The sequence below is a fragment of the Erythrolamprus reginae genome, chromosome 1, assembly GCF_031021105.1.
Source record: "Erythrolamprus reginae isolate rEryReg1 chromosome 1, rEryReg1.hap1, whole genome shotgun sequence".
In the NCBI taxonomy this organism is placed as follows: domain Eukaryota; kingdom Metazoa; phylum Chordata; class Lepidosauria; order Squamata; family Dipsadidae; genus Erythrolamprus; species Erythrolamprus reginae.
In genome coordinates, this window is record NC_091950.1 from 40,283,233 (window position 1) to 40,355,321 (window position 72,089).

The 72,089-nt window shown below is 41.0% G+C and overlaps 1 protein-coding gene across 3 annotated transcripts; it reads right to left on the minus strand.

The window, feature by feature from the left end:
- Positions 1-22,295: 22,295 nt before the first annotated feature.
- Positions 22,296-44,138, minus strand: LOC139156925 (potassium channel subfamily K member 16-like). Of its 3 annotated transcripts, XM_070733127.1 has the most exons (7): positions 43,946-44,122; positions 43,133-43,213; positions 35,492-35,692; positions 34,474-34,594; positions 29,534-29,700; positions 24,758-24,926; positions 22,296-22,699 (listed from the first exon to the last, which is right to left on the minus strand). In XM_070733127.1, exons 3-7 carry the CDS (start codon positions 35,684-35,686, stop codon positions 22,455-22,457), a joined length of 897 nt encoding a protein of 298 aa, XP_070589228.1. In that variant the 5' UTR covers positions 35,687-35,692; positions 43,133-43,213; positions 43,946-44,122; the 3' UTR covers positions 22,296-22,454. The 3 variants fall into 3 exon arrangements, with proteins under 3 accessions (XP_070589228.1, XP_070589238.1, XP_070589218.1); XM_070733137.1 differs by lacking the exon at positions 43,133-43,213 and having other exon boundaries at positions 44,049-44,138; XM_070733117.1 differs by lacking the exon at positions 43,133-43,213.
- Between the last annotated feature and the right edge of the window lie 27,951 nt (positions 44,139-72,089).

Sequence of the window (72,089 nt, forward strand, 5' to 3'; positions counted from 1 at the left end):
CACATTGCTTTGGGTTCACATTTCCCTGAAAAAACCAAACTCTGAGTCACCACTTCCAATTAGAGCATTAATTTATGCACTAAATCTATCTCAAACTGCTCAGATTTACTGTATTTCAGAATATGTATTTTGGCAGGGTTGCCTTGTTCTGGTCCAGATGTAACTGATGAGCTTGTAGCCAAGGCCTAGGGACATTCATCCCACCCTTTCTAGATATCAAATTGGTTCTTTATTATTTGGGCAATATGCAACCATCATAAATATGGATTTATCCAATTGAAGGTAACATTACAGAAATATTAAACCCATTGTGTAATAAAGTGAGTTACATCCTTTGGGGGGAATGTTTTACTTTTTATTCATTACTTCGCTGTATATCAGAATTTTGTGGTCTTGCTATTGTAGGTCATCTAAGAGTTCCAATATGTAATACGAGTATATGCATTTTCATAATACATAAAAAACTAACATTATACATTAACATTGATTTATGCAGATATGAATTCATGCCAAATTAGCTGCAGTGTCTGAGTTTCTCTAGACCCATCCCTGAATGACACTCTAGAGAATGTCATGGTTGAAGGATGTAAGAAAAGTGGGGAGAAGGGTGAAGGATTGGAGACATGAGAAAAGGGAGAAAGAGACGACAATAAGGTTATTTTGCTATTGTCTTGAGATGAGAAGTGAATTTGCCATGACCCAGGTGGGAGTGGAACTTTGGAGAATGGGCAAGGGTGAAATCTAGCAGGTTCTAACAGGTCCTGGAGACGGGTAGCCGAAATTGTGACTAGTTTGGAGAACTGGCAAATACCACCTCTGGCTGGCCCCACAGTGGGGTGGGAATGGAGATTTTGCAGTATCTTTCCCCTGCCACACCCACTAAGCCATGCCCATCAAGCCAAGGTTCGATTACTGCAACGCTCTCTGCATGGGGCTACATTTGAAAAGTGTTCAGAAACTTCAGATCATGCAGAATGCGGCCGCGAGAGCCATCGTGGGACTTCCAAGATTTGCCCATGTTTCTTCAACACTCCGTGGCCTGCATTGGCTGCCGATCAGTTTCCGGTCACAATTCAAAGTGTTGGTCATGACCTTTAAAACCCTACATGGCATTGGACCAGAGTACCTCCGGAACCAACTGCTACCCCACGAATCCCAGCGACCAATAAGGTCCCACAGAGTTGGCCTTCTCCGGGTCCCGTCTGTCGGGATGGAGTGACCCCCTTACCTTAGACAAGGCGCTCAGCCCGTGAGGAGTGAGCCGGGAGCTTCCGGAGGTGATGGATATTGAAGTACAGACAAATCATGTTCGAATGAACAATTAGTTTTTATTATAAAAGTATAAAAACAATAAAAGTCTGAAGAGACATAAAAAGCACATCCTCTAGCTAAGGATGTATGGAGAAAAAAGATGTCTCCTAACTAAGGACAGCCCTTCTTCTTCAAGAAGAGACAGGATGTGAGCAAACAGGTTACATCACACAGGAGGAGCTATCTTACTAGACAGAATTAACTCTCTAACTACTGGATGTTTCTCAATGTCGTTGGGGGCTGGCAATTTCCAGCGCGACACCGTCGACTAAACAATGTCGTTTGGCAGGCCCCAGGGGAAGAGCCTTCTCTGTGGTGGCCCTGACCCTCTGGAACTAACTCCCCCCAGATATTAGAATTGCCCCCACCCTCCTTGTCTTTCGTAAACTACTCAAGACTCACTTATACCGCCAGGCATGGGGGAGTTGAGACACCTTTCCCCCAGGCTTTTTTATACTTTGTTTTATGTTTGGTATGAATGTGCTGTTTGGGTTTTTTTGTTTTGTTTTGTTTTAAAATAATGATAGGGTTTTATATGTTTTTTAATATTAGATTTGTTCCACTACTATATTGTTTTTATTACTGTTGTGAGCTGCCCCAAGTCTTCGGAGAGGGGCGGCATACAAAGCTAATTAATAATAATACTAATACTAATACTAATACTAATACTAATACTAATACTAATAATAATAATAATAATAATAATAATACCACGCCCATCAAGCCACGCTCACAGAACTGGTAGCAAAAATGTGGATTTCACCACTGGAATGGGGCTATAAAGAGATTTCAGGAGGTGTTTGTGGAAGCACGTAACCAGAGGGGAGTGAGAAGTATTTTGAGAAGTGCAATTCCTCCAAGTGGATAGCGAAGGAGTGTGGCAGTGAAGTAAATTGGTAATCCCATGTGCACTAATTGATGGGGAGACTAGGGCAATGGGGAAGAAAAGTTGAAAAGAGAGAGTTGTGGCAGGCAGAGGATAGCAGAATAGAAAACACATTCATTGGGAAGAGGGACTGGGCATTTGAGATCATGTACTCATCTTGGCAACCTAGATTGCAAGAATCTTGGAGATCTTTCATTCTGATGCTGCTTTTTAATGCCAAGTGTGCCTGTAATAAATTAATACATCTCTCCTCCTAAATAAGTAAGTAATTAAGTAAGTAGGGAGGGAGGGAGGTACTGGTAAGTAAGTAGATAGATAGATAGATAGATAGATAAATAGATAAAAAATAGAAAATAAAACTATTTTCACCTTACAAACCCACCGCCGCCGCTGGGATGCCCCGCCTCCGGACTTCCATTGCCAGCGAAGCACCCGTTTTTGCACTGCTGGGATTCCCCTGAGGCTTCCCTCCATGGGAAGCCCCACCTCCGGACTTCCGTGTTTTTGCGATGTTGCAGGGGAATCCCAGCAGTGCAAAAACGGGTGCTTCGCTGGCAACGGAAGTCCGGAGGTGGGGTTTCCCATGGAGGGAAGCCTCAGTGAAATCGCAGCATTGCAAAAACACAGAGGTCCGGAGGTGGGGTTTCAAGGACTTCGGTGTTTTTGCGATGCTATGATTTCACTGATGCTCCCTTCGCTGGGAAACCCCACCTCCGGACTTCCGTTGCCAGCAAAGTGCCCGTTTTTGCACTGCTGGGATTCCCCTGCAGCATCACAAAAAGACGGAAGTCCGGAGGTGGGGTTTCCCATGGAGGGGAGCTTCAGGGGAATCCCAGTAGCGCAAAAACGGGTGCTTCGGCTGGCAAAAGGGGTGAATTTTGGGCTTGCACGCATTAATCACTTTTCCATTGATTCCTATGGGAAACATTGTTTCGTCTTACAAACTTTTCACCTTAAGAACCTCATCCCGGAACCAATTAAGTTTGTAAGTCAAGGTATCACTGTATGCCTTTCCTGGCAGAGTTCTGAGGCAATTCAAGAGTTTAACACTATTATGACAATAGCTTTTTCAAATCATGATGGCCCCAGTCATAGGTAACTGTGAAGAGAGAGCAAGGGGGGCCAATGCCAAAGCTAGCATTGTTCCATAAGCTCCTCCTCTTTTATGCATAAGTCATAATGCAATATGCATGTATGAAAGGGTTAGATATTACATCATAATGGCAGAACACTGCTTATATCATTCTGGCTAAACTTGCAGTCATGCAGATGCCTCCAACCCCAACTTAAATAAAAGGCCAGATGTTTTAGTCTTACCATAAATATAACATAACCCTAGAAAAGATTAATATCTGCCCTTTGTCCTGTTGAGCTCACCAATGCCACTAAAGTCCTTAAAGTGGATGGTTTCCATTTGGTTTTCAGAGGGCACTTAGAGGGACTCCTGGACAATGGTAACTGGGTCCCTGGACGGAATTGTATCTCCCTCTACCAAGGAATTCAAAGAAATTGGCCTGAGAGATGCCCGGAGTGAGCTTGATAAAAGATGAAGAGTGGATGAAATAGACATCAGTAAGAGTTCAGCTTCAATAATTAGAATGACAAAACATCAACATTCCTCTACTTTTATTGCATCCACAGATTTTATTGAGAATTTGTTTACTTGGATAATTTATTTTATTTTATTTTTAAATAATTTATTTTATTTTATTTTTCATTTATTTTTGTCAAGCATGTGTAAGATAACAGATATAAGTACAAACACATTTATGAATACATGAAATGGATACAAATAAAGGAGGATATTAGGACAGGGACAATAGGCATGATGGTGTACTTATGCACGCCCCTTACAGACCTCCTAGGAATGGGGTGAGGTCAACAGTAGACAGTCTATGGTTGAAGCTGTGGGTCTTTGGGGAAGAAAGCACAGTGTCAGGCAATGAGTTCCAGGCACTGACCACTCTGTTTCTGCAATCGAGTATGGAGTGGTTTACCTTAAGTTTGTATCTATTGGGTGTTCGTGTATTGTTGTGGCTGAAAGTGAAGTCATTGACAGGTAGGACAATTTAGCAGATAGTTTTCTGTACTACGCATAGGTCAGTCCCAAGGTTACATAGTTCTAAGTTGTCTAAGCCCAAAGTTTCAAGCCTGGTGGCATAAGGCATTCTGTTGCAAGTTGAGGATGGAGTACTTTTATTTGTTTGTTTGTTTGTTTGTTGTTTATTTGTTTGTTTAGTCCAAAACACAATAATACACAATGAAGGTTATAGAGGATACACTCGAAGTAAAATATATCAATGAAAGAATAGAAGAGAAAATATAGGAATAAAATATATCAATGAGAGAATAGAATATTCTCAACCTTCTTCTTCTTTGGAAGAACATACTGTAGTACAGCCTAATATCAGCTTGTCTTCCATCTCTCAGCTTTAAGGAAGGCCATTAAAGAGTGTCTTTGTCAAAGAATCTTGAACCCAAGTTATGGACTTTCTCTTGTCTGCTGTTTTGAAAGTACCCTGACCATTGGGCTATTGTAGTTGTATTAGTGTAGTTGTATTATTGTCATGCTATCATAATTTTTAATTTTGTTTCTGTAAGAGGGTTAATAAACCCTTCTGTAAGAGGGTTAATAAAACTCAGAGTCCTTTGGGGATCAAAGTGGAATATAAACAATAAATAAATTAAAACTGCATAAATAGTTGAACATCTCCTACTTTTACAGACAGAGCATACCGCAGGTTAATAATTTTAAACTGCATTTACTCAGTTATTTAAAAACTATCTGGCAAATCTACTGAACTTTATTATTGTAAGCTATATACCCCCTTCTCCCATTTAACTATCTGATGAGGCAGGTTCTTAGAAATGAAAGCTCCTACAATAAATGTGTAAGTCAGTGTTTTTCAACCAGTGTGCCGTGGCACACTAGTGTGCCATGAGACATGGTCAGGTGTGCCGTGAAGCTCAGAAAGAGAGAGAAAGAAAGAAAGCGAGAGAGAGAAAGAAAGATGGAAAGAGACAGAAAGAGAAAGAGAGAGAAAGAGAGAGAAAGAAAGCAAGAGAGAGAGAGAGAGAAAGAAAGGCAGGGAAGGAGGGAGAGATAGAAAGAGAGCAAAAAAGAGAGGAAGGAAGAGAGAAAGAAACAGGGATGGAGAGAGAGAGGAAGGAAGGGAGAGAGAGAAAGAGGGAGAGAAATAGAGCGAAAGGGAGGAAGAGAGAGAGAGAGAGAATTTTTTTGTCTAAACTTTTTAGCCCCCCCCCCACTCCCCCCTACTCAATGTGCCCCATGATTTTGTATATGTAAAAAATGTGCCGCAGCTCAAAAAAGGTTGAAAATCACTGGTGTAAGTCATCCAGGTGTCAGATATACAGTATATATATTTATTTGAAAGCTGAACAATCACCTGGCAAGCACCCTTTTGTATATGTAATAGCTTACCTTTGTGCCAAGTGGGTAATTGTTCTAAAAACTATTAGCATAAGCAGAATAGATTTTATTTGAATCCTGTCTCCAAGATCCCCTGGAAGCAGATGCTAATGAAAAAAGAGAAGGCAATCAGGAGGGGGAGACCTGAGACCTGAAATGGAAACAAAGAAAAAGGAAATCCCTTATTTCATAATGGTGCAAACAGAAGCGTTGGGAGAAATACATCATGTGAAACCTAACCCTGTTCCTAATGCATTTAAGAGAAGGCAAAATGTAGAGTATATCCTGCCTCTGGGAATAATATGGGTAGGGGGTTTTCACCAACTAGGCTGGAAGTGTTTCTACTTGCCCTGGAATTTGAGCTTTTGTTTTCAAAGAATTCCCAAGAGGGCTAAGAGTTTTTTGGGTTTTTTAAATGTCTGATCCTTTTTGCCAATCTGTTTTCCAGAATGACCAATTCCCCAACGTTGGTTTTTTCTCCATTACTTAATGGAAGTCAAGAGCGGTTGAAATCCACTGAGGAAAGAAGCCCTCCTGTCAGAGTTTCCTGAAAAAAGACGGTGATTTTGAAAATGTATCTAATCCATCTAGTTTCAAAATGAGCAAATTCTATCCCATAGCCCAGTGTTTCCCAAACTTTTGAATAATAATAATAATAATAATAATAATAATAATAATAATAATAAGAAGAAGAAGAAGAAGAAGAAGAAGAAGAAGAAGAAGAAGAAGAAGAAGACATGATGCTGTGGCACAGATGATCCACTGGAACTTGTGCCGGAACTACCATTTACCAGTGGCAAAGAACTGGTGGGATCATAAGCCCAAAAAAGTGGTCGAAAATGAGCAAGCAAAACTACTGGGGGACTTCCGACTTCAGACTGACCGAATTCTGAAGCATAACACACCAGACATTGTGATCGTGGAGAAAAAGAAAGCATGGATCATTGACATTGCAATCCCAGGAGACAGCAGAATTGAGGAGAAGCAGCTAGAGAAATTAGTGAAATACGAAAATCTAAAAATCGAGCTGTAACGACTCTGGCATAAGCCAGTAAAAGTGATCCCAATGGAACTTGGCACGCTGGGCGCAGTGCCAAAGGATCTCAGCGGACATTTGAAAACCATTGGAATTGACAAAACATCTGTCAATTGCAAAAGGCCGCTTTACTGGGATCAGCAAATATAATTCGCTGCTACATCACGCAGTCCTAGGTGCTTGGGAAGCACCCGACTGGTGATGGAATGCGAAATCCAGCATAGTGATCTCGTTTGCTGTGTTGTATTGACATAATAGTAATAATAATAATTTATTAGATTTGTATGCCACCCCTCTCCGAAGACTCGGGGCGGCTCACAACAATCGCAACAATATATGTACCCCTCCTATAATTTTCGTAACGCTTAATACCCCTCGTCAAAAAAATGGATGTATTTTAATAACAATCAAAATATATTAATTTTTTTTGGATACATACACAAAATAATAATAAATGAAAAATAAAATTATTCATAATAAAATATAAATAAAAGTTATATTATAAATAACATTTATTTGGATCAATGAGAAGGATGAAATTGTTTGCGCTGAGATGACCGATCATCATAATTTGGTTCCCTGGTTGTTAATTTTAATCTGAGATGCAGTTCCACATCCAAAAGTCTGTTCCTTTTTTTCGACTTAATGTCTACAAGTGCTGAAAAAGCAACTTCACATAAATATGAAGTTGGAAAAGGCAAGATGTATTTCAGATCTTTTTCTGAACGCGTACCCCCACCAAACTCTTCCCGTATCTCTGGGGATACGTGTGCCATACTTTGGGAAACACTGCCATAGTCTATCAAGCAATAGCAGCCACTTACTTCCTTGGCAGAGGATTACTATCTGTACTATTTGACCTAGTCTTTTGTTGCAAAGTCAAGCCATCACTAAATGTTGGCAGTGGTCCAGAGAAGAATTTGCATGTGCAAATAATCTCAATTATCCTGTTATGCAGAAAGGAATTAAGAGTATGTGTAGCAGAGAAAATAAGGATCACAAACAAGTGGGAGGCTGCACCTTTTCCTGCCTGTCTTTCAGATATGATCGGGATCGAAATTCAGTTCATCTCTGCCTAATCCCATCATACCCAAAGTGAACCTCCATTGGTTGATTGTTCTCACTGTCAGAAAATTCCTCCCTGTTTCTAGGTTGAATCTCTCCTTGATCAATTTCGATCCATTATTGAGTAATTATTATTTCCTTTCTTTTTGCATGAGATATCAATTTGAAATAATATACAGTATAAGGAATTTAATATGAATTAATAGTTTAACTTATATAAGTGAATGTTGAATTTCCATGGGGCATTTAGTTATGAGAAAAATAGGGATTAAGAAAAACAAATGATGAGTAAAAAAATAAGGAAGAGGAGGAAGCATTACGGCTTGTATTTAAGAAGCAAGAGAAATAACATCAAATAACCATAATGATTGTGTCAGGAGTTGTTCCGGATTCTGGTTGGAACTTTGGTTAATTGGAAATAATGCTTACTGAATGCAGAGATTTATAAGTAAAAACTCCATCTTTATTTCTCCTCTCCTCCGTATTCAAAATGCATTACAAGCAGTCAAATTCTTTCATCTCATTTCTTCACGATAAGAGCACCCAAGCATTTCTCCAGCACTGCTCCCTTATCTTAAGATTTATGGCTAGGCAGCGTTAATCTAAAGCAATAAAAACAGCTGTTAATTAACAGAAAAAATACTTAGCTTACTTTGTAGCAGCATCAGCACACGTCCATAATTGATTTACAACATTGAAAACTCTGCCCTTCTTCTCTGCTGGCATCCGAACATGACGAATAAATCACTTAAGTAATTAACCTGTTCCTCCCCTTAATATTTCTTCCCTGACACTTGTTCTCTGCATCTCTGCACCCGCCTAAAATGCGGATTTAACCATCTATTATTTGTCTCTTCTTCATTGGAGTCTGGGCTCATAGCAAAGTCCTGTGGCTGGCCTCCCACCTGTTCTGACACCTGTAACCCAGGACCTGCCACTAATTCATAAACACTATCTGAATCAGAATCTGCAAAATCTTCAACATATTCCAACTGACCAGGAGTATATACAACAGGAGTGGCATTTTTAGTCTAATTTTGTCAGTCTGAGAGGAGAGAGGATGAGAAGGACTGAGGGATAAGTGAAAGAGGGAGGAAGAGGAAGCAGAAAGTGTAGGGAGTGGAGAAGAAATGGAGGGGAGTAAAAGGCGGAGAGAAGAGGAGAGAATGATGGAAATAGAGGGTGAGGAGGAGAGAAGGAGTAAGAAAGTAGGAAGAGGAGATGGAAGTAGAGAGAGGGGAGTGTGAGAGATAGACTGATGAATAGAAGTTGAAAATTGGTGCAAAATAAGATACTGATTTATGATTGATTGGCTCCTCCTCTTCCTTGGTGCCTTGGTCACTCCTTGTCCTTTATATCATGTTGTCCAGCTCTCCATCTATGCTCTGCATTTTATTCATAATCTTTTTGTATCTTCTTGTCAAAGTATCTTGAATTTCTTCTCAAATTCCATTCATTTCTTCCTGGTGGACATCTCATTTATTTTTATTTTGTCCTTCTTTTGTCCAATAATCCAAAAACCATATATTGATACCTAAAGTCACTTCTCAAAAAAATTAATATTAAATAATCATTATATCCCAAAGCTGATTAACCTGTTCCTCTGGATAGTCCCACATTTCTTTCCAGAACCTTCAGAAGTCCCTCTATAAATTCAGTCTTGTGTTGTAGCCTTCAGTGGTCACTTTAATAACAATGTCTTTCTTCTCCTCACATTTAAATCTCTAATAGTCAAGTATTTCCAGAATTTTGGGAATATATTATGCCTTTCTTTTGTCAGCAGCTGGCACTCTTAAGTCAAATTTCAATATTCATCATTTTTAAGGTTTTTGCCTTTTTGCTTTGATTCTTTTTCCTTCAATTTTGAAATTCTTCTCAAAATGTTAAATTGCTGCCTTTAAAAATAGCAGTGAGCCTTTCTTTTCCTGGATATTCTCTTGGGGTTGAGTTTTAAATAAAAAGAATCCTTCTCACTCAATTAGAGACACTGTTCATCGTTTCCACTCCAGTACAGTGCTTAGATGTTTCTCAGCTGTCCTAGCTTCATGGCAGCCACCTTTAGGCTGCTTCTTCTCACTATGGCATTGAGGGGGGGAAAGCCCATAATTCTGCAGGAGATTTGCGATTTCTCCCATGACCTCTCAGGGCGACCCTCCTTAGGCTTTGCTACCCCTACAAAGCAGCTTTGGCTCCTCTCGGAGCCCACAAACAGGAAGAACTCAGCACAGGGAATGAGGAAGCCTGTACCCTGCAACTGATACTACCGTGACCTCAGCCAGAAGACCTTGTCTTCAGTTTTGTGCTCCTTCCTTAGACTAAATCTTTGATAGCAACCCATTCTGATAGGCCATCAGTAACTCTCCTGCGTAACTTCTTTCCTTTACCCCAATGACATATAAGGAAGGAATTCCTTTCTAACAGCAATGAGACTTTACTCCTATGTGCTTTGAACAACATCCTAATGTTACTTCCATGTAATGTGGATAAAGGAGCTATAATGACTGAATCAAGCATAGATCATTCTGATGCTATTTGTGTTGTGCCTTCTGTGTTTTATCTTCTGTGAGATTTCTCTCAATTAAATATGACCTGAAATGGTTTGCTTAAACTATCTTTTGTAGAGCCTGGTCAAGTGTGGAAAAGGAGAGGGGAAAGTATACCTTAATAGTACTCTAAAATAGCGATTGTAAGCAAGTAACAGACCTGGGTAGTAGAGCTTTAGACATGGATCTAAAATTATGCCCTATCCAGTGATAAAAACAGGAGACACTGTCTTCTTCCTATATTACAGTCTAGCTACTCATCTATGATTATATTTTGGAATACTCAGAGAGTATTGTTATAGTATATTATTGTTATAGTATATTATCGTTATAGTTTATTATCGTTATAGTTTTGTTATAGTATTATAAATATTGTTATATCTTTGGATACCACCAATACGTACTTGACAAAACAAATAAATAAAATAAAATAAAATAAATAAGTATTGCAAGCAGACATCTTGTAGGAAATTTTGTGAAAATGAAAATATACAAAATGCTCCATAATCCTGAAGTATCAACAAGAAACACTGGGAAGTTGTCTAAAATATATTTTTGTGTAGTCTAAACAGGAGAAGAAGATGGGGGGTAGGAACAGTAGTAGATTCTAAAAACTGTAAAGTGCGCGTGCTTGCATGCACTACACTTCTGCGCATCCACAAAAATATCCCAGGTGGGTGGGCAGAGCATCTCACCATTGGTGCTACTGGTTCTAAGAACTGGTCTGAACCAGGAGCAGCCCACTGCTGGGTAGGAGATGAAGTTCCTGTATGAAGTTCCATGTAAAATAATATGTTTCTGGTTTCTTTGTATCTGCCTACTCCTGATTACCTTTCCTTTATACCTTATGTAACCTGTAATAATTCCTGTTCAGTAAGCAGAGATACTGCAATAAAGCAGTCTAAGAATAAAAGATGGTGAAGTATCAGATATCTGTATACAGTGGTGGGCTACGAGCAGGAACACTAAATTGTGATAGCCGCCGAGGCTTGTAAGTTCTTGCGGGACCAGCGCGATTTTGCTGTTGCACCTGTGGTGTTCCCATGTTTCGGCGAGGTTTTACCTGAGGCTCCATGCATGATTTTGCTACTTCTACAGGTGCAGCAGTCCTGCAAGAACTTATGAGCCATGGCGGCGAGCACAATTTAGCGTTCTGGCTCATAGCCCGCTGCTGTCTGTATGTTTTGGTTCACCATCGTCTGCAAAAAGGACACAGTTGCTTGTGATGAGATCGCAAAGGTCGTTGATGTAGAGAATGAAGAGTGTAGGTCCCAGTACACTACCTTGGGGGACACCACTTTTAACAGGGATGGGTGTGGATATGGAGCTTCCTATTTTGACCACTTGTTGCCTGTTAGATAGAAATGCAGTAATCCAGCTGTGGAGGGATCCTGACATGCCATAGGATTTGAGTTTTTGAAGTAGTTTGTCATGGACCACTGAATCAAAGGCTTTGGAGAAGTCAATATAAATTGCATCTATAGATTTTCCTTGATCAAGATGAGTTGTCCATATGTTTTTGCAGTGAAGGAGCTGTAGATTGCAGGATAGTTTTTTTTCTGAATCCAAATTGTTTGTTAGAGAGCAGATTATTAGTTTCTAGGGTTATTGTGTATTGGACAAAATAAATAAATAATAACATTTCTAGAAGTACTCGTCTGGGCATATTAACAGATAACAGATTCACAGAGTTGGAAGGGAACTTGCAGGTCATCTAGTCCAGGGGTCTCCAAACTTGGCAAATTTATGACTTGTGGACTTCAACTCCCAATCCACAAGTCTTAAAGTTGCCAAGTTTGAAGACCTCTGATCTAATCCAACGGCCTGCCCAAGCAGGAGACCCTACATCTGCCTCTACCTAAGATCAAATAGACAACCTCCTAATTGTGAGCCAAGAGCTCCACCTCTAGGCCACAGCAGGTGGGCATTATTTACCTTTTCTGCAATAAAAAAAAGATACTTATTTATTTTATTTATTTATTCATTCATTTATTTATACTGTGCCAAAGCTGTGGCCCACAGGCTGCTAATAACATGTCCCCATAATGTAATTTAATTATAATTTTTTTAAAAATAAGTTAATACAATAATAGCATATTTACTTGGAACAGCTTACATACTGCAATGATATCTTTAATACTATTAAACATCTACATCTGCCTGTCCCAGATTCTTCGGAAGGAATTGCTAGGTGGATAAAAATGCTAAATCCATTGTTATATACTGCTCAAAAAAAATAAAGGGAACACTCAAATAACACAGCCTAGATCTGAATGAATGAAATATTCTCATTGAATACTTTGCTCTGTACAAAGTTGAATGCGCACAACAGCATGAGAAATTGATTGGCAATCAGTGTTGCTTCCTAAGTGGACAGTTTGATTTCATAGAAGTTTGATTTACTTGAAGTTATATTGCGTTCCCTTTAATTTTTTGAGCAGTGTATATTTTATATGCAGTCCAAGACAATTCTTCTTCACTCAGTGCGGCCCAGGCAAACCAAAAGGTTGGACACACCTTGCCTACAGCCTATCTTTTCCAATAGAACATGAAATTTGGGGTATAAATTACCTAGCTGTACTACTGATTCTACTTCTACATGATACCAAGTAAATAATAAGAAAATATATATCTTATCTTTTTCCATCTAATGGGTTGGCAGGAAGGAATCATAGAATTTCGGGCTGTAATTAAAATAGGTTTTTTTCCTTCCTAGTGTTTTTTATATTTTGAATTTGACAGAATTCGCATATGGCATTAATATGCTGATTCCCCTATAAAGTACACATCCTGCCACACTAGCAATAATATATTGCATTAAAGATGAAAGCATGGTGCGGGTGGCACAGATGGGATGGCAGGACATGTAGCTTGGCGATGCCATCAGTCAAGTTTAAAGATAAAGGATTCAGCAATTTACTGCCTTCTATATTTATTCCAAAAACATTTAAAATAGAAAACAGACAATTCTAGGACTTACGTATTTTTATCTCAGTGTAATATAATAAAGGGAGGGAGGGAGGGAGGGAGGCAGGAAGGAAGGGAGGAAGGAAGGAAGGAAGGAAGGAAGGAAGGAAGGAAGGAAGGAAGGAAGGAAGGAAATTGATATATTGGCATTTAAGATCACACAGCTGCAGTGCGGAATTTGCTATATGGAAAGGAATGCAGTACTTGGAAGATATTAGATCAGATGATAATGAAGAGATTTCTAATAGTTGCATTCGTCAATAAAGTCTTCTTCCAACTCAATTAAAACCAGCTGCCATTTCATTCCTTGCAGTAGTAATTCCAAATGGTCATGTTTGCTTTATTACATAGTAGCACAGGAGAAAATTGACTTTGATACTTGAATCTGTTTGGGTTTTTTGTATCCTTTCTGATTCTTTCTCTTTTTGCAGCATGTCTCATGGATATAATTTCAGTAAAATACAAACCATCTTGAATTCTCTGCACATATTTATTAAATACACATTGGTGAATCAGTATCTGAAATCAGGCCAAAATAACTGAATGCAAAATCTTTGGAACCCTCCTCCTTTTTCACAAATTTAAGGTAGACATGGCAAGAATGGACTGAGCCTCTTCCTTTTCCTGCAGGGAAATCTTGACCACAATTCTTGTCTCAAAGCAGACCAAAATATTTGAAAGGGAATCTCTTTGTTTTTGGTTTTTAAATTGCCATCCTCTCCCTCTCATTATTCTGCAGTCTTCCTAACTACTTTCTACTGTATAAACAGAGATTGCTAATAAGCTCTGTGGGGCAAGAAGCTTTTTTGTTTATGCTGTTCAGTAAAGCATTATGCAGAAAGGAATTAGTCAAATAAATAGGTTGGTTGTTTTTTTTTACTATTTCTACATTTCTGAATACACAGTGCCCCCTATATTTCAAAATTGTACACTTCCAGTTAGCAATAATATTAAAGTTAAGAGGATCAAACTGTGATGATCATGTATGTCTCTTTTAGTTGTAATTTTTAAAAGTTTGCACTCAGGAAAAGAAATGTGGATTGTGAATGGGTTTGGAAGTTCGTGTTTGATTCCAATAATTTGCCCAAGTTTTTTCTCTTATGTATGCCAGCATAAATTAGACTATATAAAGGGAATACTGTATTCAAATAACACATCCTAGTTCTGAATGAATGAAATACTGTATTTTCACTTACTTTGTTCTGTACAAAGTTGAATGTGCACAATAGCATATGAAATTGATTGTCAATCAGTGTTGCTTCCTAAGTGGACAGTTTGATTTCACAGAAGTTTGATTTACTTGGAGTTATATTGTGTTATTTAGGTGTTCCCTTTAATTTTTTGAGCAGTATAGTATGTCTCATATGCTTTGAGAAAGAGAGGGGGGAGGGAGGGAAGAAGGGAGGGAGGGAGAGGGAGGGAGGGAGAATGGGTAGTTTAGCTATTTCCTAGTTTGGATGTAATTGCAAATAATAATTTGGTGTATAATTGCATCAATGAGTGTTTTCAGAAGTGAAGGTTTTGCATGGCACATACAGTACGTACATTTATACATTTGACAACTAAGTTAATCAACCATTGACCAAAAATACAGGCTCTCCAGCACTGGCTCTGATAGGATATCAGTGTATTGACTTAGCTTAGACTGTCACCTAGAGGTAAAAATATGAAATAATCAGATTTGATTTTTTCCCCTATGACAAGAGTATAAAGAAAGATGTTCATCAGCAAAATATGACTCTTATTCCAGGGTGGATTCTGATTTCCCTGCTCTTCTCAAGTAGTCCATCTATTTATTTCAATGTATGATCCCTATATACAGTATTTCCTTCTAGAGGATTCCTGTCTCATATATTATTCTTAATTTTGTGTATGAAAAGCTTATCAGTAACAATTGGCCTTTTTTCTAATGCTCCATCACACTTCTCTCTCCCCCCCCCTCCCTCCCTCCCTCTCTCTCTCTCTCTCCCTCTCTCTCTCTCTCCCTCTCTCTCTCTCTCCCTCTCTCTCTCTCTCCCTCTCTCTCTCTCTCTCTCTTCCCCCTCTCCCCCCCTCTCATGATCCATCACTGGAAAAGTGTGGACAGTTACATACTTGTCTGAAATGGTCTCTTGCTTGAGCAGGGGGTTAGACTAGAAGACCTCTAAGGTCCCTTCAGACTGTTATTCTGTTTTCTGCTGAATTTTGGCACTATGATTTCAGGGGATTTCAAATGGATGCTGGAAGAACTATTACATGTGTGTCCTTACCTGGCAGAAACATGCAAACAGAATATTTGGGTAACCTACACAAGGCAATAATGGAACCCTACAAAAGAAAGCATATTTAATCTAAAAACATAAATATATTATTCTTGAGCAAACGTTATTATGGAATAGTGTCTTATGAACTCCAGACAATCTTTTCAGCTAAAAGCCAGAAAGCTAGTTCGATATTATGGTGGATAAAAATACAGTATTGCAGATTATTATTATTATTATTATTATTATTATTATTATTATTATTATTAATGTTTCTTTGATTGATGTTTTTAGCTGTTCAGGATTGTTTTGAGAGGTAGCCACATATGTTGAATAAGATAAATGCAAAAATCAATATTACATATCATTGTTTAAAAAATCCATCTCTGAGCATCTGGCAACAGCAAGGATTTGCATCTGCACAGACAGTCCAATATGAATAACTGTAGTTCTTTTTTGTATGTTACTTTTGTTGGGATTTATTGTAACATATGAAAATAAAGTTTTTTTTAAAAAAAATTAATAGGAAAGTGAACACAAGAACAAGGGAGCACAATCTGAGGTTAGTTGGGGGAAAGATTGAAGTAACGTGAGAAAATATTATTTTACTGAAAGAGTAGTAGATGCTTGGAACAAACTTCCAGCAGACGTGGTTGGTAAATCCACAGTAACTGAATTTAAACATGCCTGGGATAAACATATATCCATCCTAAGATAAAATACAAGAAATAGTATAAGGACAGATTAGATGGACCATGAGGTCTTTTTCTGCTTTCAATCTTCTATGTTTCTAAAAAATAGGGGGAAGAGAAGGATTTAAAAAGAGAAATTTTTTAAAAAGCATTGACTTCTGAGTCTTGCCAGCAAAGTGAATTACTAACTACAATTACAACCTCAATTTTTGCATTGCATTCAGTTATTACAAGACTGCAGCCTTATTTGCATGCCCTTTGAGAGAGACACCTTCTCAAGCATACCCTTGTAGTAGAATTGTTCATAATGTTCTCCACCTGCTTTTATTCAGATAGTGCTGAGTTCTTAGAAAGTATTTTTATTATTTCCCCTTTCTTCCTCAGATTATGGTGTTCTTCTGTTGGCTTATTGCCCCCAGGCTTTGTTTTGTAAATGTGTGAATTGCTGGAGCAAGATTCCCATTCATTCACTCCTTTGCCTGAAGGCAGACATTGTATTGATTTATTACTTGTGAAACATATTTATGTTTCATCTCATCTGCCACCTGTATTATTTAATGACTTTATGTGGTTTGCACAAGGGATTTAAACTCTTAAGTAAATAAGAACTGAAACCAAACGAAACAAAAACATCCTAAAAGTATAAGGAAAAATAGGAATACAGCGTATTTCCCATGAAAGTGTATTTATTTATTTTATTTTATTTATTTTGTCCAATACACAATAATACACAATGAAGGTTATAGAGGATATAGTAGAGAAGAAATACGAGATATAGGAGAGATTATAGGACAGGGGATGGAAGGCACTCTAGTGCGCTTATGTACGCCCCTTACTGACCTCTTAGGAATCTGGAGAGGTCAACAGTGGATAGTCTAAGGGTAAAATGTTGGGAGTTAGGGGATGATACTATGGAGTCTGGTAATCGACAACCCGATTACTAAAGTCTTATTTTTTACAGTCAAGCTTTAATCTGTTGTGTGCTCTTGTGTTGTTGTGGTTGAAGCTGAAGTAGTCTTTGACAGGCAGGACATTGCAGCATATGATCTTGTGGACAATACTTAGATCGTGTTTAAGGCGTCGTAGTTCTAACCTTTCAAGACCCAGGATTGTAAATCTAGTTTCATAATCAGTGTAATCAGGGAGCAAAGTATTACATTCTATTCAATGGCCTAACAAAGCCACCAGGGTTTTTTTAATGGTTTGATGGAAGCGCATAAAGGTTGGATTGAGCCATGCCAAAAATCATGAAAAATTATTTTTTAAAAGATGGCGGTGCGCGCGGACCAACAAAGACAGACCGGAGCTGTCATGCCAGAATTGTGCAATCAGTGCACCGGTAGGATCCCTCTACAGATATAAGATCTATGATAGGTTTCTTTAGGCACTTCCTTCCGGGGCACTGATTGCACAATTCTGGCATGACGGCTCCAGTCTGTCTTTGTTGGCCCGCGCGCGCCGCCATCTTTTAAAAAATAATTTTCCATGATTTTTGGCTCTCTGAGAATGCTCAGAAGGAAAAATGTCCCTCTGCACATGCACAGAAGCAAAGTCATGCAGGGAATGCATGTGTGAGCTATGTTCATGCGCATACATGCAAAATTTTGCAATGCACATGGAGCGCGCCAGTAGGAAAAGGTAAGCAACTCATCCCCGTCTTATATGGCTTTATAATTGGAACTTGTCCAGAACTTAATGATCAGGAAAAAGGAATCAGAAAAACGGTCCCGTTGTAATGACCTGCAAATTAGGGCATATAAAACCTTTGCCGGATATAGTTCTCAAATACAGCTCGCTTGCCTCGAATCCACACTGTATATCAGACATTAGTACAATCAAGCTAGTCCAGATTTCACGGGAAGAGTACTCCATTCCTCAGCTCACAACAGAATATCTTATGCCACCAGGTTTGAAATTTTGGACAACCTAGAACAATGCTGCCTACAGTCTGACCCAAGTGTAGTACACAAAATTGTCTACTACAACATCCTACCTGTCAATAACTTTTTCAACTTCAACCTCAATGATACACAGGTAAATTATAGATACAAACTCAAGGTAAACCGCTCCAAACTTGATTGTAGAAAATACAACTTCGGCAACAGAGTGGTCAACGCCTGGAATGCTCTATCTGACCCAGTTACTACATCCTCTAACCCCCACAGTTTTAATCTTAAACTCTCTATGTGGACCTCGCACCATTCCTAAGAGGTCAGTAAAAGGGGTTGTGCATAAACGCACCATCATGCCTACCATCCTTGTCCTACTGTCCCCATTTACTTGTATTCATTTCTTGTTCATGTCCATGTTTACACTTATATCTGTTATCTAGTACATGCACAACAAATTAATTAAATAAATAAATATAAATAAATAAAATGAAGTAATCAACCCTACTTCAGCTCCTAAGGAATCTAAATTGGCAGTGGAACTTATAGATTAGGGAAGATTATCACACTAAGAACGGCAGTGGAAAATATCTAGATTAGGGAAGAATACTAATACATTGGTCTTTTTTTAAATGGAAGATACTTTTTTGCGCAAAATAATGGAATAATAATGATTTATATTTATTTTGATCTGTTAAAATAGAAACAATATACTGATATGAAAGAAGTGAAAGAAATGAATTGAGTAGGAAATATACGGTATTTTAAAATCTCTAACAGCAACCCTTCCTCCTACGTATAGAATAGAATAGAATTTTTATTGGCCAAGTGTGATTGGACACACAAGGAATTTGTCTTGGTACATATTCTCTCAGCGTACATAAAATAAAATATACATTTGTCAAGAATCATATGGTACAACACTTAATGATTGTCATAGGGGTCAAATAAGCAATGAAGAAGCAATATTAACAACAATCTTTGGATATAAGCAACAAGTTACAGTCACACAGTCAACATGGGAGGAAATGGGTGATAGGAATGATGAGAAAAACTAGTAGAATAGAAGTGCAGATTTAGTAAAAAGTCTGACAGTGTTGAGGGAATTATTTGTTTAGTAGAGTGATGGCGTTCGGGGAAAAACTGTTCTTGTGTCTAGTTGTCTTGGTGTGCAGTGCTCTGTAGCGACGTTTTGAGGGTAGGAGTTGAAACAATTTGTGTCCAGGATGTGAGGGGTCAGTAAATATTTTCCCCGCCCTCTTTTTGACTCGTGCAGTATACAGGTCCTCAATGGAAGGCAGGTTGGCAACAATTGTTTTTTCTGCATTTCTGTATAGATTAAGATACGATATGCATAGGGTTTTTTTTTTATTTTTTAAAAAACTTTTTTCTTTTTCTTTCCTTCTTGGGTTCTTAAAGAGAAGTAAATTCCGATATTTCTATTGTTAAGGGCAGCTACGATAAAACGAGGGTTTTCAAATGAAAGTAGTGTTTACTAAGAACGCTAGAAAGGGACTGAAACACGATGGCAGTTATGAAAAATAGCAAATAGCCAAGATAAATTTAGATAGCTTTAAATATAAATGAAAGCAAAGAACATCATCTAAAATCCGGGTGATAGCATTTGGAAAGGAGGTAGCACAGGATGAATGATATATATTTATTTTATTTATTTATTTATTATTTAGATTTGTATGCCGCCCCTCTCCGCGAACTCGGGGCGGCTCACAACAAAAATATAAACAATCATACAAATCCAAATAGATTCAATAAATTTAAGTATTTAAAATAGTTTTAAAAAGAACCCCACTATATTAACAAGCACACACACAAACATACCATACATAAATTGTACGTGGCCGGGGGAGGTGTTTCAGTTCCCCCATGCCTGACGACAAAGGTGGGTTTTAAGAACTTTACGGAAGGCAGGGAGAGTAGGGGCCGTTCTAATCTCCGGGGGGAGTTGGTTCCAGAGAGCCGGGGCCGCCACAGAGAAGGCTCTTCCCCTGGGGCCTGCCAACCGACATTGTTTAGTTGACGGGACCCGGAGAAGGCCCACTCTGTGGGACCTAATCGGTCGCTGGGATTCGTGCGGCAGAAGGCGGTCTTGGAGGTATTCTGGTCCGATGCCATGAAGGGCTTTAAAGGTCATAACCAACACTTTGAATTGTGACCAGAAATTGATCGGCAGCCAATGCAGACTGCGGAGTGATGGTGAAACATGGGCATACCTAGGTAAGCCCATTACTGCTCTCGCAGCTGCATTCTGCACGATCTGAAGTTTCCGAACACTTTTCAGAGGTAGCCCCATGTAGAGAGCGTTACAGTAGTCGAATCTCGAGGTGATGAGGGCATGAGTGACTGTGAGCAATGAATCCTGGTCCAGATAGGGCCGCAACTGGTGCACCAGGCGAACCTGGGCAAACGCCCCCCTCGCCACAGCTGAGAGATGGTTTTCTAATATACCAGAATAAATTGGATAAATAATTAGAAAAATTTGATTAATTTGACTAAGAATTTGGCATTTGATATTGTATTGTATTATATTTTAATCTGAGGTATGTAAATTGGAATCTCTAAGATGTGAAAAATAATAATAAAAATTATATCCCCCCCCCCAAAAAAGGAATCTAAATTTGCTGTGTTGGGATTTTTTTTTTCAAAGGACAGCCGTAATGTTTTGGCATTAGCATTACACATAAAGAATTTGTTTGCTTGTTTATTATTAGAGTTGAAAGGGACCTTGCAGGTCATCTAGTCCAACCCCGTGCTCAAGCAGGAATGTTACACCCACCCCAGTCAGATTTTTTTTTCCAGTCTTATTATTTTCACTGCAAAAAAAAGGAAACACATTTCTCCAACACTCCGGGGTCTGCATTGGTTGCCAATTGGTTTCCGGACCCAATTCAAAGTGTTGGTTATGACCTATAAAGCCCTACATGGCATGCTGCCAGAATACCTCCGAGACCACCTTCTGCCGCATGAATCCCAGCAACCAGTCAGATCCCACAGAGTTGGCCTCCTCCAGGTTCCGTCAACCAGACAATGTCGTTTGGCGGGATGTAGAGGGAGAGCCTTCTCTGTGGGGGGCCCGGCCCTCTGGAATCAGCTCCCCCCAGAGATTCATACTGCCTCTACCCTCCTTGCCTTCCATAAGAGTCTGAAGACTTACTTATGCCGCCAGGCCTAGGGCCATTAGATCTTTGCCCCCTGCCCAATGAATGTGTTGAGAGAATGTGGAGTGAATGAAATGACTGGGTTTTTTATTGTTTTTTTGGGGGGGGGGTCTTTTTAGATTTTTAATTAGTTAATTGGATTACATTATTATTGTATATTTTATATATACCCTCCTTGTCTTTCTAAATTACTCAAGACCCACCTGTATCGCCAGGCATGGGGGAACTGAGACACCTCCCCCAGGCTTTTATATTTTATGTTTGGTATGTATGTGTTGTTTGGTTTTAAATGATGGAGTTTTATATTTTTTCCCTTTTAATATTAGATTTGTTCCACTGTAACATTGTTTTTATTATTGTTATGAGCCGCCCCGAGTCTTCAGAGAGGGGCAGCATACAAATCTAATAAATTATTATTATTATTTTTATTATTATTATTATTATTATTATTAATATGTTGTGAGCCACCACGAGTCCTTGAAGAGGGCGACATAGAAATCAAATCAAATCAAATCAATAAACAAACAAACCTGAACCATAACTCTTTTAACAAGTTAAATGAACATTCTTAATAAAACATTTAATATCCACACTAGGCAACAAATATAGCACTGTCACTGATTTATCGAGAAGTACTGTAGGTGGCAGCGTCTGGCCAGCTTTGGCTGATCTCGTAAAAGCTAAACAGAGTCTGATTTAGAAACTACATGAAATCTCAGGGATGTAGGCTAGACTGCAAAATTGCCACTGCTTTATTTTATGATAGTTTTCCAGTTTATTTCCATAACATTGCAAGGATTTGGAGACAAAATATGATAGTTCAGCTATTAACCTGCAGTTCTGAAAATTGAAGTTGCAGAAATTTGAGAAAATATATTGTGAAGAATATATAATAATAATAATAATAATAATAATAATAATAATAATAATAATAATTTATTAGATTTGTATGTCGCCTCTCTCCGAAGACTCTGGGCTTTATGAAGGCTAAATATGTAAAGACAAATTCCTTGTGTGTCCAATCACACTTGGCCAATAAAATTCTATTCTATTCTAATTTGGAAAGCAGAATCGTTTTTTGCAGGCTTGCTGTTTATTTTGCATTTTCAATATAATTTAAAATCAGCGAGTTACTTTTCAAAGCAACCAGCAAAATACTGCAATGATATCAAATATCAGTGAAAAGTCCAACTGCGATCTACAATTATAACAGATTGTTTTATCCATCTCTACTGGAATATAATGCTGAGCCATCTTCCAGTGACGAAGATGGATCCTTTTCTGAGTTCTTTTTCTTTCTGACAGTCTTGACCTGAAGATAATCCTCAATGGGTTTCTCATTTGGGTCTTCCAATAATGTTGTCAGTAAATTAAACAGTAGTGCTATCCAAGCAAGTCCAAAGATTATCCAAATTGCAACCACAATCCGATAGCCAGGGAAGTAGAATTTGTCATGTTGCCTCCCTGGAAACACAGAAGGAGGAAAAGCTGAATAAGACAAAATAATTTAAAAAGCAAAAGCGTATTATCTGAATTTCTCCACTTCAGGGAAGAAAACTGCATCCCAGGCAGACTAAATTGTTGATGATGTGCTGTAGTTAAAGGCAGGGGTAACATTCACTTACCTTCCCTCCCCATTCGCAAATCTGTGCACGCGCTTTACTTGCTCGTGCGCCTTCCAGACATGTGCCCATCCTTGAAAATGTGGCTAAACAGGACAGCATTATGTCCAGGCAGGTGGGCTGGCCCACCCAAAGTCACTACTACAGGTTCGCCCAAGCCGGTCTGAAATGGCATAATATCACGACTGGTTAAAGGGCCGCTTTAGACATAATGCTAAATTATTTTATTCATGGCATATTGTCAGAGGTGGGTTTCAGCAGGTTCTGACCAGTTCTGATGAACCTGTATTGGACATTTTGAGTAATTTGGAGAACCAGTATTGGAAATTTTGAGTAATTCAGAGAACCGGTATAGGAAATTTTGAGTAATTCGGAGAACCGGTATAGGAAATTTTGAGTAATTCGGAGAACCGGTATTGGAAATTTTGAGTAATTCGGAGAACCGGTATTGGAAATTTTGAGTAATTCGGAGAATCGGTATAGGAAATTTTAAGTAATTCGGAGAACCGGTATTGGAAATTTTGAGTAATTCGGAGAACCGGTATTGGAAATTTTGAGTAATTCGGAGAACCAGTATTGCATATTTTGACTAGTTGGGAGAACCGGTAAATACCACTTCTGGTTGGTCCTGTCCCCATCTATTTTCTGCCTCCTGAATCCCAGCTGATTGGGAGGAAATGGAGATCTTACAGTATCCTTCTCTTGCCCTATCCACCAAGCTATGTCCACCAAGCCACACGACACCCACCAGCTGGGCTGGCTGGAAATTTTATTTATTTTATTTTATTTATTTATTTTGTCAAGTACATATTTGTAATACACATAGATATAAAATTGTTTATATACACAAAATGGGTACTGATAAGAGGGAACAATTAGACAGAGACAGTAGCCACGCTGGTGTGCTTATGCACACCCCCTACTGACTTCTTAGGATTTGGGTGAGGTCAACAGTGGACAGTCTAAGGGTAAAGTTTTGGGGGTTTGGTGACCACAGAGTCAGGTAGTGAGTTCCAGGCATTAATCTGTTGCTAAAGTTTGGGTGGTTCACTTTGTGTGTTCACTTTCTGTTATGTGCTTGTGTATTAATAATATAATAATAATGCAAGCAATACACATACAAATCCAGTATTAAAAACAATTTTTAAAAACCCTTATAAAAAACAATCATACAGTCCAGACAAACCGTACATAAATCAGAACAGCTAGGAGTATGTCAATTTCCCCAAGCCTGGCAACGTAGATGGGTTTTCAGGAGTTTGCAAAAGGAAAGGAGGGTGGGGGCAGTCCTAATCTCTGGGGAGGGGGAGAGAGTTGATTCCAGAAGTTGTGGTTGAAGCTGAAGTAGTCATTGATAAGATGTTGAGGCAGATAATTTTATGAGCTACGCTTAGGTTGTGCCGGAGGCGACATAGTTCTAAGTTTTCTAAGTCCAGGATTTCAAGTCTGGTTGTGTAAGATATTATGTTGCGAGTAGAGGAGTGGAGGGCTCTTCCAGTAAAGTATCTCTGGACACCTTTGAATGGATTTATGGGAATTGAAGTCCAAAGTCTTAAAGTTGCCAAGTTTGAAGACCTCTGCTGCATACCACTGAACTTAGGACTGCGCACAGTGCACCCAGGGATGTTCAGGTATACAGCAACACTCCTTTGAATGTTATTCAGCAACCCATGTCACCCACAAGCTAAAAAAACCTTCCCAGCTCAGCCATGTAGTATCTGGTGTGCACAGTGGTTGCAACCACACACCTTGAATGTACAAAATAGGTTCTCTTCCACAACCATTCTAAAAGTCAAGTTTCCATTTAGTATCTTAACTGCATCAGAACCTACTGTAGTGTAGGAGCAAATCCTGATCCAAACAGGAAGAAATGTTTTGAAAATGTTACAGGAAAACTTACCTATCATATAATCTCCAAATCCGATGGTGCTAAGGGTAATAAATGTAAAATAAATTGCTTCACTATAGGACCAGCCCTCTATTTTTCGAATGATGAACGATGGCACACAAAGAAACACTAATATCCCCATAACCAGGAAGAACAGAAGCGTCAAGCTCCTTGCTGTTTTCTGAAAAACAAAGGGGGAAAAACTGATTGGATACAAGAAAATTGTTCCTGGTACAGACAGCTGCCTCTGCCTGCCTGCCTGCCAATTTCCAGGACTTCTACCGTCTTATATTTATTTTTATTTTTATTTATTTATTTATTTTGTCCAATGCACAATACATATTGAAGAGGATAGACATGAGTTATTATATATAAAGAAAGGATATAAAAGTCCAATACACAATGAGGGTTTTAGTGGGTATATATCAATATACACATAGTAAAATACATGATGAAGGTTATAGAGGAGATACTCATAGTAAAATATATCTAAGAAATAATAGAAAAGAAGATATAGGAATAGAATATATCAATGAAAGAATAGAAGAAGAGATATAGGAATAGAGGAAAGGTATATAGGAGATATAGGAGAGCAATAGGACAGGGGACGGAAGGCACTCTAGTGCACTTGTACTCGCCCCTTACTGACCTCTTAGGAATCTGGATAGGTCAACCGTAGATAATCTAAGGGTAAAGTGTTGGGGGTTTGGGGATGACACTATGGAGTCCGGTAATGAGTTCCACGCTTCGACAACTCGGTTACTGAAGTCATATTTTTTACTGTCAAGTTTGGAGCGGTTAATATTAAGTTTAAATCTGTTGTGTGCTCTTGTGTTGTTGTGGTTGAAGCTGAAGTAGTCGCCGACAGGCAGGACGTTGCAGCATATGATCTTGTGGGCAATACTTAGATCTTGTTTAAGGCGTCTTAGTTCTAAACTTTCTAGGCCCAGGATCTAAAATCTAGTCTCGTAGGGTATTCTATTTCGACTGGAGGAGTGAAGGGCTCTTCTGGTGAAGTATCTTTGGACATTTTCAAGGGTGTTAATGTCTGAGATGTGATATGGGTTCCAAACAGATGAGCTGTATTCGAGGATGGGTCTGGCAAAAGTTTTGTAAGCTCTGGTAAGTAGTGTGAGATTGCCTCCTATTGCATACAGATAGTCTTCAAATTACCACAATCAGGGCAAGGCAACTGTTAAGCATTCCTGATTTTATGACTCTTTTGCCATAGTTGTTAAATGAATCAAGCAATTGTTAAGTGAATTCAGCTTCCTCTTATTTTCATTGCTTGTCGGAAGCTGACGGGGAAGGTTTCAAATGGAGATCACATGTTTCTGGAATGCCGCAACTGTCGTAAATATGTCAATTGCCATGCACTCAAATTCTGATCCTGTTTATTTATTTATTTATTTATTTATTTATTTAGATTTGTATGCCGCCCCTCTCCGCAGACTCGGGGCGGCTGTTACCATGACAGCGTTGCAACTGTAGTAAGTGCAGTTTTTTCGGTACCAATGTAACTTTGAATGGCCACTAAATGAATGATTGTAAGTAGTGATGGGCGAACTGAACCCGCACAATTCGGGTCCGTACCGAATTTTACAGTGTTCGGTATGCCGAACACAAACCCGAAATTTTTCCAAACTTCGGGCAAAGTTCGGGGTCGTGTTCGGCGTTCGGAGCTTTGACGTCACTGGCAGGTTGCTAAAGACGCCAAGGTGATCACTTCCTGGATTCCATGGAATTGGGTGGGCAGAGCATTCACACACCAACAGCAATATAGAAAGCCTGACAATGACAAAGGCATCATTTCAAACTGTGTCGGTGATAAACCACTCCTGAATTTCACCCAAAAACCTATGTGGATAGATAATATAAACTGTTTGGTCATTATATCTATTGAACTGCCACGAATTAACATTGCCTTGATAACACATACCAAATGAGAAAAATTGGGAAAGCTTTAGAGAGGACAACAAAAGATAATCCTAAAAGAAAAGAGTAAGATATTGTTAAGAAATTGTTAAGTTATAAGAATAGCGCCGGCGGACTTACCCGCTGGTGGCATTTGCCGACAGGCAATGGGGCGACCGGGCACTCGGCGGAGCCGCCATCTTGTTTCTCGGCTGAAGTCTCGCGAGAGCGAGACTTCGGCCGAGGATCAGGCCACAGATGGCCTGATCGGTGATGCGTCCGGGCGGGGCCTGCCAGTCCTATATAAGGGAGTGCAGGCCCGGGCTCAGCCTTTTCGCCCAGACAGATCACCAGAGCAGACACTCGGCTGGGTGTCTGCTCCTCATCGGCCATTTTGTCGGCCTCGTGTTGCCCGGTCTCCCGGGCCTGCCTTCGATGTCTTCCCCCTCCTATGGGACAGGTGAGGTTGCACCACACACCACATCTCCCTCACTTCCCCTGCTGCCCGGCCAGGCCTTTGCCACGCCCGGCTTTACAAGTGGGGTCCCTCAGTTTGGGTCCCCGGCGGGCACTTGTACTCAAGTGTGGTCCCCGCCGGTCTCTGCCCCGGGGGTGCCTCCCCCTGGGGTGGCTTTTCCGCTAGGGCCTGGGGCGCCAGGAGCGGGGGCCTGGGTGCCGCCTGCACCGGCGGTCATGCCTCCTCCTCCCTTGTTACCTTACCCAGTGGGTTTCCCGGGGATGGGGACTTCCACTGTGTGGGACCCTTTTGCCAGCCTCAAGGCCGGGGCAATCCCGACGGGATTGCCGGCCACTCCTCTGGGGTTTCACTTGCACCCTGCTGTTAAGGAGGCAATTTGGAGGGGGGAGTACGTTGATTTGTTTTCCCTCTTAAACCGGGAGGTTCCCAAGCAAGAAAAGGACTTAGTGCCAGGGGAAAAGCCAAAAAAGACGAAGGTAAGTAAGTGTTTCAGCTCCTGGCTGTACGCTTACTTGACCTATGCCTCAGTGGTGATTCAAAGGCAGCCGGCTAGGGCCGCTGCCATGCTCAAATATATTGACCTCATAGCGAGGGTACATTTTGAGTATAAGGGGACCATATGGCGGCACTATGATAAGGGGTTTAGGATGCGAGTGGCCTTTGACCCCACGCTGCCTTGGGACATGGTGGTGCCTGACCTCTGGTTTCAGGCGACCTACATGTCCGGTAAAGAAGGTTGTGATAGGACGGATAGTGGGCACTACATGGAGGAGGAGCCCATGGCTTCTGCCCCGGCCAACGCGGCCGGGGGGGGCGGGGAAGGGAGCCTCCCCTGCATGTCATGAGTTTGCTGCGAAGGGGGCGTCTTTTCGCCCCTTTTGCAAGTATAAACATGCCTGTGGGAATTGTGGAGGCCCCCATGCCACGTCAGTGTGCCCTCGCCCGAAAAAAGGGAGGGACAAAAAGGGGGGGGTCCACCTAAGCCGCCCCCACCAGCTGGGGGTAAAGGGGCCCAGCCCAATTAATCTGCAGGCTTTAGAGGGTTGGTTGGAGGACTACCACCCTCGCTCGAGAGCGGATGCTCTCTTGCTAGGTTTTTCTCAGGTATTCAGGATCCCTTACGTGGGGGTTAGGAAAGCCTTCATGTCCGACAACCTTAGGTCGGTTGTGGGGCATGAAGACATTGTTAGGGAAAAGATCCGGAAGGAGGTGGCCGAGGGCAGGATCCTCGGGCCCTTCCCAGAGCCGCCCTTCCCGAATCTTAGGGTGTCCCCATTGGGGGTGGTCCCCAAAAAGGCGAGTGGTGAATTTAGGTTGATTCACCATTTGTCTTTTCCAAAAGGGGAGTCAGTGAATGACTTCATTCCTGACGAACTTTGTTCAGTCCGGTACGCATCCTTTGATGCGGCCGTGGCCATGGTTAGGAAGTGTGGGGTTGGAGCCCTTATGGGTAAATGCGACATTAAGTCAGCATTCCGGCTCCTCCCCATACACCCAGACGACTTCGAGCTCTTGGGCTTCCACTTTGAAGGTGGTTATAAGAATTGAATTGTGTTCTTCAACTATGTATGTGTTAGGCTTAAATGTCAAAGTTTAAGCGAAATGTTTTAAGATTCAGGTGTTGAACAGAGATGGGTTCCTCTCGGTTCAAACCAGGTCACTCAAACTGTTAGCGACCCACTGGTGATGTAAGATTGGCGTCACGGATCTGGTTCTGTTGGTGCCGGTCTGTGCGCGCCGCCATCTTTTTTTCTGAATTTTTAGCAAATTTCCCTGTGTTTGGATGGCTTCTATGCTTGGAAAAAAGCCCTTCTGCCTGCTAATAATGGCATGGAATGGAATAATAATGGAATGGAATGGAATAGAATTCTTTATTGGCCAAGTGTAATTGGACACACAAGGAATTTGTCCTTTGTGCCTATGTTTGGTGCATATGATCAGCTTTTCAGCTGTGTTTCGGACTGAATCCATCTTCTGAGCATGCACAGAAGTGAAATTGCATGAGAGCAGCGAGCACACGAATGCGAAATCTGAGATATTGTGCCCTGGTTTGGCCTGGATTAAATGAACCATTTGCAGCTTTCGGGCCTCTGGTGGTGCACATTAACTGGCCCATAAATCAGATTAATGGACCAGAAATATTTTGTTTCCAGAAATGGATTTAATGAAATTACACAGTTATTCAATATATCTTGATAGCTACATTGCTGTAACTTTAGTACGGATGTGTTTTGCTGATAATGTGCAGCTGCAAAACAGCTTTAAATAATGGTAATTTCTGTTTGACTGATGCATGAATCAGACTGTTCTTCAATTAAATTATCACCTTAAACTTCTTGGCTTATTTGTCATAAATAATCATGGAATAAAGTTGTGGGTTTTAAAATTTATTTTACCTTCTTTATACCTTTCCCATACAGCCATTTAGCTAGCTGTTCGCAGACCGTGGAGAGCATCTTGCCTATATGCTGCAAAAAGACAATATTCAGAGGGATTCCAAAGAGAGCAAAAAAGACACAGAAAAGCTGACCACCAGCTGTTTTGGGAGAGAGGTTTCCGTAGCCTGTGAAAACATGAAATTTACAGAGAATATACTGGTGAGCATTATGTTATGTTGCAACAAAATGTTGCCCTTTATCCGGAGCAAAGGACAGAATAGAACCCCAATTAAAGATGTATATTATTTATTACTATTGGTACTTCCTTCCTGCATTTACAAGCAAGATACAGTTTGAAAAATAACTCTTTTTCCTTCAGGATGTCATTAGTTTGGAGTTTCCAAATGCCACCTTCCTTGAGTTCTCTAAGGCAGTGTTTCCCAACCTTGGCAACTTACATAGAAACATAGAAGTCTGACAGCAGAAAAAGACCTCATGGTCCATCTAGTCTGCCCTTATACTATTTTCTGTATTTTATCTTAGGATGGATATATGTTTATCCCAGGCATGTTTAAATTCAGTTACTGTGGATTTACCAACCACGTCTGCTGGAAGTTTGTTCCAAGGATCTACTACTCTTTCAGTAAAATAATATTTTCTCATGTTGCTTTTGATCTTTCCCCCAACTAATTTCAGATTGTGTCCCCTTGTTCTTGTGTTCACTTTCCTATTAAAAACATTTCCCTCCTGGACCTTATTTAACCCTTTAACATATTTCAATGTTTCGATCATGTCCCCCCTTTTCCTTCTGTCCTCCAGACTATACAGATTGAGTTCATGAAGTCTTTCCTGATACGTTTTATGCTTAAGACCTTCCACCATTCTTGTAGCCCGTCTTTGGACCCGTTCAATTTTTTCAATATCTTTTTGTAGGTGAGGTCTCCAGAACTGAACACAGTATTCCAAATGTGGTCTCACCAGCACTCTATATAGCGGGATCATAATCTCCCTCTTCCTGCTTGTTATACCTCTAGCTATGCAGCCAAGCATCCTACTTGCTTTCCCTACCGCCTGATTGCATTGTTCACCCATTTTGAGACTGTCAGAAATCACTACCCCTAAAGCTACCCCGAATGCTGGCTGGGGAATTCTGGGAGTTGAAGTCCAAATATCTTCAAGTTGCCAAGGTTGGGAAACACTGCTCTAAGGCTTTCATTTTCTTGAATCATCTATGATTATCAGCACAACTGGATTTCTTCCCTAGACATATGTAACTTTTTCTAGGACCAAGATGAAGTGGCTGAGGCAAGGACGAAACCTAGATATTAAATGTAATTCTGCAGTTTTCTCTGCACATCTTTTATCATTTTCTTGTCGTTGGTATATTAAAAAAAAGACCATTCCATGGCAACTGTAGGGGTAGGATTCAGTTGAGGAATTCAGTTGACCAATGCCAAAGGAGTTTGGGGTCTTAAATAATTCACACACATTTGGATAAGAATATTATCACAATATTCTCGTATTACAATACTCCTTGCGTTGCATTGACTCACGTTTATTTCCACTCTAAGCATGCAGATGAAATAAGCAACATGTTCTACATGGTTTAAAGAACAGACAATGTTGTTTTAGGCTGAAATCCCAAGAAGATTTAGCCAAGCAACCCAAAATAATCAGAAAAACTATTTATCTGTTCTTCTAAATGAGTTAGCCAAAGTTAAAGTAGCCTGGGATACATCAAGTCCGAAGCCTGAACCTTCCCAGGAGATCCAGACAAGCCCTATTTCTTGTTCACCACAGTTTTGAACAAATACTAATGATATTCTTTCTTCCCTATCAGCCGCCCTTGCATTTGTCATGCATTTAGAAAGTCGGAGAAGATTGTTATTAAGTCTTCCATATGGAAAATACAAAAAAATGATATTCTCTCGTATACTACAGACATGATAATGCGTAAAGGGGTTCCCAACCCTACAGAAATGCATCTACAGAAGAGTGTTTGTGGTTTTAATATAGTCCATTTATAACAGTGCCCCCCAACAAGTGAAGGGCCACCAAAGTTTTTACTTTCTTTCAACAAGCTCAAACTCAACCCAGACAAGACGGAGTGGCTGTGGGTTTTGCCTCCCAAGGACAATTCCATCTGTCCGTCCATTACCCTGGGTGGGGGAATTATTGACCCCCCTCAGAGAGGGTTCGCAACTTGGGCGTCCTCCTCGATCCACAGCTAACATTGGAACACCATCTTTCGGCTGTGGCGAGGGGGGCATTTGCCCAGGTTCGCCTGGTGCACCAGTTGCGACCCTACTTGGACAGGGAGTCATTGCTCACAGTCGCTCATGCCCTCATCACCTCGAGGTTCGATTACTGCAACACTCTCTACATGGGGCTACCTTTGAAAAGTGTTCAGAAACTTCAGATCGTGCAGAATGCAGCTGCGAGAGCTATCGTGGGGCTTCCCAGATTCGCCAACATTTCTCCAACACTCTGTGGTCTGCACTGGCTGCCGATCAGTTTCCGGTCACAATTCAAAGTGTTGGTAATGACCTTTAAAGCCCTACACGGCATTGGACCAGAATACCTCCGGAACCGCCTTCTACCGCACGAATCCCAGCGGCCGATAAGGTCCCACAGAGTTGGCCTTCTCCGGGTCCCGTCGACCAAACAATGTTGTTTGGTGGGCCCCAGGGGAAGAGCCTTCTCTGTGGCGGCCCCGGCCCTCTGAAACCAACTCCCCCCAGAGATTAGAATGGCCCCCACCCTCCTTGTCTTTCGCAAATTACTCAAGACCCACCTATATCGCCAGGCATGGGGGAATTAAAAAAATTTAAAGTAGCCTGGCTTTTATATTTTATGTTTGGTATGTATGTGCTGTATGGTTTTTAATTGTTGGGGTTTTATATATCTTTTTATTATTAGATTTGTTCTATTGCTATACTGCTTTTTATTACTGTTGTGAGCTGCCCCAAGTCTTCAGAGAGGGACGGCATACAAATCTAATAAATTATTTATTATTATTATTATTATTATTATTATTATTATTATTATTTCAGTGAAAATTGGGTGCTCTGGGGTAGAGCTCCATTTTCGCTATTTTGCTGCGTTCCCCCCCCCATCCGGGCAGCCCACCCCTGCCCCCAAACCTTTGGGGCACCAGGGACGGGTTCCGTGGAGAGAGGTTTTCCCGTGGGCTGGAGGGGGCTTGGTTTCACATGCTGCCTGAATCTCATGAAAGGAGCTTCACTTGTTTCTCCAGCTTGGTTTCTGGCATGCCGCAGACCAGTACCAGTCCATGGAGGAATCGGTATAACATGCTGAATAAAAGCTGTGATTCTGCACATATTTTCTTGAATTGCAGAAAAGGTGTTTATTTCTTATTTATTTATTTATTCTATTTTTATGCTGCCCTCCTCCTTAGACTCAGGGCGGCTTACAACATGTTAGCAATAGCACTTTTTAACAGAGCCAGCATGTTGCCCCCAACAATCCAGCTCCTCATTTTACCCACCTCGGAAGGATGGAAGGCTGAGTCAACCTTGAGCCGGTGATGAGATTTGAACCGCTGAACTGCAGATCTACAGTCAGCTTCAGTGGCCTGCAGTACAGCACTCTACCTGCTGCGCCACCCCGGCTCTCAGATTTTTATTCTGCTTTTATTACAAGTAATTCAAGGTAGAAAAAGGCCTAATTCTTTTCCTCTTCCTATTTTTCTCCACAACAACAACACTGTGAGGTCACTTGGGCTGAAAGAGAATGACTGGCTCAAAGTCATCCAACCAGCTTTGAGGTCTAAAGCAGGATTAGAACTCAGAGTCTCCTGGTTTCTAGGCCAGCATCTTAACACTGCACCAAAATGGCTCTATAGAAAGTTTAAAAGTGTAAAAAGATATTTTTTAAAAAGCTAAATGTCTCTAAACAATTTAAATGTTGGATTGTCTTTGGGGCTGGGCTAATACTTTATTACAGGCGTTTGGAGTGACCTTTCGCATTGGACAGATTTTCCCACAGCAATCTGTTTCACAACATTGCTGCATCATAACATGAGAAAACTTCATATATGGGCCTCTGAACTTTTTGGTGAAGGGAATGGGACTAAATGCATTTTTAAAAAGTTATTTCCATTTATCAGCAGAGACTTTCCACAGTTTTGTATTTTATCTTCTTAACTGTTTCCCTCTTGATAAGATCACAGCCTCGTTCTAGATATAAATTAAAACAAGTGTACAGTATTTGGAATTTCAAGCTCAGGATTTTGTTGCTTATACATATATATGCTGCCCTATTTCATATTAACAATTGTCACAAAAATGAATTATAGTTTGTTTGATTTTATAAGAAATAGGAAGATAAAATCTAGGAGTCTGATGCATAAAAATGACTCTTGAAGCAAACTGCAATAAATGTTTCTGACTTCAATATTATTATTATTATTATTATTATTATTATTATTATTATTATTATTATTATTATTAATTAGATTTGTATGCCGCCCCTCTCCAGAGACTCAGGGCGGCTCACAACAATAGTAAAAAACAATATTATGGCGGAACAAATCTAATATTAAAAAGAAGCATATAAAAACCCTATTATATTTAAAAAACCAAACAACACATACATACCAAACATAAATATAAAAAGCCTGGGGGAAGGTGTCTCAACTCCCCCATGCCTGGCGGTAAAGGTGGGTCTTGAGTAATTTACAAAAGACAAGGAGGGTGGGGGCAATTCTAATCTCAGGGGGGAGTTGATTCCAAAGGGCCGGGGCCACCACAGAGAAGGTTCTTTTCTTGGGGCCCGCCAAACAACATTGTTTAGTCGATGGGACCCAGAGAAGGCCAACTCTGTGGGACCTTATTGGTTGCTGGGATTCGTGCGGTAGCTTTAGGTGAGATGCTCGGCTATACAGATGTGATTTTAAAAACTAACAAACATTTAAGCGAGAAGCATAAGTAGTTTACCTATTGTAGATAACATAGAACCCACAAAGAAGAAAGAATTACTGAAATCCCAATTGTTGTGTTCATCAGAGAATTTATTTTCAGCTGGATACATGCCCCTCCTCACGGCTTCCATCAGATTCTGTAATTAAGGTGACATTTGACATTTCAATAACCATAACTGATTATCAAATAACATTTATTTATTTATATGTTTTTGCTACGAAGCTGCATCTTCTGACTCTAGGAACTCAAACCTGTTCGCTTGAACTGGTAGCAACTTGCTGGTGACATCATAATGATGTCACCAATGATGTCACAGAACTGGTTCTGTTGGTGCCGATTCATGGACATCACCATCTTTTTGGGGGAATTTCTTTTTGAGGGGGGAAATTGGGAGGGTTTCCCTGTTTTGTTTTGTTTTTCTTCTGCGCAGAAGCAGAGTTTCTAGCACTGTGCATCTGGTGCCACCTTTTTGGGGTAGGGGAATTTTTTTTATTTTTTTGGTACTGCGCCTGCATGCATACGAAAAACACATATGCACCCACACAGAAGGGGAGGAAGCAAACTGGCAGGTAAGTTAGAACGCACCCCTGAATTTTACCAAATAAAATTGAAATGAAAGGGTAATTTTTTTTCAAAAATACCATAGCCTTTTCTTTAAAATTCTTTGAATTAATACATTCAGATTAATACATCAATTTCATAATTAAAAGGGGTGGTGGAATGGGATGGGATGGGAAGGGAAATGGAAAGGAAATGGAAAGGAAAGGGAAGGAAAGGGAAGGAGAAGGCAGGGGAGGGGAGGGGAGGGGAGGGGAGGGGAGGGGAGGGGAGGGGAGGGGAGGGGAGGGGAGGGGAGGGGAGGGGAGGGGAGGGGAGGGGAGGGGAGGGGAGGGGAGGGGAGGGGAGGGGAGGGGAGGGGAGGGGAGGGGAGGGGAGGGGAGGAACTTTCATTTTCCACTAATGATACTCAAAGCACCACAGTTTTTGGATTCATTATTTTTGGGATTCAGTTCAGAAAGAATGACCTACCTACCTCAACAAAGACGTTCACCTCCGCAGCACTGAGGGAAGTGAAGTTCTTCAGAAAGTCCTCCTTCATTCTGAAGGTGTTCCCTTGATGTAGTTTCTCAACATCTTTTTCCAGAACCTGGAAGACGAGAGCGCCCATCAGGAGATAAGCAAGATAGGCAGCTGCTAACATACAGCTCTGTACTCTGCTGTAGAACATGATGGCCTGTGGGAGAAAGCAAGCAAAAAAACAGAGAGAGGTTGGTAAACACGGCCTTATTTGTAATTTTTCCAACCGTGATTGAATGAAATCCCAGCTGGGCAGTTCTCATTTCTGCTTGGAATTTGAACTGATATTGTCAATCATCTCCCCCCCCCACCCCCAATAGTTTCAGGGTTGAGAGTAGTTTAGGGACTTCCTAAGTAAAGCAAAATATTGTTTCAAAAACTTCCCAGGAGAATTTGGTTATTACTCTGGCCTCAGTCCCATAATATTTTTCAGTTGTTTTTTCTTCCCATGATAAACCCATTAAGTGGAACTGGCTTCACAATATTTTTTGATAACATTAACAACTGCTGGAAGCATCCTCAGTAACAAATGCTCCAGGCAACTAGTCATTCTGTCTCCTCACTTTTAAAAACATAGAAACATAGAAGATTGACGGCAGAAAAAGACCTGATGGTCCATCTAGTCTGCCCTTATACCATTTCCTGTATTTTATCTTAGGATGGATATATGTTTATCCCAGGCACGTTTAAATTCAGTTACTGTGGATTTACCAACCACGTCTGCTGGATGTTTCTTCCAAGGATCTACTACACTTTCAGTAAAATAATATTTTCTCACGCTACTTCTAATCTTTCCCCCAACTAACCTCAGCTTGTGCTCCCTTGTTCTTGTGTTCACTTTCCTATTAAAAACACTTCCCTCCTGAACCTTATTTAACCCTTTAACATATTTCAATGTTTCCATCATGTCCCCACTTTCGCTTCTGTCCTCCAGACTATACAGATTGAGTTCATTAAGTCTTTCCTGATACGTTTTATGCTTAAGACCTTCCATCATTTTTGTAGCCTGTCTTTGGACCCATTCAATTTTGTCAATATCTTTTTGTAGGTGAGGTCTCCAGAATTGAACACAGTATTCCAAATGTGGTCTCACCAGCACTCTATACAGCGGGATCACAATCTCCCTCTTCCGGCTTGTTATATCTCTAGCTATGCAGCCAGGCATTCTACTTGATTTCCCTACCGCCTGGCTGCACTGTTCATCCATTTTGAGAAATCACTACCCCTAAATCCTTCTCTTCTGAATTTTTTGTTAGCACAGAACTGCCAATACAATACTCAGATTGAGGATTCCTTTTGCCCAAGTGCATTATTTTACATTTGGAAACATTAAACTCTAGTTTCTATTGCTTTGACCACTTATCTAGTAAAGCTAAATAATTTGCCATATTACGGACATCTCCAGGAATATCAAACCTATTGCACACTTTAGAGTCATCGGCAAATAGGCAAACCTTCCCCTATGTCACTCACAAAGATATTAAAAAGAATAGGACCCAGAACAGACCTTGTGGCACACCGCTTGTAACCTGTCTCTGCTCAGAATACTCACCATTAACAACAACCCTCTGATATCTACGCTTCAGCCAGCTGCAAATCCACTGAACTATTTAGGGATTAAGTCCAATCATCACTTACATATCTATCAGCTCTTTATGTGGAACTGTATCAAAGGCTTTGCTGAAGTCCAGATAGGCAATATCCACAGCACCACCTTCATCCAACACCTTTGTGACATAGTCAAAGAAATCAATGAGATTAGTCTGACATGATTTGCCCTCAGTAAAGCCATGCTGGTTTGGGTCCAATAGGTTATTGGTTTTTAGGTGCTGGTTTATCCTCTTTTTTGAGTAGAGACCCCATCATTTTAACTATAACTGATGTCAAGCTAACTGCCCTGTAGTTACCAGCTTCTTCTCTACTGCCCTTCTTGTGGATAGGCACAACACTGGCCATTCTCCAATCCTCGGGAACATCTGTTAACAGGGATTGGTTAAACAAATCAGTCAGGGGGGTAGCAATGACAGATCCGAGTTATTTAAGAACTCTGGGGTGGATGCCATCTGGACCCATTGCCTTATTTATCTTTAATCGTTCAAGTTCTTCTAAGACATCAGCCTCCAAGATCACCGGAGCTGAATCTCCACAGAGTTAATCAGTGGAACAGCTTGCCTCCAGAAGTTGTGAATGCTCCAAAACTGGAAGTTTTTAAGAAGACGTTGGATAACCATTTGTCTGAAGTAGTATAGGGTTTCTTGCATAAGCAGTGGATTGGACTAGAACAGGGGTCCCCAACCACCGGGCCGCGGACCAGTACCGGGCCGCGGGGCATGTTGCACCGGTCCGTGGAGTCAGCAGCTGCCGGCCCTCATGCTGCCACCCCCTCCCTCCAGCGCTTCGCCTCCCGCCGGGCAAGAGGCCTCGGGAGGCAGGTTCTGCCGGCCACAGGACGATGGATGGGACAGAGGGGCGGGAAGGACCGAGAGGCTCAAACCTCTTTTGGCTTCTGCCGCGGGGCGCTTTTGCGTTTTTGGCTGGGGGGAGGCAGGAGGGCCAGCCTGACCCCCTCTCTCCAGCGCTTAGCTCTCGCTGGGCAAGAGGGCTTGGGAGGCAGGTTCTGCCGGCCACAGTACGATGGCGGGAAAGAGGGGCGGGGAGGACCAGCACGCCCATGCTTAATCCCGCCCCCAACCACACCCCTTTCCGCCCCCACTGGGCCATAGAAAAATTGTCTTGCTGAAACTGGTCCCTGGTGGAAAAAACGTTGGGGACCACTGGACTAGAAGACCTCCAAAGTCCCTTCCAATTCTGTTGTTGTTATTATTTGGCAAATAAATTCAGAAGGCCATTTGACTCCATAATTAAAACATCTCAATATTCTAAAAATAATCTTACAAGTAAAGGTGGAATTCTTTGAAAACCAAAGTCACTATTCAAATATGTGCTTCTGGAAAAGGTCCCAAAACAGGAAAAAGAGAGGTGCATATTATTTCCTCTAACAACCTAAGAACATACTGCCTCTCTCTCTACATTTCACAACAATCCCACACAAAATGTACAAGCTTGGCACTAAGACAATATTTCTTCGCTACCCAACCCTCCAAGGACATTATAGTTACAGCAAATGAGCATCGTATTCACACATCCACACACCAAATGACGAGAGTCAAACTGTTCTCCAGCTGTAGAATATGAAGTATCTAAGATACAAATCTTTGGGGATTTATGAGCTGAAATTCTGAGAAAATATAAAGAAGCTAATTACATTTAGGGAGAGAAGCTATCACTGGGGTCTCCCTGCAAACTCATGAAAAACAAATTGTGTCAGTTTTCAATATCTACAGTAGTAAGCAATTGAAATTTGTGCTGCGTACTTCATATCAGAAAGTTCAGATCCTAATAGCTTGAAAAGCAAAAGAAATGAATTCTAATTTAATTTCACCTGAATTTTACTCTATCTCAAATCAGAAATGGGTCGCAGGACGTGTGCCCTCTTCATTTCTTGCTCTATCTTTGTAAGATGCTTTATGATTATGATTATGATTATGATTATGATTACGATTACGATTACGATTACGATTATTATTATTATTATTATTATTATTATTATTATTATTATTATTTATTAGATTTGTATGCCGCCTCTCTCTGCAGACTAGGGGCGGCTCACAGCAACAATAGAAACAATATATTATAAATCCAATAATTAAAAAATCATTAAAAAAAACCTTATTAAAAAACAAAACATACACACAAACATACCATGCATAACTTGTTTAGGCCTGGGGGGAAAGGAGTATCTCAATTCCCCCATGCCTGACGACAGAGGTGGGTTTTAAGGAGCTTGCAAAAGGCAAGGAGGGTGGGGGCAATTCTAATCTCTGGGGGGAGCTGGTTCCAGAGGGTTGGGGCCGCCACAGAGAAGGCTCTTCCCCTGGGTCCTGCCAGACGACATTGTTTAGTCGACGGGACCCAGAGAAGGCTGACTCTATGGGACCTAACCGGTAGCGGATTCGTGCTGCAGAAGACGGTCCCGGAGGTATTCTGGCCCGATGCCAATAAAATTGCTAATCTGAAGATGCCTCCTTTTTGTCTTTCCTCCCAGACACAAATGCACAGGCTCTTTGATTCTCTTACACCTCTAAAATTTGCTTCATTCATGCTCAGATCTAATTCCTTTTCTCAAGGTCATTCTCAATTTACAGTTAACTTAGTGACCGTTTGAAGTTACAACAGCATTGGATCTGATTCATCTTAGTCATTAATTCTACACCTAAGGCTTCAACTTTTTCATCTTAGAGTCACTCAAGGTGTTTGAATAACCTGGCTTCAGAATTGGAACTCAGGAACAGTTTTGATTTTCTTCCTGATAGGATATTTTCTAGTTTTTGCTTATCTTTATGTACTATGTATTGCTTATCAATACATCTCCTTTCTCTTACACCTCTAAAATTTGCTTCATTCATGCTCAGATCTAATTCCTTTTCTCAAGGTCATTCTCGATTTACAGTTAATTTAGAGATCGTTTGAAGTTACAACAGCATTGGAATGTGACTTCACATTCACAACTATTGCAGCATTCCTAGGGTCACATGATCAAAATTCAGACACTGGGCAATTGACTCATATTTATGATGGTTGCAATGTCCTGGAGTCATGAAATTGCCTTTTGCAACTTTCTTACAAGTGAAGTCAACAGGAAAGCCAAACATACTTAACAACTGTGTTACTAACTTAACAACTGCAATGATTCACTTAATGTGACAAAAAAAGTCTTAAAATGGGGCAAAGTTCACAACTGTGTCATTTAGCAACATAAATTTTGGATTCATTTGTCATGTTGACAATATCCGGAACATTTCAACTTTAATAATAATAATTTCTATATTGTTTTGCATACAAAAGTAGGTGTTAGGTCTAATATTACAATATAAAACTTTAGTCCCAACAAGTGCATGAAACATAACTCATGGCAAATTGGGCATGATTAAATACTGTTACTTTATTTCTCTGATATGAACAATCTTTCTCAGGACAATCTCTGTTTTATTAAATGAATTGGATTGTTGATTTTTAGATTCATAATCTAAAAGTTTTGTTACAAGTGGGGTTTTTTTTAAAAAAAAAACTTCCATTATCTGAAATTCTTAGCTGATATCAGATACTAAATAAATCTATTTTTATGTATTTGTTTATTAAATTTAGAAACTTTTCAAACAGATATTCTTGCTTGAACTTCAGAGTTAGGCATGTTTTAAATTTAATTTCTATAAAATGTTAACAATGTGCTTGTTTGTCATTTAAAGACTGTTAATTTATATTGACAAATACTATATACCGGTAACTTTATTTTATATATTATATTATTACATTCTAAAAGTAAACATCAAACTGGAAAGCTGGAAAAATGACAGTACTGATCTGCTACCTCAACAGTAGAAGAAAAAGCTGCAGGTTGGCTCATATTAGTTTACACTTTAAAATTAAGATGGGGGGAAAAACAGCTGCAATTTTAACCAAAAGGATCAACAACATGATTACCTCATTTGTGCTTGTAAACAACCTGACTGTTTCTATTCACAGGATATGGAATCTGATTCATCTTAGTCATTAATTCTACACCTAAGGCTTCAACTTTTTCATCGTAGAATCACTCAAGGTGTTTGAATAACCCGGCTTCAGAATTGGAACTCAGGAACAGTTTTGTAAATTAGAAAGATATACTGTATGCCAGTTCAAGAGCCATTCTTAGCTCTAAGGGGCATTATTTTACACCAATTAAATTAAGCAGAGAAATGAGGAGGATCCTGTCCTATTATTTGCATTTGAAATAAAGCTATAGTCTACATTTTACAACTTAGGAATCCATTGGCAGCAATGATAGTATAACATGTATCATAACTTCATCGTGGATGCAATAAGTAAACCAGATAGGAAACCCAAGATTAACTAATTATATTTTTTTTTCATAGTCTACATTAACAGAATCTTGAAAGTCTGAATGCACAAACTTCATAACACCATTGTCAATTGCTTGATCCATTAGGGAAGATCCTTCCTAGGTTTCTTTCCCTGATTATTAAGACACTGGGGCTCCCGCCTCACTTATCTGAATCCTAGGCAGCAACTCCTCTCTTTCCCCAAGGTCTTTTATACAAGTCATCCATTACACCAGTGCATTCATTCATTCATTCATTCATTCATTTACAGTGATCCCCCGAGTTTCGCGATCTCGATCTTTGCGAAACACTATATCGCGATTTTTTCACCCGATGACGTCACTCCCTTTCTCATCTTTCTTTCTCTCTCTCTTTCTCTATCTTGCTTCTTCCTCTCTCACACTCTCTTCCTCCCTCTCTCATCTCTTTCTTTCCTTCTCTCTCTTTCTCTATCTCTCCCCCTCTTGCTCTCGAGTGGCGGGCGGCACCCAGGGAAGGTTCCTTCGGCCGCCCACCAGCTGATCTGCTCGGCAGCGCAGTAGCAGCGAGGAGCCGAAGATGGGGTTTCCCCTTTGCGTGGGCAACGGGGAAACCCCATCTTCGGCTCCTCGCTGCTACTGCGCTGCCGAGCAGATCAGCTGCTGGGCGGCCGAAGGAACCGTCTTCAACTCCCAGAGCAGCGGACAAGCGGCGGGCGGACAAGAAAAGCGGCGGCCGGACAAGCGGAAAAGTGGCGGACAAGCGGCGGCTGGAAAAGCGGCGGAAAAGTGGCGGCCGGACAAGCGGACAAGCGGCGGACAAGCGGAAAAGCGGCGGACAAGCGGCGGGTGGAAAAGTGGCGGCCGGACAAGCGGACAAGCAGCGGACAAGCTGAAAAGCGGCGGACAAGCGGGCAGGCAGGCGGCTCCTCAGCTGCTGGGTCTTCCCAGGTGCGGAAGTAAAAACACCATCTGCGCATGCGCGGCCATGGAAAAAGGGGCGCGCATGCGCAGATGGTGTTTTTACTTCCGCACCACTACATCCCGAAAAATCGATTATCGCGAGGGGTCTTGGAACGGAACCCTCGCGATAATCGGGGGATCACTGTAGTCCAATGCACAATAATATACAATGTAGCTTATAGAGATACTGTATAGTAGAGAAGATATATGAGATATAGGAAAGACTATAGGACAGGGGATGGAAGTTACTCTAGTGCGATTATATACGTCTCTTACTGACCTCTTAGGAATCTGGAGAGGTCAACCGTGGATAGTCTAAGGGTAAAGGTTTGGGGGTTAGGGGATGATACTACGGAGTCTGGTAATGAGTTCCACGCTTCAACAACTCGATTACTAAAGTTGTATTTTTTACAGTCAAGTAAAACCTGCATAAATATATTTTCCCTGCCTCTACACTTGCCTCCATATATTTTCCTCTCCTTGTTAGACACCCAATCTGTTATGATTTTTTTCACAAGTTACAATAATACTAAAAATAAATCCCATCAACTTAACATTTGTGGTATCGGCACACTGTATATACTGTATTTTCACTTCCAATCCACAATCAGTAGTACTCTGTATACATTCCGTACAATCTTGGCTTTCAAAATCAATATAGAAAAAGAAATGAAACAGAAACATTTGCACAGAATACATAGCTCATTTAAAACTCACCTATTGCTGAATCAAATCTCTAAGAATTATTGTCCTTTAAAAATACAGAACAACTTTAAATTGAAATTTTATCTTCTCATGCTGGTTAAAGGGGAAAATGATAAAAATGAAGGTTTTTAGGAAGATCTGTGATAATTAAAATGACAATACTTCCCAAATTATTATTTTTCAATACCCAAATTATTACTTCTATCTCAGAACAAGCTTTCTGAATGGAAAGTTGTGAGAAATGGTATTATATTTGTCAGTTCCGTTTTAAACTGATTGAAGTGTCAAGGGAACTTCGCTATACCTAATCTGAAGCTTTATTTTGATGCATTTCAACTAAATCAATTAATGCATCTGAATCACCATTATCTGCATGATAATGGAACTATCTCCTGGGACATAACTGAGACAGTAAATGGAAATATTTTCTCTTCCCTTTTACAGTGGTAAATTGCTTTTCAATAAAACGCATTACTAAGTGGTTTAATGGCCAAGCAACTGCAGATAAAATATTTACTCCTTTTTTCTCTCCTTTGATTTTTTTTAAATCATCCCAGCTACCTATATAAAGATAACTATTTACTACATATAGATTGGGTGCCAAACAAAAGCTTTTAGGTTAAAAGATAGTTATCACAGTGAAAATGCTTTTACCGAGATAAGCAAGAGGGGCGGCATACAAATCTAATAAAATAAATAAATAAATAAATAAATAAAATACTGAATGCAATATGGATACAATAATATCAAATTACAGCCATTGCTTCTATTTTAATTAAAGAGGGAATTCCAAATAAGTCCACATTTTTTAGAAGTTATGCCTACCTGCAATTAATCAATTTAGCAGAATGGGTTCATCCCTTTATAGTAGTTTAATTGATATTATAACCACATCTCTTTCAAAGATAAAACTGACTTGGAAATATACCTCAACAGATCAATCACCTATGAGCAATGGCCATAGAGTATCTTTGTAAAACCACATCTGCTCAAATTATAGAAGCAACTATAAAATGACATCACCAGCAGCACTGTAAATGACATTTATTAGTGTCAGTGACCAGTATGTAGGCCAGGGAATTCTGGGAGTTGAAGTCCACACAGCTTAAAGCTGCTGAGCTTGAGAAACCCTGGTTTAGAGAAATATGGGGGAAATATGAGTCTGTGGCTTGAAATGTAATTTTTGCAAGTACATGGGTCACAAGATATCCAATGTTTTTATGCTCTTTAAAGATATCTTTAGGTACTTGGGGCACAAAATTATTTTCTATTTCTTGGTTGGATTGCTTAGCTATTATTATACTACTTCATCATCAACATTGCCTGGACTATACATAAAAATTTGAAAACTACAATAATGTAGCAAGATAAAAACAACAGAGCTAAATCAATAAGATGAAAAGCTATTCAGATAGGTCAATGGAGGGAAACTAACCATAGCTACTGAATATGGCAATATTGTGTGGATCAGGAATATCTTCTTGATACCTGAGGTGTCTATTAGAAGTATGAAAAAGACAATGGAGGAATTATTGGCAAGGTCTAGGAGCTCTGCCAGTTGGCTTGGGGCTCAAAAGGGTTTCATGTTGGAAGTGTTTGATAGATTAATATCAGATCTCACCTGTCCCCATCTACTCAACCTTCTCCTGCCCTCCCCATCTTTTATTTATTTCTTTATTTCTTTATTGGCTTTATATGCTGCCCCACTCTGAGGACTCGGGGCAGCTTACAACATATACAAAATATTAACAATATCCTAAATTCAATATTAATATAATTAATCTAAAACTCAAATTCATTAAAATCACTCCCATTCATGCATTCCATTCATAGGTCAGGGGCTAATTATCTAGTGGCCTCAAGCCTGTCAACACATTTTAATTTTAGCTATTATGTTTTGTATTTTTATATTTTTGTAGTACAGTTGTACCTCTACTTAAGAACGCCTCTACTTAAGAACTTTTCTAGATACGAACCGGGTGTTCAAGATTTTTTTTGCCTCTTCTTAAGAACCATTTTCTACTTAAGAACCTGAGCTGGGAAAAATTTCCCAGGAAATTTGAGAGCGGCACGAAGGCCTGGCCGGTTTCTTGCCATTCCCCTCCCGGCCATCTTGGGCTTTTCTGGGCTGCCAGAAGAGCCTTTCGGTGGCGCTTAAGGAGGCTTTGGCAATCCAGAGCAAACAAAGCATTTTCCTTTCTCTGGGCTCTTGGAGAGGGAACAAACCTCTGCCAGCACCCAGGGGGAAAAAATGCTCCCTTTGCTCTAAGCAGCCCAGAGCAAACAGAGCGTTTTCCTTTCTCTGGGCACTCTTCTTCCTCCTCCTCCTCCTCCCACCCAAATTCCGAGCTTTTATTTCTTTCTTAATGGGTTTGCACACATTATTTGCTTTTACATTGATTCCTATGGGAAAAATTGCTTCTACTTACAAACTTTTCTAGTTAAGAACCTGGTCACGGAATGAATTAAGTTCTTAAGTAGAGGCACCACTGTATTTTATTTAGATAGTTTTATCTTTTAATATTGTAAGCTGCACAGTGTTACCCTGGGGTAAGATGGGTGGTTGATAAATTTAATAAATAAATAAAATATGTATCTGCTGATTTGGCCTACTGTTTAAGTAATTTCCTTTATTCCTGTTATTGCCAGGACAGGGTTTTTTTCCTCTGTAAATTTATTTTTATTTTTTATTTATTTGTTTTGTCAAGTATGTATTGGTGGTATACAAAGATATAATAATATTTATATACATGATAATAGTAAAAGAGAAGCATTAGGACAGGGGACGGAGGGCACTCTGGTGCACTTATGCATGCCAATGGAAGCACTTCTAAACCAACCACTAGCACCACACTCACTTTCATAGATCCATTGCTACTTGAGTCCTCTTGCTCCCAACTTCAGCTTTCAGTGTCTGCTGAGAAACTTGGCATCACCCTTTAACTGTGTAACTATTTGGTAGGGGAAGTATATCTGTGAGGTCATGGGCCTATTGCCCTTTTTTCTGGACATGCTTACCTGTACCCCCAGGTGTCTGTGAGGTCATCTTTGTACATCAGCTGGGCAGCATATTATCTCTATATCAGGGAAACTAATACACATTTAATGGAGATTATTTTATACAGGAAAAAGTTGGGAATGTTTTAGCACGGATGAACCTTTTTAGAGTAACTAATTAGTTAAAAATAACTAAAATCAACACAAGTCTTCCTTCCTTGAGTTTAGTTACACAACTGAATTTATAATACCTGAATATATTATTATTATTTCCATAGCATTAGCCCCTGCATTTTGTAGGCCATTATATGCTTTGCTTGGTTTTGATTTAGATGAAATCCCCAAGCAACATATGTCTGGTGTATTCCAGAAATTGTGGTATACTGTTAAACCCCAAATTTGGGCCAGCAGCTTAAGCAAGAACCATTTTGCATCAAGGGGGACAACCTAACTTCAGAAAGAAGGAAGGAAGGAAGAAGGAAAGAAAGAAAGAAAGAAGGAAAGAAAGAAAGAAAGAAAGAAAGAAGGAGAGGGGGAGGGAGGGAAGGAAGGAAGGAGGAAAGAAAGAAGGAAAGAAGGAAGGAAATAAGAGGGAGGGAGGGAGGGAAGGAAGGAAGGAGGAAAGAAAGAAGGAAAGAGGGAGGGAAGGAAGGAAGGAGGAAAGAAAGAAAGAAAGAAGGAAAGAAGGAAAGTGGGAGGGAGGGAAGGATGGAAGGAAGGAGGAAAGAAAGAAGGAAAGAAAGAAAGAAAAAAGGAAAGAAAGAAGGAAAGAAAGAAAGAAAGGAGGAGGGAGGGAAGAAAGGAAGGAAGGAAGGAAGAAGGAAAGAAAGAAAGAAAGAAAGAAAGAAAGAAGGAAGGAAGGAAGGAAAGAAAGAAAGAAAGAAGGAGGGAGGGAGGGAAGGAAGAAGGAAAGAAAGAAAGAAGGAAAGAAAGAAAGAAGGAGAGGGGGAGGGAGGGAAGGAAGGAAGGAGGAAAGAAAGAAGGAAGGAAGGAAAGAAGGAAAGAGGGAGGGAGGGAAGGAAGGAGGAAAGAAAGAAAGAAGGAAAGAGGGAGGGAGGGAAGGAAGGAAAGAAGGAAGGAGGAAAGAAAGAAGGAAAGAAGGAAAGTGGGAGGGAGGGAAGGAAGGAAGGAGGAAAGAAAGAAGGAAAGAAAGAAAGAAGGAAAGAAAGAAGGAAAGAAAGAAAGAAAGAAAGAAGGAGGGAGGGAGGGAAGGAAGGAAGGAAGACGGAAAGAAGGAAAGAAAGAAAGAAAGAAGGAGGGAGGGAAGGAAGGAAGAAGGAAAGAAAGAAAGAAAGAAAGAAAGAAAAAGCCTCACATGCAGTTAACAATACCCAAAACTCTCAGCTGATGCCATCTCTGAAAAATAGATAGGCACTTCTCAAACCTTACTCCACAAGAACCCATGATCATTCAATCAAGGTCTGTTTTCTCTTTCACAATAAGCTTGTAAATGAAGTGGAAGGGTGGAAGATGTTTCCTCAACAATTAATCTCAACATTAAATTAAATTTTTAAAAGCGGTTTGTTTTTTCAATGTGCAAAATCTCACGGAATTGCCAAATCTTGCATAATTTCAACTTTGTGTTTGACCTTCTGAAATTTCAGCAAGTTTACGTCAGATCATGCGAGACTTTTAATGAACATGACGAAGCCTTGGTAATGAAAAAGTGATAATTTTATGTTGAACACTGATAATGTTACCTAATCAGTTAATGAAATGCCTGCAAGCAAACAATCAAACTCAGAGATCACCAACCGCTCTACATGTTAACACACATACAATTCTGGATGTGTTTATCATACAACTCCAGTCATTTCCATTTTTAAATTAGTTTTTGCACATCAAATTACTCAGTCGGAGGATGTTGCTGTCCTTTCTGGACCCATATCTTCATTGCCCATCATATCTAGATGACTCCATTGTACTGGATGTTGGGAATTGGAGAAAAGCTTCCTCCATAAATGCATTTAGAATCACAGCCCCAATAAAGGAAAAACAGGTTAGAGAATATTAGCTAAACTTTTCACACTACCCAGTTACCTTGTGAACAAAAGCTCACTTCAACAAATGACTTTCTTTTGTGACCTGCTGCGCATGAAAGCTGAATTACACAGTTGGAAGGGGCTTTGGAGGTCTTCTAATCCAATCCCTTACTCAAGCAGGAGACCCTACACTCCAACACTCCACAGTCTGCATTGGTTGCCGATCAGTTTCTGGTCACAATTCAAAGTGTTGGTTATGACCTATAAAGCCCTACATGGCATCGGACCAGGGCATCAGCGAGACCGCCTTCTGCCGCACGAATCCCAGCGACCATTTAGGTCCCACAGAGTTGGCTTTCTCCAGGTCCCATCGACTAAACAATGTCGTCTAGCGGGACCCAGGGGAAGAGCCTTCTCTGTGGTGGCTCCGACCCTCTGGAACCAGCTCCCCCCAGAGATTAGGATTGCCCCCACCCTCCTTGCCTTTTGTAAACTCCTTAAAACCCACCTCTGCCGTCAGGCATGGGGGAATTGAAACATCTCCCCCTTGCCCATGTAGTTTTGGTGTATGATTGATTGTGTGCTTGTTTTTTATATATTGGGGTTTCTTTTTTGGACTTTTTAACCTAAAACTGTAATTTAGATTGCTAAATATTAGATTCGTTACTATGTACTGTTTTTACCATTGTTGTGAGCCGCCCCGAGTCTGCGCAGAGGGGCAGCATATAAATCCAATAAATCTAATCTAAATCTAATCTAATCTATACCCATGATGGGTATGCAATTATGCAAGACTTCACACATGCCACAGGTGGGACATGAAGCCATATCTACTGGCATGCAAGCTGTTGCCCTAGTTTAGCTCCAGCGCACCTGTATCTGCCAGCCAGCTGGTTTGCGGCTTGCACAGAGGCTCCGGGAAGGCCTTTTCAGCCTCCAGGGGGCGGGGGAGGCCATTTCCACCCTCCCCATGCTCCAAGAAAGCCAAGGGTGAAAATGGGCCTACCAGGCCCAGTGGAAGTCAGGAAATGAGTGCCCTCATGCAGGGGCAGAGCAGTGCGGGGGGTGTCTCACACACATGCGCGGGAAGGCGGGGCACATGGGCATTAAATTATGGGTGGGCACACATGCACGGGTGATAGCTTGCACACACATGGTTTTGGCACCCAAGGAAAAAAAGGTTCGCCATCACTGCCTTATGTCATTTCAGACAAGTGGATGTACAGTCTCTTCTTGGAGTACTGTGTACAGTTCTGGACACTGCACCTCAAGAAGGATATAATGGAACTGGAAAAGGTGCAAAAAAGGGCAACAAGAATGATCAAGGAAATGGAGCACCTCCCTTATGATACCAGGTTGCAACGCCTTGGTCTCTTCAGCCTTGAAAGACGGCGTTTAAGGGATGACTTGATTAAAGTGTATAAAATCATGCATGGGATAGAAAAGGTGGATAGAGAAAAATTATTTTCTCTATCACACAATACTAAGATGAGGGGCCACTCCCTAAAGCTCATAGTTAAGAAAGTGAGGACAAATCAAGGGAAATATTTCTTCACCCAGAGGGTCATTTGTTTATGGAATTTACTTCCAGAAGAGGTCGTGACTGCTGTCAGCCTTGATAGCTTCAAGGCAGGATTAGACAGATTCATGGATGCCAAGTGTATTGGTGGTTACTGAAATGGATGTCCATGTGCCGCCTCTATGTTGGTTGAGGCAGGTAGGATTCCCTTGAGTACCATTTGTTGGGGATCAGGGGAAAGGGAGGGTCTTGCCTTCTCTTTCTGCTCAAGATCCCCAAGGACAATTGGTGCGCCACTGTGTGACTCAGAATGCTGGACTTGATGGGCTTTGGCCTGATTCAGCATGGCTCTTCTTATTTATTATTATTAATTAATTAATTAGATATGTATGCTGCCCTCTCCATAGACTTATGTTCTTATGTTCTTAAAAGCCTCCAGGGATGGAGCACCCACAAATTCTGAAAGCAAGCCGTTCCACTGATTAATCGTTTTCGATGCAAAGCTGTCACCTTTTAATTTTATTTAGTAATCTCAAAAGGGCGCTACTGGATTTCTTCTAATTCCAGGCTACCTCAGATGGAACATGGCTCTCTTCTTACAATAAATAGCTATGCTTTGAAAATTATATGAACTTAAAACTTTCTTTTAATGTATAAATAACTATGACAATACCTGGATTTAACAGCAGGCTGCAGTATTTAACTTTCAGGAATGCCAGTCTAAGAAAGGGAGTAGATGTGATATTGGATTCGATAGACTAGTTTGTTTGCTCTTTCATTACTCTTGATTAGGGTAATTTCCTCGTGGGCGAAGATTCCTTCGTTGTCATACATATTTAGCAGAGCTGCAATATTAATCAGCTAATCTGGAGCAGTTGAAATCTTGGGAGTTGATTATTTAGATCAGCAGTGGATTCTAAAACCTTTTACTATCAGTTTACATACGTACTTGTGTGCAACACTTCTGCGCATGCGCTGAAGTGTTCTGGGAAGGTGGGTGGAGCCTTCCACCACTGGTCTTACCGGTTCTTAGAATCGGGCTGAACCGGGAGCAACCCACTGCTGATTTAGATGTTCCGTAATTCCAGCTCACAATCCAGCTGTTTGTACATTATTGTATAAAGTTAGGAGGTGGAATAAACCACTATAGCTTATCCAATTCACCTTGATTAAAACCAGGATTTGCTTTATGCCAAATCATAATTCAAATTATAAAACCTTAGCTGGATTTATAAATGGTATTTAGCAAAAAACCAAACAAATAAATTGCTATGAAGTTTGTATTGCCCCGGAAGCGGAGTAAAGACGCTGAGACATTGTATGGATTAAATAAAGGGTCACTTTATTAAATTAACATAAATTTAAATAACGTAACTTTAAATACGTAAATTTAAATATTTAAATTCAGCTATAACTAAGGACCTGCAGAGGCCAAAATGGGGAAGAAATTCCTGCCAGAACCTTCCTTGGCAACATTGGGCATAATTCTTTGCTGAACCAGGTGAAGGTAGCCACCTTCACCTGGATCTGAGCCACGCCCCTTTGGCGTGTGGGAGGAGCTCACCCTCCAATCCCCCAAGGGAAATTGGATCCGGTGAGTCCCATGGGCATCTTCTCTCCAATCCTCGACGTTGTTCTAACCTCTAGTTCCTGGAGAGAGGCGGTCCATCATCCTTTTAAAAGATGCCCAAAGGAGCATGCGCGGTCACTTCTACTGCCCATTTCCGCCCCTAACCTGCCAAACCCCAGTGACCAAAGGGAGGCCTAGTCTAAAATCTATGTGTGCCGCACCCCCTAACCATTCCATCCGTACCGTCAGTGTGGAATAGGCAAAAAACTGGCCGCCTCTAAAGGGGAGGCCACAAAAATTCCTATTCGGCCCCGAAGCAAACTCCTAGAGACACACTGTTGATAGTGGAGGGCGGGTGGGTGTTCGCTTCAGAGGTATTCCCAGCAAGGGGGAGGTCCTGTTCAGATCTCCCTTAAATAGGGCAATCTAGGACCTCCCCTTGCATCCAGAAAGCCATTCGCCTCTTTGGCGTGCTGCCAAAAGCCGAACTTCCGGTTTCACTGGAAACCGGAAGTTCGGGGCTCCGTGGAGCCGCACGCAGCGTCCCCCTGCTCCGGGGGCAATTTTGGCCGGCGGTTTAAGCCGCTGGTCGTGCACTAATGGATAAGTCCTATCTGTCTCTTAGGTGGTAGAAAAATGTTCTTCTTTACAAATAGCTTTGATTATTGCAGAGTGCAGGTAAAAAGGAGGCAGTGGGGCTACTTTCCTAAATGCTAATTTTATAAAGTCAGAAAGAGTAAGGTGAGTAAGAAGATGGACTCAGTATATAGATTATTTCTTATTAGGGGAAGAGAAACGAGGCATACCTTGTATTCAAGTATTAGCAAAGAACTCAAAAGAGCAAATACTACCCACAGTCCATAGTCACACTACTGCATTCACACATGCAGGATGTTTTAGCTATGGTTTATTAAACAAACCATAACAACTTTCTGAAGGTCATGCATAGTAGAAGCAGATAGTTCGTGAAATGGTCCGTTGAAACCTTCAAGATCTCATTACCAAAATTTGACAGGAAAATGGCTCTATTAGACACTTTAATTTTGGTTGGTTTAATTTTTTAAGGTTCAGAATGGAAGTGGTTTCAATCTAGAAAGCCTCTTAATGTAATTCCTATCTTTAAAATAATTTTTAAAAAGCCAAAACCTCCCACCAGGTGCTTTAGGTGAAGATACTTTCAGTGATGGTCTCCTTCAAGATCCAGAAGTCTGAGATGTAGCTGGGTTGCCTCAGATATTGTCCACTTTTGCAATAATAGACCCATCATACTAATATCATTTGCTGTTCTAATATATAAATCTGCCTTTTCTTACACAGATAATTACTAATGATGATAGTACTTTGGTGACAGTTTGCCCTTTTATATGTGTGGGTAATTGGATGATCCTAGATGCAGGATAGTTGTTTCAAATTATTAAATCAGGGATAATCCAATACAGTCTTCATAATCTGCTACACTTTTGAAATAAAAACAGATCTCTGTGGAATTAAAATTTCGGAGAAAGAAAGTAAAAAATGTCCTCTGCTTTTGCTACTAAACATAGGTGAATAGGAACCATTGAAAGCTATAAGTTGTCGGAGATGGGCGGCATACAGATCTAACAAATTGAAATGAATTGAATAGAATAACTTTTGTTTACTATGTGTGCTGTGTCTGCATAGCAATAAGCCGGCTGTCAGATTCGAGCTCGCGTATCCCTCTCCAGGGTCCTGATTGGCCGCATAGGCATAGTTACTGTTAAAGCGGGAACCCTCCTTTGTATGTGATTGGTAGTTGCCTCAGAAGGCGTCCTGTATATAAGTCTGTGTTCTCTTGTGTAACTTCTTAAGCCTGTACCTGCCCTGTTGGCATGTTCTGATTAAACTCACATGTTCTGGTAAAAGGCCTCAGTTATTATACTGGCGACGAGATTTCAGCCCTGCAATTCCATCCAGCATCTGTATCTGCAGTAAGTGACAATGTCTGTACAGCTTACTTTTCCCCCTTTCAACCCACAAGGGGAGACCTGGGATTCCTACGTTGCCCGCTTCGACTGCTTTCTAATTTCAAATGGGTATACCGAGATTTCTGGGGACCGCAAGAGATCTTATTTTCTCGGTTTCTGCGGCCCCGAGATGTTCGAGACTGCCAGAGCTTTATTCGCTCCCGTCTCTATCCATGATGTGCCTTGGGAGACTTTCCTATCAACTCTCCAAGACCACTATGCCCCTGCCCCGTCACGGTGTGCCCGGCGCTACGTTTTTTATCAGAGAAACCAGGCAGAGGGTGAATCCATTAATGAGTTTGTGGCCGCTCTCCGCCGGGCTGCATTATATTGCGAGTTTACAGACTTAAATGATTACTTGCTGGACAGGCTAGTGTTCGGAGTCCGGGATGGCCGCCTTAAACGCCGTTTGCTGGCCACCCGTGATTTGACCTTTCAGACAGCTTTAGCTGAAGCTCGTGCTTTTGAGCTTTCCACCCTATCCCTGGCAGCCATGGACAGCTCGGTGAATGCCACAGCTAAAGTGCCAGCGGTGCCAGAGAACCCGAAAGCCGCTACAGAAAAGGAGGGCGGCAGCGAAGTTGAGGAGGAGGAGGTATGCCGGCTGGGTGCTTCCAGAGGTCGTGAGCCTCCTGCCAGCTGCCCCCGGGCCCCTCTGTCCCCTTGCAGGGGTTGCGGGGGTAACCACTATAGGTCAAACTGCTCGTTTAGAGAAGCGGCTTGCCGGCGTTGCGGGGCCAGGGGCCACATTGCAAGAGTCTGCCGTTCCCGGAGGTCCCCTCCAGCCGCCCCTAGAGAGCAGAGGGAGTTCCAAGGTTCCAATCCCCGTTGGCAGAGGAGATTTTCTTCCACTAAGAGGGATGACTGCAATGCCATCTATAGCTGCCCGCGCCCAGCTTCTACGTTCGTGAGGAAAACCTCGGGCTCTTCAGACAAGATCTCCGTGACGGTTCGTTTGGGAGGCGTGAATTGCTCCATGCAAGTGGACACGGGCTCCGCGCATTCATTGGTTTCCTGGGCCACCATCAAGAAGTGCATGCCCGGATTGAGCAAGAGTCGGTTGCAGCCATGTACTGTGACTCTGCGGGACTACCAAGGGGCGCCCATTCCGGTGTTGGGGGAAGGGAGATTCCCTGTCATGTTCAAATCTTTCCTGGGCAGGTTGCCTCTGATGGTGGTGGACGGGCCATTCTCCAGCCTCCTGGGTTTAGACTGGTTTAAGGCTTTGGGCTTTTCTGTTGCGGGGGTGAACGCTGTGAGGGGGGAATCAGTATTTCAAGGGCTTACTAAGGAATTCCCCTCCGTCTTCGATGACAAACTGGGTTGCTACACGGGAACCCCGATTACTTTTAGCCTTGATCCCAAAGTGCCAGCTATAAGGCTGAAGCCCCGCAGGGTGCCCATTCCCCTCCGGCCAAAAGTTGATGCCGAATTGGACCGTCTGATTGCACAAGGGGTGTTGGAGCCGGTTGACCAGGCTGTCTGGGAGACCCCACTGGTCATCGCTTTCAAGGGGGATGGGGGATTGAGACTGTGCGGGGATTATAAGTGCACTGTAAATAAGGCCCTGGCTCACCACTCGTACCCGCTTCCAGTGGTGCAGCAGTTACTTCACACTCTGGGTAATGGTAAGATCTTTGCCAAGCTTGATTTATCCCAGGCTTACCAACAGCTCCCCGTAGACCCCTTGACAGCAGAAGCCCAGGCGATCATAACGCATAGGGGGGTGTTCAGGTGCCACAGGCTGCAATTTGGGGTCTCTATTGCACCGGGGTTGTTCCAGGGGTTGATGGAACGGTTGCTGTATGGGCTGGAAGGCACGGTGCCCTACTTTGACGACGTGCTGGTCTCGGGGAGTTCCGAGGACGAACTTCTTCGCAGGGTTAAGCAGGTATTGCTCAAATTCCAAGAAGCGGGACTGAAGCTCAAATCAAAAAAATGTGTCTTTGGGGTTCCAGAGGTTGATTTCCTGGGATTCCGGGTGGATGGTAAGGGAATCCATCCCACCCCTGAAAAGACTAGGGCCATTTGGGATGCCCCCAGACCCCAGTCGAAGGAGGAGCTGCAGGCTTTCCTGGGTCTCTTGAATTTTTATGCGGTGTTTATCCCGCACAAGGCTTCAGTGGCAGAGCCCTTGCATAGGCTTCTGGACAAGCGGTCAGTTTGGCACTGGGGGGAGCGGGAGGAAGCTTCTTTCAGAGGGGTCAAAGGAATACTCACCTCAAATAGTGTCCTGGCTCAGTATTCCCCTAGTCTGCCATTAGTTCTCACCTGTGACGCTTCCAGGTACGGAGTGGGTGCTGTCCTCAGCCACAGATTGCCAAACGGCTCGGAAGCCCCTTTGGCGTTTTTTTCCCGGACTTTGGCCGCAGCAGAGAGAAACTATGGCCAAATAGATAAGGAGGCATTGGCCCTAGTGGCGGGAGTTCGCCGTTTCCACGAGTATTTGTATGGCAGAAGGTTCGAGTTAGTGACGGACCACCAGCCCTTACTAGGGTTACTCTCAGGTAACCGCCAGAGCCCAGCTGTCTTGTCTCCACGAATGACACGCTGGATTGTCTTCATGGCCAATTACACTTACACGTTAATGTACAAACCGGGTCGTCACATTGCACATGCAGACGCACTCAGCAGGTGCCCAGTACATGAAGAAGTAACAGACCCTGCACCGGCCAGCTCCGTCTTTGCTTTAACAGACGGGCCAGTTGTACTGGCTGCCCCCGAGGTCTCTAGGGAAACAGGAAAAGACCGCATTCTGGCCCAGGTAAGGCAATGGGTTTTGAGGGGGTGGCCACACTCTTCCCCAGCTGACCAGTTCATTCCGTTTTTCCGCTGTCGCACGGAGTTCTCCGTAGAGAAAGGTGTTCTATTAAGGGGGGGGAGAGTGGTTATACCTGGCAAGCTGAGGAACCAGGTGTTGTCCCTGCTGCACAAGGGGCACCCTGGAATAGTTAGAATGAAGGGTCTGGCCAGGGATTACGTGTGGTGGCCAGCATTAGATAAGGAAGTGGAGCAATGTGTGGCTAACTGTGCTGTTTGCCAGGAGAGCAGGTCTTTACCCCCACGAGCGGAACCCTTAACATGGGAACCACCAGCTAGCCCCTGGACACGTTTGCACATAGATTTGGCCGGTCCCTTCATGGGGCAAACATTTTTAATCACCGTGGATGCCTACTCCAAGTGGGTAGAGGTGGCCCAGATGCAGTCCACTCAGTCACAGGCCATCATAGACTCCTTAATGACCCTATTTGCCACGCATGGGTTCCCGGATCTACTGGTCTCGGATAACGGCCCGCAGTTCACATCAGTTCTCTTCGAATCCTTTTTGGCCACAGCTGGCATTAGACATGCCTTGACCTCGCCTTGGCATCCGGCCAGTAATGGCCAGGCGGAACGGGCAGTTAGATCAGTTAAAGAATCCCTCAAACGGCTGCCCCAGAACTCCTGGAAGGCTAGATTGGCTGATGTGCTCATGGCTCAACATACCACCCCATGTGTAACCACGGGGAAGACACCAGCTGAGCTTTTAATGGGTCGCAAATTGCGAATCATACTTGACAGGTTGCACCCAGGGTATGCGGGAACAGTACAATGGCCAGAAGCAGCCAGACGTGAGGTGTCTGTAGGAGACGCGGTATTTGCCCGTGCCTATTCAGGACATAAGAATTGGGAGAAAGGTATAGTTTGCAGGGAACTGGGGCCTCGTTCGTTCGAGGTGGAACTTAGGGACGGACGAATTTGGAAAAGACACCTGGATCAGATTAGACTTAATAGGGAGGATCGGCAGGAAGATCGGGAAGCCAATGAGTTCCAGGGGGTGTGTCTTCAGGACCCACCCACAGCTGCAGGATTTTCAGGAAACTTTCCCTCAGCGTGTCACAGGGAAGAAGAAGTGGGCCAGGCTCCCAGTCCAATCCATCCGGCCGAGATCGAGAGATCTGAACATCCCACAGAGCCTCGGCGCTCCGAGAGAATCTGTCGCAGACCTGGGTATTTAAAAGATTATGTTTGTGTCAGCCGAAGGGGCAGGAGTGCTGTGTCTGCATAGCAATAAGCCGGCTGTCAGATTCGAGCTCGCGTATCCCTCTCCAGGGTCCTGATTGGCCGCATAGGCATAGTTACTGTTAAAGCGGGAACCCTCCTTTGTATGTGATTGGTAGTTGCCTCAGAAGGCGTCCTGTATATAAGTCTGTGTTCTCTTGTGTAACTTCTTAAGCCTGTACCTGCCCTGTTGGCATGTTCTGATTAAACTCACATGTTCTGGTAAAAGGCCTCAGTTATTATAATGTGGAAGAAAGGAAGTTAATTATAGGAACATTTCTTTTAGGATATCCTCCTTTATGGAGACCATTAAATCATAACTGCTTCCAGAGGTTGTGGGTGTTTCAACCCAGGAGATTTTTAAGAAGAAATGGCAGAGGTTTGAACTAGAAGACATCCAAGGCTTCCCAGGATTGGCAGCAATACTGCTGCTTGAACTACATTGAGTGCTGATTTGTTTCTGGGTCCAATTCAAGGTGTTGATTATGTTTTATTTTATTTATTTTTATTTATTTATTTTGTCCAATACACAATGAGAGTTTTAGTGGGTATGTGTATATATATATATATATACATAATAAAATACATGATGAGGTTATAGAGGAGATACTCATAGTAAAATATATCTATGAAAGAAGAGAAAAGAAGATATAGTAATAGAACATCAATGAAAGAATAGAAGAAGAGATATAGGAATAGAAGAAAGGTATAGGAAATATAGGAGAGCAATAGGGCAGGGGATGGAAGGTACTCTACTGCACTTGTACTCGCCCCTTACTGACCTCTTAGGAATCTGGATAGGTCAACCATAGATAATCTAAGGGTAAAGTGTTGGGGGTTTGGGGATGACACTATGGAGTCCGGTAATGAGTTCCACGCTTCGACAACTCGGTTACTGAAGTCATATTTATTACAGTCAGGTTTTGAGCGGTTAATATTAAGTTTAAGTCTGTTGTGTGCTCTTGTGTTGTCGTGGTTGAAGCTGAAGTATGTATGTTATGATGCATGGGATCCAGGTAAACTGTGGAGCTGTCTTTGACCCATTACATTAATCCATCATAGTCAGTGAGGTGAGGAGATCATGCCAAGGGCTCCATCAGTTAAAGATTTTCAAGTAGCAGGGCCCTGGAAGAGAGCTTTCTCTGCTGTTGCCCCTACCCTGTGGAACATCCTTTACCAAAAATAAGGTAGGACCCATTCTGCTGGATTTTCAGAAATCCTTAAAGATCTGGTTCTGCCAACTTCCTTCTGGTCCATAGAAGAGCACCCAGCCATAGGGCTAATTAATGTCCCAAAAACCCATCCCTGTTTTTTTTAAATTCTGAATTTTATTCATTTATGCTTATGTTTGAACTGTTTTTATTATAATATTTTGGTCTGTGGGGGAGATGGGTGATCTCTAAATATGATATGATAATTACATGACCGCCTCCTGCCGCATAAATCCCAGCGACCGGTGAGGTCCCACAGAGTCAGCCTTTTCCAGGTCCCGTCAACTAGACAATGTCACTTGGTGGGACCTAGGGGAAGAGCCTTCTCTGTGGGGGCCCCGGCCCTCTGGAATCAGCTCCCCCCAGAGATTCATGTGGGCCTAAAGACTCATCTATGCCGCCAAGCTTGGGGTTATTAGATTCTACCCCTGGCTAATGAATGTATAGTGGGTTTGTTTGAATGGGTATGTGTGTATTTTAATAGGCTCTTTAGTTTTTTAAATGTAATTTTTAATTTTAACTAATTATATCTTGATGTATTCTGTTTTTACATGCTGTAAGCTGCCCCGAGTCCTCGGAGAGGGGTGGCATATAAATTTAATTAATAATAATAATAATAATAATAATAATAATAATAATAATAATTGTGCGATTCTGTGACATTGAGAATTTCTGCCGCTTTTTTATTTGTAAGCTTTGTTTGTTTTGTTCCTGTAGCTCATTTGTCAATGGCTGCCCAGATTCCACAGCAGCCACCATCCTGGGCGACGACCGAGCCAGTATGGACTTATTTTTGTTTTGTCTCTCCATTAGTTTAAATGGGTTAGGTACGTTTAGCCTGGCTCCTCTGCTTTGACCACTCCGGCAAGGTTAGACCTACCAGTAGTTTACACTACCACTGGCACAGCTCTCAGCTTCATTTAAGCACACAAGCCCCACTACCACGACAAGGCATACCCATCAGTGGGGATGGGTACGCATAACACACCAGACATTGTGATCATGGAGAAAAAGAAAGTATGGATCATTGACATCGCAATCCCAGGAGACAGCAGAATTGAGGAGAAGCAGTTAGAGAAATTAGTGAAATACGAAGATCTGAAAATCGAGCTGCAACGACTCTGGCATAAGCCAGTGAAAGTGGTCCCAGTGGTACTTGGCACACTGGGCGCAGTACCAAAGGATCTCTGCGGACATTTGAAAACCATCGGAATTGACAAAATCTCCATCTGTCACTTGCAAAAGGCCGCTTTACTGGGATTGGTAAACATAATTCACCGCTACATCACGCAGTCCTAGGTGCTTGGGAAGCGCCCGACTGGTGATGAAATACAAAATCCAGCATAGTGATCTCGTTTGCTGTGTTGTACTGACATAATAATAATAATAATAATAATAATAATAATAATAATAATAATAATGTAATAAAATCAGGATTGCTCCCCATGTCTCCCATTAGCATCAATCTCCTGTGGACAGCTTAGCAGCGATAAATCATCTTTTCTACGCATCTACCTAAATTCATCCCCCCCCCCCCCAAATTCCAAGTTCAGCAGTAATTGGTGGTAGTTTTAACTCCAGCAGATGATGTTTGGTGAAAAGAGAAACAAGAATCCGAGAGGGCATTGGCTTCTTTCCATAAGTTGGCCTATGGTAAATAAACAAGCACAGCGCCATTTTCTGTCTAACCTCGTCATTGTGGCAATGAAAGCAGCAAATTTTATGCAAGCATGCAGAGCCCCTAATTTAATTTCCAGACTTTCCTTTCAGACAGAAAGTCCCTTGAAGTCCTAGGCAACCAAATGAAAATAATCTCTGTTGTTGTTATTGGGGTTTGGTTCTTGTTGGGTTTTTGCAGGGAGGGGGCAGCTACTTAGAGCTAATTGATTGAATCCCAGAAGTGGGTGAAGCAGACATCCAAAAATAGGCCATCCATTCAATGGAGGAAGCCATCTGTAAATACAACAAACACATCCATCATTCAACATATGTTCGTCCCACGCTGCATTGAAAAAGCCGGGCAGACATAAAAACCTGATAAGAGATGGGAACCTCTATTCTTCCTGCATATAAAGAATTATACATGCGGATAAATGAATTGAAACTCTCAGCATTTCTATGCAGCCCTCTTAATATCCATGTTAACAGAACAAAAGCAACAGCGGCTATTCATGCAGTAATGAATTTTATGCCTCCTTAAAGGCTAATCGATTTATCAGGGTGGAAGGTTTTATGAAACTTCATAGCTTCATAAACATCAGGCTTTGAGGAGTTAGAAGGGTAAAGCTTTTCTGCAGTAGGTGGATAACAGCTAAACCCTCTAGAGATTGCTTACTGGTTGCAATTTCACTTTGGTTTCAGTTCAGGTTTGGTATTCTCAGTTTTATGATACACCAGCATTTCTACAAAAACAATTAAAATTAGAAACTGCAGCAGAGATTAGATTAGATTAGATTAGATTTATTGGATTTATATGCCGCCCCTCTCCGAAAATTCGGGGCGGCTCACAACAAGATAAAAACAATACATAATAACAAATCCAATACCCACCAATCCAATTACAATTTTAAGCTAAAAATTCATAAAAAAACAATCCCAGAATATTAAGAAACACGCATACAATCAATCTAATACCAAAACAACATGGGCAAGGGGGAGATATTTCAGTTCCCCCATGCCTGATGGCAGAGGTGGGTTTTAAGGAGTTTGCGAAAGGCAAGGAGGGTGGGGGCAATCCTAATCTCAGGGGGGAGCTGGTTCCAGAGGGTCGGAGCCGCCACAGAGAAGGCTCTTCCCCTGGGTCCCGCCAGACGACATTGTTTAGTCGACGGGACCCGGAGAAGGCCAACTCTGTGGGACCGAACCGGTCGCTGGGATTTGTGCGGCAGAAGGCGGTTCCGGAGGTATTCTGGTCCGGTGCCATGAGACTTGCTGAGCCATCCTGTGGTTCTGTAATTGATCAACTTTTTGTTATGATCTTAGATCAGCAAATAGAAGCAAGACCTATATACTGTTGTGGTTAGCTCTGGCCCAGCTCCTGCCCCAAGGACTGTGGATGTGGGGGAGACATCGACATGCTGCAGGCCTGTTTTGCCCACGGTGGAATCTGCTGATGAAGGCTCCTCTGACCAAGAAGACATGAGTGACAGGGAGGAGGAGAATGTGGCAGACAGCTCAGAAGGAGATCAATTATCTAGCTCCTCCTTGGATTCAGAACAAGAGTTAATGATACAGCCACGCATGCGGAGAGCGGTGCATAGGCAACAACAACTGAGATATTATTATCAACGAAAATGAGGCCACCTGTGGTTGGATGGGGCTGTGGTAATTAGTGAGGCTGTTAGAAATAGCAGCCTGTGGGTTTGGCCATTGTGGAGGATTATCTGATGGTTGTGTTTCGTGACTGCTTTACTGACTTTGACCTTTTGTGTGCTGATTTTTCCTGGCTTTGAAACTAAACCAGAGCAAAGTGTGTTTCACTTTGTGAAAGAAGGAGGACTGTAAATTGCCTCACAGCTGCAAGCTAAGTATCACAGAACTGATAAGGGACTTGCACAAATTACCAGTTTGTTTGGAGACAAGTGCTCTTTGCTATACCAAAAGATGGCTTGGTTTAAGTGAATTTTCATTATAAAGAACATTGTTTTGAATTTTCAAACGTGTGTGTGTGTCTGAAATTTGTACCTGTGAATTTTTGGGAGGATTCTACCAGAGAGCCCGATAGAACATATACAAGATACAATATTGTCTTACATTCCCCATTCAATTATACATCGTATCTATAAGTACAGATTTCAAGATGCTAATTAAGTTGAGGAAAAAGTTGCTGTCCTGCAGAAAATAATTGTTTTGCAGAAGCAAAACTGGGTGCTGAATTGACTGAAAAAGATGTATTTAAATTCATCAGACCTACTGTACTTGCCATTTTCAGTAAAATAAAAGGGAAAAGCTCCCTTGAGTTAAGTACTGCTGACAACTCAAGCAATGTAAAAAAAATTGCCTTCCTTGTTACCTTTTCATTTTTAATTCCATGTTTAGCCTATGAATTTGAGATTTTTTTATGATTAATCTTCAAAATAATAACCAGGGCTGCCCTCAGTAAATGTTTCCAGCAAGGTGTGCAGTTACCTAATCAGACAGAAACCTTGGATTCACTTATAAATGTGCTCTATGATTAATGTTTAAAAAGTTTTGGAAGGAGTAGTAGATGCTTGGAACAAACTTCCAGCAGACGTGGTTGGTAAATCCACAGTAACTGAATTTAAACATGCCTGGGATAAACATATATCCAGTATAGTATAAGGGTAGACTAGATGGACGATGAGGTCTTTTTCTGTTGTCAATCTTCTATGTTTCTAAAACTGTCTTGGGCAAATAAAAAGTGACTACCATTCCATAACTAATCATTGCTTTGAACATTTCCTGGCCTCCCATTCAAGGACTAAGTAAGTCGAACATGGTTTAGGCTTTTTTTCCCCCAAGGCCATCCAAGGTCAAATAAATGCTGCCGCCTGAACTGGGTTTTCATGAAATATCACTGGTTTAAAAGATCAAAGAGCTCAATAAAATAAATAATACAGAACATGTTCCACTTTTCAACATCCTCCCATCTGGAAGGACAAATGTGTTCTATGAACAGGTGTTAACAGCAGCTTCCTTCAAGCAGAGTTGATGGGAACTTGTTGAAACTTGCCAATAAAAAAGATCTGCTCCAGTTAATGATTTAAAAAAAATATAATTTTAGGAAGGAAATAATTTCTGTAAACTCACCAGATTAAAATTACTGGAAACCACATTAAGTCCTGTTAGAGTTTTTGATTCCAAGCACTTCTGAGAATCCTATTTTTAGTTTAATAAATCCAAATGATATTTAGAAATTCAGACGACAGCTCTTAAAGCTGAAACTTTTTATTTAGTATTTTGTCAAACTTAACTTTGACTGACCTTGTGGCTGATTCAAATAACAGTTTGTCTTTAATGTTTCTTTCCTCTTTTTAAAAGTAAATTGCCAGAGGGATTCCTTCATTAACGTAGGAATATAGGCAGGAGATAGCTGAATAAATTTTGAAGGCTCATGTTTGAGTGTCAGAAGTTTGTCCTTTAAAGATTTTTGTCAGTAGCCCTCAGGCTAAAAACTGAGGAAAGACACTGCTCAGATTTGAAAGACTTTGTAGTCTTAATGTACAGTTGCATACACAACTTCAAGCAGTCTTGGTCAAACTTTATGTTTCAATGAATCACTGAGCGAATAGAAGTGCCATAGTTTCTACAAATACAACATATTTTGGATAATCTAAACACATCCTTACTATTTTACCGTGGTTGTTCACAGATTTTAAAGTGAGAAAATAGTAAGCAAATAATAAATTAAGCTATCAGAGAATAGGAAATGTAGTTGGTGTAGACCAGGGGTCCTCAAACTATAGCCCGTGGGCCAGATACAGCCTGCCAAAGCCATTAATCTGACCAGTGTTAAGGAGTGAGGAGAACCCTTGAGTTATCAAGACCATGCACAGAGGAAAATGTAGGATTCCAACAGATATCCAGAAAATATGAGTAATTATTCAGTCATACATTAAAGTTTATAAAGTAGTGTTTACTTTAGAAATAACACAGTCAAGTTAAAAATCCGGTCATACACATTCAAATCAGTCAATATATCTCAATACAATAATAATATTACAAGCGGGTCTTTCTTTTACATATAAGACATACATTACAGCTTACAAATACATCAAACTACCATCGAACACACAGAGCTTACCTCATCAGTCACAGCACCCCCACTGGTCACTGGGAGTGCTGGCGATGGGGAGCCCTTCACTGGGACTGCTGTGTATCATTTAATGCAGAGTTTCCCAACCTTGGCAACTTGAAGATATTTGGACTTCAACTCCCAGTATTCCCCAGCCAGTGAATGCTGGCTGAAGAATTCTGGGAGTTGAAGTCCAGATATCTTCAAGTTGCCAAGGTTGGGAAACACTGATTTAATGGACTGCTATATTGGCAAAATTGACTGCTAAATTGGCCACACCCACCCAGTCACATGACACCTAGCCATGCCCATCCTATCATTCATTAGGCAAATCAAAGTATAGTCCAGTCCCCCAACAGTCTGAAGGACCGTGAATTGGGCCCCTATTTAAAAAGTTTGAGGGGGGCCCGGTGTAGATGTTTGGATATTTTCCCATATAGTACTTTGTAATACATGTAATACTTCTTTTAGAAATAACAGTGTCCAATTTTTTTTAATAGGCTGCTCTTTATATTCTTGCTTTTGAAATGTTTTCTTAACTCTTCTTTGCCGAATTCTTTCCCTTCTAAAATATTTTTAGGTTTCCTTAATGTGCAATGAACATTTCAAATCTCCCCACAGATTTCCAATCAAATTCAAGGCTGAAATTGTGAAGGCCATTCAAAAACCATTATCTTTGGGTCCCATAGGTATGTTATGATTGATTTAGAGTTATGGTTTGGATTCTAATTTGCTGAAATATCCAATGTCTTTTCAGTTTCATTTTTTTCCCATTGTCTGTAAGACATTAGCTATATATGATGATGATGTTATCCATTCAGTCATGTCCCATTCTTAGTGAGTCTGTGGGCCAGGTCACTCCACATTTTCCGATCTTGCATTACTTAGAATATGTGAATATTTACCTACAAAATATTACCTCAAAGGTCATCACCAAACTAATAATTTTTGCAAATAAATAACAAAAAAAATAATTATCGTTAATAAATAATTATGTTTATAAATATCAGGATCACTAAATGTCTTATTCAATGCTTAGTACCAGTAATAATGGTGAATAAATGGGTGTTAAGGGAATGGGAAATGATAATTTAGGGGTTTAAAGTGTTAAGGGAAGGCTTGTGATACTGTCCATAGCCAAAAATGGTGTATTTACTTCCGCATCTCTACTTTGTGGAAATACAACTTCCGCGGGCGGTCTCGGAACGCATCCCCCGCAAAAATCGAGGGAACACTGTAGTTTGACAACTCTTTTTCCATAACATTGTTTTTTAAGAAATGCCGCACAGGTAGTCCTTTGCTTACAACCACAACTGAACCAAACTGAGTCAAAAATTTCTCTTGCTAAGCAAAACAATTGTTAAGTGTGTTTTGCCACATTTTACAACCTTTCTTGCCACACCTGTGAAGCGAATTACCGAATTGTTAAATTAGTAACAGAGTTGTTAAGTGAATCTTGTTTCCTTATTGACCCCGGGACACTGTAACCCTCATAAATATGAATCAGGTGCCGAGTGTCTCAGTTTTGATCACATGACCACGGAGATGCTGCAATGGTTGTAAGAGTGAAAAATGATCACAACTCACTTTTTTCAGTGCCCTTTAAATGGTCAGTAAATGGACTCTTGTAAATCGAGGACTATCTGTACTGTACTATCGATTTCTGCGCATCTTCAGTGTCAATTAAATTTTTCAACAGGTTGTTTGTGGACATATATCAGATGCAAAGACAAAAGTGTAGCTACCATATTTTTCAAAATATAAAATGCACCTTTTTCTCCCCTAAAAGAGGGTGGAAATGTTATATAAACCAAATGCAGCCATTTTTGCTCTTCCAAAGCCCCACCCACTGCCTGCAGGGAGCTCTAGGGTGCTGGGGGATGGCAAAAATGTCTGTTTTTGCAAAAAATGGGCTGCTTTGGGGGCAACATTTGGCAAAAATGGGGTGGACAAAGAGTCTGGGGAGCCTGAAGAGAAATCCTGGGGGCTGGGAATGGCAAAAATGCCTCCATCTTTGTTAGCGGGCAAAAAAATTATCCATTTTTTGCAAAAATGTGGCTGGTTTTGCCTTTTAATTACCCCATCTAGCATGACTGAAGGAGGAATTCTGGGAGTTGAACTCCACTGTCTTAAAGCTATCAAGTTTGAAGACTCCTGGGTTAGGGATTACAGGTGCAAGGGTCTTCAAAGTTGGCAAGTTTAAGACTTGTGGACTTCAACTCCCATTCCTGAGCTAGCATGACTGGAGGAGGAATTCTGGGAGTTGAAGTCCACTAGTCTTAAAGCTGACAAGTTTGAAGCTTGTAAAAAGTGTACATCATTGTAAAAAGTATACATGTTCGTAAAACGTATTCTGCTACACTGGTATTTTATTAAAAAATATATTACTACACCATTTGGTTCAGGATACTTTTTTTCTTGTTTTCCACATCCAAAATCTAGGTGTATCTTATACTCCCGTGCGTCTTATACTCCAAAAAATACAGTAATACTGAATTAACTATTTTTTTCCAACTCTTGAGTCTGTCCTGGTAAAAATCTTGTCCTTGTAACTCCATAAGAAGTCAGATTAAAAGAATCCTTTTTACAGTCTTTTGCTCCTAAAACCTTTCTAATTGACCAAACTTTGGCAGCAAACGTCCACAACATACAGTGCAGTTTCCTGCTGATTTTTGACAAGAAGCAAATAATTTTTTTGGTCAAAAATAATCCTTTTAGCTCCCCAAAACAAAGATTACAAAAGTGCCCCCACCTAACTGTGGTATCATGACATTGCCTTGCACTCGGCGGCCCATAGCTTTCTTTCTGTATTTTTTTTAAAAAGGACACTCTTTAGCCACCAAATTCTTGATGATTCCTGGCATACATTAATTGGAACAGACAAAGCGATGACTTTCTGGTTTGTATTGAGTGCTTTCATTTCTTTGCCCGGCTGCCCACAGCATCTTGAACCTTTTACACTGAAACACAATTTCAAGCCACATTTAAACGTTCTCCGTGTTAAATTTACAACATTCATTGACTACATGAGTCTTTTTTTTTACTCTGCCTTTTCCACCAGAAGTAATGTGGCTTGCTTTGAAGTCTAAGAGGGAATTGTTCCTATTTTGTAAACAGATTCAAAAATAAAAAAAGAAATCCCAGCCTACAGATTAACAACCTCCAGCTGTTGCTCTAAAGATTAATACAAGTGCATTCTCTCATACCCTTTACCCCATTTTCTTTCCTTGTTGAAGCAGAACAAATTAGGGGTGGATTGGTGCACTTGTCCCTGTGCCCCCACAGTTACAGAAACATTTTAAGCAGCTTATCTGAATTTTGCAAATATTTAAGTCTCAAAACCGCTGCCTTTTGCTCCAAAGCACAAACAGAAATGCTAGTGGTCCTGAAGAGTTCCTTAATACAGGTCACTTGGATTATTTCTACAAGGATATTTGTTTTGGGTTTATTTCAGAGTGACTCATTCAAAGCTCTCCCCTCCGTTCCTTTCCAGTTATTTCAATCTGTAGTATGTGGTCTATATGCAGGTGGGATGAAAATATAAGCTTTTTGTTTGCAGCACAAGAAGAAAACAATATGAACTGTGGAGTTTTATATGGCTGTTAGAATAGTTTGTGGAAATTTCAATTGAAATTCAATTCGAAAAAGATCTTATATCATATCTCTCTTTATTCATCTTTAAATCAATAGACTATACACTATATAACATATCAATACAAATATTCACTAATTTTTATATCAATTTTCACATTTTTTCTTTTTACAAACAATAATACATTTATTATATTATACATTTACACCCCTTATTATTTTTCTACATAGTCGTATCATCTAAAAACGTCTGCGCCATACGCAGATTCATCCCCCTCAAAACTTTCTAAACTCTAAACTTTCTTAATTATATAATTTACTTAAATAAACTACAAATCTTTTTTACTATTCTGCTCTCACTTTCCTCTTTCATAAACTACCTTTTACTAACTAATATATATATATATATATATATATATATATATATGTATTAGAAATTGTAAATTAAATGTATGAATTACAAATATAATATATGATATAAATGGCAACAATAAGAATATCTTTTACTTACATAGTCTGAGAAATATATTATCGATACAAAGAATTTTATGTATTACTATATATGATACTATCACTTTTCCAAACCCCTTGATTTGGTATCCTTTCTCCTTACCTTTTTTCTCTTCCTGTTTATACTTCCCCTCCCTTTTTTTATTAATAAATAAACTATTTTTTTAAAAAAAGAATAGTTTGTGGAAATCTTGTCCTAATATTTGCATCCTTTTTTCCCTGCCCTTTGTAATCAAGATTTAGATGTGATTCTGGTTTGAAATCAGCTTTAGAAATTGTCACAAATGTTGCAGAGCATTGTCAACTGTGTGGATTATCTCTATACCACGAAAAATGTAAGTTGGAGGAACGGCAAAATGAATAAGAAGGGTCAGGGAAAATTAATAAAATGTTGTGACAGAAGTATAGTTGTCAATGGCTGTTTCCAATGAAAAACGAACAAGGACTACCAAACTCAAGACAGGCAATCTCAGTAAGCAAATCATTATTTTTGTTTCTTGCCCCCTCAACAAACATGTATATTTCACCTCAAATCATTTTATTCTCTGCAATAACAAGCTTATGAAATAGAACAGGTGGGGAGAAAGTGGTTAGCCCAAGTTTTCCATAGTATTATAGAAATGCAATTTGTATTCTGCTTGCAGACTTCAAATCAACTGTTTTGTGACCAAAATACTGCACTGGATTATTCCTTTATCCAGTACAGTGATCTCTCGATTAGCGCGGGGGTTACGTTCCAAGACCTCCCGCGCTAATCGATTTCCGCGTTATAGTGGTGCGGAAGTAAAAAACACCATCTACGCATGCGCGCCATTTTTTTCATGGCCGCACATGCGCAGATGGTGGAGTTTGCGTGTGGGCGGCGGGGAAGACCAAGGGAAGGTTCCTTCAGCCACCCAACAGCTGATCTGCTCCGCAGCGCGGAAGCAGCGAGGAGCCGAAGATGGGGTAAAGGCAAAGGGGAAACCCCATCTTCGGCTCCTCACTGCTGCCGCGCTGCGGAGCGGATCAGGTGTTGGGCGGCTGAAGGAACCTTCCCTTGGTCTTCCCGCCGCCCAGGCAAAGGGGAAACCCCAAGATCGCTTGCCGCTTGCCGCTTGCCGTATTGCAGCTTGGAGCCTTGCTTCGCCTCCTTCGCTGCAATACGGCAAGCGGCAAGCGGCAAGCGATCTTGGGGTTTCTCCTTTGCCTGGGCGGCGCTGGGGCCATGCGGAGCCGCTCATCTAGGGGGGCGTGGACCGGCAAGGTGCCCTCCGCTCTCTCTCTTTCTCTCCCTGTTACCGGTGTGGTATAAGAGAGAGAAAGAGAGAGAAAGGAGGGCGACTTGCCAGTCCACGCCCCCCTGGATGAACAGCCTCGCATGGCCCCAGCGCCTGGCTCCGCTGTTGCCTCCGCCCCCATTCGGCTCTGCAGCTGAGAGGCCTTCCCGGCAGAGCCCTCCCCAACAGCTCCCGCCGCCAGCGCAAAAAAGAAAAGAAAAAAAAATCCCCAAAAGAGGCAGGCACAAAGCGGGGGCACAAGGGGAGCTGCCCGGCAGAGGTTGCTTTTTTTCTTCTCGTGGGCAAGTGGAGGGGGGGAGAGAGAAGGGAGGAAGAGAGTGTGAGAGAGGAAGAAAGAGAGAGAGAAATGATAGAAAAAAGGGGAGAAAAAAAGAGAAATGAGAAAATGATTGAAGCATAGTGACAGGAAAGAAAGAGAAAGAGACAGAGAAGTGACTCTTGGTGATGACGTATGACGTCATCGGGTGGGAAAAACCGTGGTATAGCAAAAAAACCGTGGAGTATTTTTTAATTAATATTTTGTGAAAAACCGTGTTGTAGCGTTTCGCACTAATCGAGACCGTGCTAATCGAGGGATCACTGTACTGTTATGAGGGTCGCCTAGAAAGTAATGCACCACATTATTTTTCTCAGCCTACAGTAATGGTAGCAAAATTTTAGATATACTGTACATTATTTGAATTGTCAGGAGTGCGTGTGTAAATTTTGCATTTCTTCAGACAGCATAGCTGCAGCAGTATTTCGAAATGGCGTCTGTAAGTGATGTATGTTACAAGCAGTGTGTCGTCATTGAATTTCTCGCTGCGGAGAAAGAAACTGTTGGGAACATTCACAAATGTTTGTTCCACTTGTTTGGGCCATTAAGAGATGCCATTCACAGAAGACATTTTGAGGCTGCAATGGGGGAGTACCATACTGGAAGTAGTTGAATAAGTAATAATGGATCCCTCTCCCCCTCCCTCTGTACATTGTGCTCCCTACCTCTTTTACTCTTTTAGTCTTAGTTATAATCTGAATTTTCACTGTGATTTTATATATATATATCTGTGCGTCTTTATGTATACATGTCTATATGTCTATATATCCATATCCATATCCATCCTATCTAAATATCTGTCTGTCTGTCCGTCCGTCCGTCCGTCCATCTGTTTGTCCATCTGTCCATCCATCCATCCATCCATCCATCCATGTTGTAAGCCATCCAGAATTGTCTTGCAGTGAGATTAGTACCTAACAAATTTATAAACAAACGAACAAAACAAACAAACATTTTTTGTGTAACTCTAAGCTCATTTTATTGCCCAATTCTATACACAAAAATTGTTAACTTTTTCATTAACACCATTGTGCTGATTCAGATATCCCAGATGTGTCCAAAATAAACTTCCTCAGAAGATCGCTAACGGCAAGATAGTTTAAATTGCATGAGATTTGATCATCATGTGAGACTATATCGTTTTCATTTGAATTATTCTAATATACTTAGAGTGGGTGGATGTTGTTTTAGAAGGCAATAATGCCTAGAAACTATGGATGCCATATAGCTGACACCAGTCATAATACACTGAGATATTAAGACGTAATGTTAAGTTACGTTAATGTTTCTTAAAACAAATTTCAAAATTTTACAGGTATCGAGTATAATATACAAAAAAATACAGATGCTTAAAAGTACATATAAGGTTTCAAAATGACTTTACAAATACATTTGAACTGCTGTAAAATCAACATGGAACGTAAAATAGTCAGCTGGGGAAAATAAATGGCATCAAAGTTAGTAGATTCTTCGGTCCCTGCAAAATATTAATAAAGAAAAAGGTTCGTTAGATCAGAGTGAGATTCCATATACTGTAATGCAGTATTGTGTTTCTAATAGTTACCAGCTAAGTATTTCTGATATTGGAAGCAGGTTATATGTCACAAATCCTTCAGACTACTTGTTCTGTTCCAAAGGTCAGTACTTTTCTGAATGACAAACAACTTTTTTAAAATGTAAGATTTGCAAATAAAAGGGGGGAAACAACCACTTTTTACAGAAAATAGAAGGATCATTAATAGAAAGGAGATAAAACATTCTTGGCTTTGAGTCTGCCTTTGATGGACTCTGATCTTTTTCTTGTTTAATGTTTAACAAGCTAATATCCCATAGTTAAGTATGGGCTTAAATAATGGTAAAACGGGATGGTCAGACTTTTATCGATACCAAGAATGTAAGATTTTTGGAATAACAAGAACATGTATTTTGGAGGCATAGAATAGTCTTAGCTACGATAATGTTGATAGATAAAATAGTAAGTTGTTTCACTGTAGTCAATAATTATTTTCCTAGGATTCCATCCTGCTCCAGTCAAAAGATTATGATTAGTTTACAATTCCCATATATAGGAAGTCCTCAACTTACTATCATAATTAAACCAGGAATTATGGTTGGAATGTCATTGTGGCCATTATGTACATCACATTACCCAATGTTACAACATGCTTGGTGGTAGTTGTTAAAATAATAATAATAATAATAATAATAATAA

Bases quoted from the DNA above. Each gene is read 5' to 3' on its own strand.
- LOC139156925 (XM_070733137.1), bottom strand. From the start codon at position 35,686: ATGTTCTACAGCAGAGTACAGAGCTGTATGTTAGCAGCTGCCTATCTT. The intron at 34,595-35,491 runs GTAGGTAGGTCA...CCTTAATTACAG, and splicing joins AGGTGAACGTCTTTGTTGAG to AATCTGATGGAAGCCGTGAG. The intron at 22,700-24,757 runs GTAAGTTTTCCT...CTGTGTTTCCAG, and splicing joins ATTTGGAGATTATATGATAG to GGAGGCAACATGACAAATTC.